Raw genomic sequence first — 72,089 nt, forward strand, 5'->3', positions numbered from 1 at the left:
CACCAGCACACAGAAGCCACTTGGATGTTGCTTAGCAGATGTTTACAGACAGCTTGATGTTAAGTTCTACACAAAAGACATATTTCTGGACTTGCCTTATTGTTTATGATTCACAACTAAATTTCAGGAATCTCAAGTCTGGCAATCATCCTCCCAGAGCTAACCATATTTGACACAAACAGTTTCCATTCATAGTGGCCACATGCCCTGTATACACCATCTATGGCCCAAGAGGTAATTCGGAGCTTGTGTTTTAACATAAACTTCAAGTCACATGTATACTAACACTACTTCACGAGCAAGAAATTACCACGTCTGGTTCATTGACATTTACTTCTGGGAACAATTTCAATCAGATTAATTCATTTATCTAAATAATCTTCCACTCACTTCACAGCATCAAAACTCACCATACATTTTCTGTTGATGCTTCCAACTTTCCTTTTTGTAGAATGAGATGCAAGATTAATTTTTACCTGGAGTTCACAGACTGGGCCCTTATTAGAGTGTGAGGGAATCCAAATAATAACAAAAGAGTTCAAGAAAAGGGAAAAAGAGTAGGTCAGCCAGAGATGCAAATGTCAATCTACTACTGAGAGGCTGCTGGATAAAGTGGCTTAGATGCGCAGCAGCAACTGCAGGCCTTGCGTTAGGCAGGAGAGGTGGCTTACGCAGCAGTAATAAACAATGCAGGAGTCTTCTTGGCTAATAACAAAGGTTTATTTCTCTTTCATATTATGGATCCACTGTAAGCCAGCTGAGGATCTGCTCCATGGCGCTTTAACTCGAGTTACAGCAGTTGGAACAGACTCTATCTGGAACACTGTCAATTATCATGGAGGAGAGGGAAACATACATATGACGAGCCCCACATTGCCTCTCAGAGCTTCCACCTAGAAGTGACCCCATCACTTCTGCTTAATTGTCTCTGGCCACATGTAAGCTCTCCTACTTGATGGAACCTGGAGGTGAATCAGTCTGAACCCTTGCTCTGCCTCCAGAGGCCAGACTCTAAACCTCTACCAGGGATGTCCAGTCTTTTGGCTTACCATCTTTTGTTCAATCATTGGAATAATAATTGCCTTGGGCCACACATAAAATACACTAACACGGGTGATAGCTCATAAGCCAAAAAAAAAAAAATCACACACCAAAAAATCTCATACTGTTTTAAGAAGGTTTATGAATTTGTATTGGGCCTCATTCAAAGCCAACTGGGGCCACGGGTTGGACAGGTTTTCTCCACACTAAAGAGCAGGTGAAGCAAGAATGGGAGCATGTGGGTCTTCTAAAACCAGTCAGCTGGGCCATGACTTCTGCAGCCACACAGACCTGGGCTCAAATTCTCGCTTTCCTGTCTTATTTTAGACAAGTCACTTCACCTTTCTATGCCTTAGTTCTTTCATCTATAAATGGGGTTAAGGAAGATTCATACTATATAATGTGTCTGGCACAGAACAGATTCTCAATAAATGTTAAGCATGGAATTGTTCACCCATTGCCTGGTCTTTTAAGGTAGGAATCATTAGATCATTGAGATTGCACACCATCTGTTCACTCTTTTCACTCAGTTCTGTGACTAGCAAACACAAGACAAAGCAAGAAAAGTGTCAGACAGAGGAGATTTTTAGGCTGCTCAAGCAGCGAATAGACAATCAGGCACCTCTGTTCAACCTCTGTACTCATCAGCCCTCGGGTCCCCTAGGAGACACCAGATTCCACTGGTTTTGGCTTGGAGGAAAGGCTTGTGGCTGAGAAGAAACCCAGTTCCTTGGCATTTATTGTTGCCCCTCCTTAAGTACATTCCTTCCCTTTCCTGTCTCTGGTAGTTAGATATCCCCCTTAAGCAGATATTTCAAATTTTTTAACAGGTCCCGAGTCCAACCACCGAGCTACAAACAGAAGAACAAACCTGTGTTTCTTCGTAAGTCCATTAAAAAAAAAAAATGACAGAGGCCTGGCCTAGCTGCACAGAGGGGTGAGCTGGTTAATTTAGCTTTCACTTCCAAAACGATTTAAGGCAATTTAATAGCTTCATGCAAATAGCCATGGCTGGATGTCAAATCATCCCATCCTTGGTATGAACCATGGTTTAGTCTGTTATGACTTTAGCAGGACAGCTGGGTGGTCAAGTGTGGGCTTGAGGGAGTCTGCCTGGGTTCCAACCCCATACTTGCTGCATGACCTTGGGCAGGTCATTTACCCTCTACAGTAAGCTAAATAATGGCCAGAGGTATCAGGTCTTAATCCCTGCAACTGGGATTCTTTTATATAGTTAAGTCTCTGCAGACATTATTAAATTAAAGAGTTTAGATGAAGGGGTTATTCTGGCTTATCTGGGTGGGCCCTGGATGCCATCACATGTCCCTAAAAAAAGGAGAGGCAGAGTATTGAGGGCATATGTTCTCTTTCCAGGTCCACGAGGGGCATAGTTTTAAGGGCAAGAATTTCCAAGCGCCATGCCCCTCCTCCCATCTCTCTCCATTCGGGAGATTTAACAGTTTATGTTTGAATTTCCCAGGCATGGGAAGAAACTAAGAGTCAATCGCTCCACTGGAAGTTTAAAGGAACTCCTTTCATTGGCCAGAGGAACTTGGGAAGGTGGGAATTTCTCCCAGGATAAATTCCCCTGCTTCTTCACCCACGCTGGGATTCCCTTCCACACTCTTCATGGAAGTCTTTCTCTTCTCCTTTTCTTCTCTTTTCTCTACATATATAAACCTTTCTGCAACACTTCTTGGGTCCGATATTTACTTTACGTGCCTACCGCGCACCTGCAGTGGTCCCTTCTCTTATTCTTAAGAGGGCAGAGACCAAGAACCTACAACATTCTCTCGGAGGAGCTGTGCTTCACCAGCACCCAAAAAACAAACCCGGTTACAGTATCGGGCTCACCGGATCAGAAGGTGTGCAGTGATAATGGAAGCAGAGAGAGATTTGAGGATGCTGCACTGTTAGCTTTGGAGACGGAGGAAGGGATCACAGGCCAAAGAATGTAGCTCCAGAAGCTGGAAGAAGCACAGATTTGCCCATCAACACTGCAGGGTACAACCGTGCCAACACCTTGATTTCAGTCCAGTGAAACTGATGTTGGGCTTTGGGCCTCCAGAACTGTGAGAGAACAAACTTGAATTGTTTTAAGCCACCAAATGCATGGGAGTTTGTTACAGGAGCCCTTAGAAACTAGTACACCCTCTCCAGGTCATGGTATCCATGACTCCAGATGGGTTGGGGGCAGGGAGCTGATAGGGGTCGCCAGTGACTGAGGTGGTGAAAAATGAGATGGGGAGACTCTAACCACGAAAACCACAACTGAGCAATTTCCTAGGGACACAGGGCCGGTGTCCACAGAAACACTCCTTGTGTGCAACAGCCTGGGATAACTCTCTACGCAAATCCCAGTCATATTTGTGACTTTGCAGTCAAAACCTCATCCTAGAGCAGGTTATTTAGCTCTTCAAAGGCTCAGTTGCCTGAGCTGCAAAATGTGTTAAATGAGACAACAGTTACATAGTAAACACAAGGCTGGTTTCCTTATGGTCCTCTCAAAGAGTGAAGAAGCAGGAGGGGCTTGCATTCCTCTTTCATGAGGAGATTCCTCTCTCATCTTGCATTCCACTCCCTTCCATTTGAACACTGAGGAAGTAAGAAAGTAAAGCAAAGTTGACCCCCATAGCTTCACTACACACTACCACCATGACCCCTAATGTCAACCTGCAGACCAGGATGGGTCCTTGATGGAATTCCCATCAGCCATTCAGCATCCATTAAGTTCATATTTATTGAGCACCTACTAAGTGCCAGGCACTGGTCAAAGCACAGCCTGCGTGAAATTTTTTAAAGTAGAACAATGTAGTGCAGGGCGGCTGCCAGCTCTGAAAGTGTTTTGCACAGATTAGAGAAGGTTGCCCTTTCTGGGCAAACACAGCCCTGTCGGTACACAGTTTGGCAAGCAGGGAGAGCTTTTGTGTAAAGAAAAGCAAGCCTCTTCGTCCGAGTGGACACAAACCGTGAGGTGGGGGCCATGGCTTGGCAAGCAGAGTGAGAACTGGATTCGAGCCTTGCGTGCCCCTCATCCAGGTGTGCCAGCTGTGCACAAGCGCCCAGCGAGACAGCATCCCTGAAGTCATGCATTTTTCTTAAAGATAAATGGGTTCTGTTTAAGGGCTTCTCTTTTATTCTATACTTTCAGACTGTGAAAGTGTCTTTTCTTTCATAAAATGAGGGTGAGAGTAGATGGTAGTTGTTTGTTTTACCTCTTTTGTTAAATGTCTTGACTTAGCAAAATAGTCAACAACTTTCCTCCAGTTCTCTATTTTGGACATTTTACTGGTCCATAAAATTCAAAATCTGGGGAATGAATTACTGACTGATGGGAGGTATGGCATGGTAAGAAGCCCTCTGTTCAAGCAAAGGAAAAGTCACCCAAACAACATACACCTAGGCAGGTACCATATTCCAGCAGTGTCGCTGAGCTGCTGTGATCTGCATGACATAATCTTGCAGAACCTGCTGGGTTGCTATGGTTATCTCACCATACCTATGCATTACCTTTGTGACCCATGAGGTTCATATCACATTGATATTCAGAAAGATTTCTGTGTGTCTCAGAAATGAGCATGCTACCAATAAATATCGTTGCTTGAATGCAGCTGCATACACACATGAAAATATTTACACACATAGAAGAATCATTATTTCTTGCATGCTTTCGTGACTTATCTGAAGTTCACATAGCTGTGGAATGGGCAGACCTTGGCTCCAGAAACAAATCTGGATTTTCTCTCTTAGGCAGGATCCTTTCAGTTGCCAGAGAACTGGTCTTGGTAACAAAAGGTGTGGATGGGATTGGGGAAATGCGTTGTCTCACGTGATTGAGACATGAGATGTTTATTTCAGGTACAGCTTGACCCAGGGGTTCAGGGACAGACAGTAACCAGGCTGAGGTTTCTCCTACCCCTATGCAGTCTGCCTTCCCTTGTACTTACTGACCACAGGCTCTTCCTTGGTGAGGGCCCCACCATGTGCTCAGTTGGCTGCCAAAGTTCAAACCTTGGATGGAGAGATTAACCTTCCCAACACTTCAAAAAGTTCTGTGTCTACCTATCATGTGAGGGGGACTGTTAGTTCTCCGTAATAAAGTCAGGGTGCATGGCCAGGTCAGGGAATGCTGCCAGCCAAGCTGAATTTCACTTCAAAAAGGAGTGGGTGTAAGAAATTAGTCCCCAAGGCCAGGCATGGTGTTGCACGCCTGTAATCGCAGCACTTTGGGAGGCTGAGGAGGGTGGATCACAAAGTCAAGATATCGAGACCATCCTGGCCAATATGGTGAAACCTTGTCTCTACTAAAACTTCAAAAATTAGCTGGGCATAGTGGCGCACACCTGTAATACTCAGGAGGCTGAGGCAGGAGAATTGCTTGAACCCGGGAGGCGGAGGTTGCAGTGAGCAGAGATTACACTATTGCACTCCAGCCTGGTGACATAGTGAGACTCTATCTCAAAAAAAAAAAAAAAAAAAAAAAAAAGAAAAGAAAAAGAAAAAAGAAAATAAATTAGTCCCCAAATAGACATCTCCATGTGGCTCTGCCTCCTTTTGCGTCCATCCCACCTCCTCCCTGATCCGTTCTCCACTTGGCTCCACCTGCTCTGTGCTCCAAGATGCTGACCCCCGAGGACTTTAACACCGGACCCCTTGCTGGCTGGCCTCTGACTAGGTCAGACAACAGGAGGCACAAGCAGGAGATGCAAAGGAAGGAGGAGGAGGAGCTTAGGGTATTTCTTCCCTGCATCATCTTTACCTTAGTGCCTCTCCAGAACTCACTCCCTCTGGGTGCTGGTCACACCATGTCTATCAGCCTTTGAGGGAGTAATAGCTTCCTGCTGCTGCTAGTCTCTAGACATCTCAGCATCCTGTGTTTGTTCCTTTGACCCTGACCAGCTATCTGTACGTTGTCCCTTATGTCTTTTCACTTAAACCAGGAGTTAGTAAACTTTAGCCCACAAGCCAAATACCATCCTCCCAGTTGCCTTTTGCAAAGAAAGTTTTACTGAAACACAGCCACGTACATTGTTTAGGTATGTCTAAACACACCTGCGACTGAAACTACATGTGACCTGCAAAGCCAAAAATATTTACCAACTGGCCCTTTATGGAAAAAATTTGCCAACCCCTGGGTAAACCTCCTGAAGGATTTGGTTTCCTGCTGGGACCCTGTCTATTACATCTTGTTATAAAATGTAAGGAGAAAACACAGCTTCTGCTGTAGGATTTGTATGTAAAGGTTGGGAGATATTAAAACCATGGGCCTAGCTATCCCGAGACTCAAGGGAAAAACCACACAGGGGAAAGACAAGTTTCCTTTTTTAAAATACTGTGAGTGCTGCTCTCTCCTATCCTTGGAGTTAAGGGGTCTCAGGGCAGAGAATGCACCCCAGTGCTCCTGTTCCTGTCCCATGCTCGTTTAGACAGCACCCCTGAGTGCTCTGACTTCATCAGGGCATGCCAGTGAACAGGAAAATCAATATATAAAGAAACAAACCAAAATGCTGGATGAACATGGCTGGGTTTAGAAAATAAAGATGTCCTAAATAGATAAACAGTAAGCAAAGTGCTTTGATTTGTACTGTTTTCCAGTCCATAAAACCCTGATATCCGCCAACGTTTCATTAAGAGCTTCCATGCCACTCGGCATGCTTACTGTGGCTTGAATAGATCACCGCAAAAATGTTATCCAAGCTGCAGACCCAATCTTTTGCAATGTTTTACATGGGTGCTAAATGGGGGAGAAGTCTGATTAATCACAAACAGAACGCCAGTTTAGGGGAGAAGTAAATGTTGGCGTTAAATGAACAATATCTATCATTCTGCAATGTGGTTCCTCCAGTCAATCAAAAAAAAAAAAAAAAAAAAAAAAGGTAGGCAAAGGGCATTTATTGGAGTGAAGAAAAAAAAATGAGTGAGGAACTCATGCAACCAGATCCTTCAGCTTTCAGAAACAGAGGGTTTGTGTTTTGAATAATACATAGTGAAGTCAATGTTCAAATTTTGTTGGAAAATGATTCATTGGGATTCCTAGCCCCTTCCAATCTCTAACCTGAATAATACTTCAGTTTATGAAATCCCTTCCTAATATATCAAAGGCTCTTCACCTATTGTTGCGTTCTTTCCCTCAGCGGCCCCTCCTGGAAGCTTGCTGAACGACCAGCCAGACTGGAATGCACTGTGCGGGACTCTTTTCTTCAATGTCCTCCGTTCCTGTGGCTGCAAAGAGGAAGAAAAAGCCCTGGTTGGAAAATCAGCACTTGGAAGCGGATTGAAGCTGAGAGGCCTTGAGCAGATGATTCAATCACTATCTGAACCTCAATTTCTTTATCCGTAAAATGAGCCCAACACCTCTCACCTGTCCCTACCCCAGGTTCTGGTAAAGTCATTCGTCCCAACCCAGGTTCTGGGAAAGTCATTCATTCCATTTGGCTAATATTTACTAAGCACAGTTTAGGTATCAGGAGGGTGCTGGGTGGACCAGGAAGAATTCTGGGAGGAAGGGGTCTCTAAATGCATTCTGAAGAATAAGTTGGTGGGGAGGAGTACAAAGGAGGATATTATCACCTCAGGGAAGAAGAAAGAGAATTTGACCCTTCAGAGGAGGTACTGAAAGCATTTTTGCACAGCTGAGTCACAAGATTCAAGGTAGGGCGAGATTCAGGGCAAGAGCCCTCAAAACAAACGAGAGCTAAGCAGGACCCAGGTATCAAGGGCCTCCTGGTTCTGTTAAATAATTTGGACCTCCCCCTGAGGACAATGGGAAGCCCACTGAAGGGTTCCTGTTGGGGACGATGGTCTGCCTCTTATGTGTTAGGCTACCCCCACCAGTCCACCCCAGTAACTTCCAGGTGGAGAAGGAGTTACAGAGGCTTGGCATCCAGTGAGAGATGTCAGTGGCTCAGCAGGAGAGAGGAGGCAAGGGTAAGAGGCGGCACTGACAGGACTCCATCCACTGGGGAGAAAAGGGAGAGGAAGGTATCACCAAGGAAACCAGCTCGGACGAAAGGACAGACGCTGATTCTACTCACGGAGAGGGTGCGTGCTTGAAGGTGGTGCCTGGCGCAAGGCAAGGTACACAGCAGGTGCTCAGTAAGTGTTTGTTGACTCAAAGCAGAATCTTTAATCTCCTAGCTTCATTCTCCTCCTACCTCTGTTAACATCTCACCCCCACAACCCCGCCCCAGCTCCACCCCCACCTTATCCTGCACATCACTGCCTGGTAAATCTTCTTAAAACACCAATTTGTCTGTCAGATTTAAATGGCTCATTTAAATGGCTCAGGATTTCCCCAGACACGAGTCAAAGCCCCTCTGCTCAGCAGCCCCCACACCCAGCCAGCCTTGCTTCGGCTCTGCTTCTGTCTTTGGCCACATGACCTGCGCCCCTCAGGGCCTCTGCTGGGACAGTGCTCACAGGAGCACCCACCTTTCCTTCATTCTGCCACTGCAAATTTGAATCAGAGAATCACAGTGGAGACCAGAAAAAAAAAAAAAATGCAATTCCCTCCTGACTCCTGTTGCTTCTACTAATTCAAGGCAGGCTTAATTCTTTGACATCAGGCAACTCATCAGGTCTGTGGCTCAGGAAGTTGCAAGAGAGAAGAAGTAAGAGGTAAAATGTATCTAGATTCAAGATAAATTGGCAATGTATTAAGACAAGCTATGTCTTAATACATTCTTCTAGCATATCCCAGACTCTTGGAGTCCTTTTGATTTTGAAACATTTTTAAAGCATGAGTGGATTATGATTGTCAGAAAAAAAGCAGTTTCTTCCAGGCCTTAAGCTATAAAAACTGCTATTCCTGTTCTCTTTGCAAATGAGCCCACTTTAGTATGCCCTGCTGGGAAATGAAGGCAATTGCTTTATTCCTGGGAATTACCAAAGATTTACTTAAAAGTGCTACCTCACGCGCAGTGGGTAATAAGTCTAAATGAAAAGGAAAACAATTAGCCCAAATATGCCAACCTCAACAGTGTTGATTGGTTGGTTGATTTTGAAAGCTCAATTTTATTTCTAGAATCAAAAATTGCAAAAACAAACAACAAAACCCCTAGTGGTTAAAGTCCCTGCATGAGAAGTCCCTAGGGAGAGCACAGACGGGGCTCCTTTCAGGGCCACCCACATTCATGCTCGAGCTCACCTAGGACCCTGGGAAAGGTGCCCACTTGGACAAATTGCACCCCCCAAATTGCAATCCATCAGGCCAAGAAAGCTGCAGAGCCACCAAAAATAACAGATCCATGTTCTCTTGTCTGTCCTGCATGCTTCGCATTGGAAATGACAGGCCTCCAGCCCCAAGAAGCCGGCTTCACTGTCCATCCAACCACCAGGCAGCATTTCTCAAGGTATGGTCTAAGACCCACGTGCACCTTCATTAGAATCACCTGGACTCCTTATTAAACACGCAGGTGCACGCTACCCAACCCACGCTTACCAAGTCCAAATCTCTGGAGGTAGTTCTTTTTTTTCTTTATTTTGAGACGGAGCTTCTCTCTTGTTGCCAGGCTGGAGTGCAATGGTGCGATCTCCGCTGACCGCAACCTCTGCCTCCCAGGTTGAAGCGATTCTCCTGCCTCAGACTTCCGAGTAGCTGGGATTACAGGCATGCGCCACCACGCCCGGCTAATTTTGTATTTTTAGTAGAGACGGGGTTTCTCCATGTTGGTCAGGCTGGTCTCGGACTCCCGACCTCAGGTGATCTGCCCGCCTCCGCCTCCCAAAGTGCTGGGATTGCAGGAGTGAACCACGCGCCTGCCCAGCTGGAGGTAGTTCTGTTCTTCAACATCATCAGGGTACCCACACTAGCAACGCCTCTTTTTCCTCTCAGTCCGTGGGCTTTTTCCTTCAATTGTTCTCAACGTATCCAGCTTAAGGTCCCCAGTCCATTGTTTCAATAACAACCCTTGTTAATATTCCAAACTTCTTTGCAATTCTACTGTGTTTCTGCAGTAAACACACTCCCCCCACCCCATCCTCCTCAATAACTTGGTCAAATCTTTTCAAACTACAATTTCCTAATTACCGATCCCTCAACCTTCTTCCACTTGGCCTCACTTCTACTGCTCTGAGATTTCGAGGCTACCAAATGAGATGCCTTTCCTCTTCCAGACACCAACACGTGTAGCCCTGTCTATATGGGCCCCTTCCTTCACCTTAACTCAGGATCCCACCCCAACTCCTTCTTGGAACCTTACACTATCAAACATGTCTCCTGTCTTCTGGGTGTTCAGTCGCCTCCTCTCCATCAATTCTTCCCTTTGGCTCTTTTTTTTTTTTTTTTTTTGCTTTGTAGAGTATCATTAGTGACAATTAGTGTAAGTATTCTCTCCAATATCCCAGGGAAAGAGTCATTACATCAGTGAAGACATACTATATACCTGGCTACCACAATTGAATGTTAACCTGATTGTTATCTATAAATCATTTTTCAATGTGTTTCAATATAGTTTTTAAAACTTTGTATTATAAAAATCATAAAAATGTTCAAATACATTCAAAAATAGAGAAACTAGTATAATGAACTCCTGCTTACCCATCAGAAAGCCTCAACAATTACCAGAATTTTATCAATGTATATATTTATTTTATTTTATAGACAGAGTCTTGCTCTGTTGCACAGGCTGGGGTGCAGGGGCACCATCTTGGCTCACTGCAACCTCCGCCTCCTGGGCTCAAAGGTTCTCCTGCCTCAGCCTCCCAAATATCTAGGATTACAGGCGTGCAGCACCATGCCTGGCTAATTTTCGTATTTTTACTAGAGACAGGATTTCACCACTTTGGCCAAGCTGGTCTTGAACTCCTGAACTCAGGTGATCCATCCGCCTCCACTTCCAAAACTGCTGGGATTACAGGTGTAAGCCTCCTTACCTAGTCATATTTTAAAGAAAATTCTGTATATTGGGCCATCATATCATGCATCTCTAATTGATAAGGGCCAATTTTAGAAAACATCACCTCCAGGCCATTATCACAGCTAAATAACTGTGATTCCTTAATACCACCTAATTCTCAGTCCATATCTTATTTTCCCAATTGTCTCCACAGGATGTCTATTTATAGTTAGGTTGTTCAAATCAAGAGCCAGACAAGGTTCTCATATTGTAGCTCATTGTTTTGTCTCTTAGGTTGTTTTTGTCCTGGAATAGTCTCCCTGCCTTTATATTTTTAAGATGCCATTGATTTCTTGGGCCATTTGTTACATAGAGTGTCCTGCACTCTTGATTTGGCTGATCATATCCTTAAAGGCCTGATAACTTGTGTCTCTATCCCCCGTATTTCTGTCTTTTTTTTTTTTTTAAATCAAGAATACTTTTAAACATACTTATGTGGTAGAGAGTACTTTCAGAAAAACTCTCCATCATCCTCACATCCTCTTCCAGCTACCAACTTTCCTCCTCCCCAGCCATGGCTAAACAGGTCTCCAGAAAGCTGCTACATTTGCTTTCTTCATTTCTTCAGCTTTCACCCTCTCTTCAATCCAGTCAAATCTGGCTTCTGCTCCTGTCACACCCAGGAACTGTGATGATCTCCATACCTTCGAATCAAACAGATATTTCTTTTATCAATTCCCATCTTATTCCAATTATAGAATTCAGTAGCTTAAGGCAGGAAGTTATTTTTATCTCTCGTAGTTCCATGGATTGACTGGAATCAGCTGAGCAGTTCTCACTTGGGGCCTCTCATGGGGCTGGTGTCATCTGAAGGCCTCACATCCCAGATGGCTTCTTTCCTCACATGGCTGCCCTCCAGGTTGGATCGCTAGAACAACTGGGGACTTGGATCTCTCCCTCTCTCTCTTTGCCCTTCTGTAGGGTACCTTCACATGGTTGGCTTGGGCTTCCTCACAGCATGGTGGTTTATGGGGAAATAGACTTCTTACATGGGGGCTGGCATGGCACTGAGTAAGTATTTCAGGAGACTAAGGTGGATGTCGCAAGGACTTCTGTGGCCTTGATAGTCATGTAGTGTGCCCTCTGCTTCAGTCTAGTGATTGAACAGGTCCAGCCCCCATTCAGTGTCACTACACAAAGGTGTGAATTTCAGGAGACAAAGTTCCCTAGGGCCATCTTTGGAGATTATCACACTTCTCCTTTGCCTTTCAACAATTATCAGCACATCTGTGAATTATCTAATTTTTGAAATACTCTGACCCCTTGCTCCCGTAACAAGCCACTTTTCTGTTCCCTTTCTACCTCTCTGACAAAAACCTCTCAGTGGCCTGCACAGGCCCTGTTTTCCTCTGCCCAGTCCTCCAGGCCTGGTCCTAGGTTTCTTCTCTTCCAAGTCTCTTCTCTCCCAAGTCTCTTCTCTCCCAAAACCCTTCCACATGGAGGTCCATGATTTCAATTAATTCCTAAAATGGGCATAACTAAAGTATTACTCGCTCCAACCCAAACCTGTCCTCTGAGCACCATATCCCACCTTCTGGAAACCTCTTCTTGAATATTCCAAAGGAATATTAACATGTTCAACTAAACTCAGAATCTACCCCTTCCCCAAAGTGGGCCCCTTCTGGATTTCTTCATTTCACCTAATGGCATCCTCACTGCCTCCAGTTGCACAGAAACTTGAGGGTCCTCTCTCTCTCTCTCTCTGATTGAGTCTATTTATTCTATCACCAAAATATTACTTCTAAAATGTTTCTTCCCACCCTTTCCCACCTCCACTGCTGCCACCCTCTATCCAGGCCACCCTCTGGGGCTATCCCTAGAAGAAGATGGGACCCACAGCAACTCAAGCCAGTGCAGAGTTTATCCAAAGTACTGGCCCTTAAAAGGGTGCCACTCTGTACCGGCACTGGCATCTTTTATTGGCTCCTGAAGATATTATTAAACACAGAAACTCAAAATTAAATTTTAATGATGGTTCATTAAAAAGATATTCATTTCACAGCCTCTCACCTCAAGTGTGGGGCCCAAGGCAGATCTTCCATATTCCCTTCCTGAAGGAAAGGCCTGCTAACAGGTCTCCCTTCCTTCACTCTTACCCTTAGAACCACTCTCTACACAGCAGCAAGACTAAAAATGTGAATTATGTCCTCTGCTTAAAACTCTCTCACGACTTTTTATTGATTTGGGGATAAAGGAAAAAAAAATCCCTAATGTAGCTTACAACATAAATAGGAAATTGTATTAGTCCATTTTCACATTGCTGATAAAGACATACCCAAGACTGGATAACATATAAGGAAAAAGAGATTTCAGGGACTCACAGTTCCACATGGCTGGGGAGACCTCACAATCATGGCGGAAGGCGAATGGTGTGTCTCACATGGCAGCAGGCAAGAGAGAGAAATGAGAGCCAAGTGAAAGGGGTTTCCTCTCATAAAACCATCAGATCTCGTGAAACTTATTCACAACCACGAGAACAGTATGGGAGAAACCACTCCCACGATTCAATTATTTGCCACCGGATCCCTCTCACAACACGTGGGAATTATGGGAGCTACAATTCAAGATGAGATTTGGGTGGGGACACAGCCAAACCATATCAGAAATACAGTCTGCCCTCTTCTTTATTGTTACAGCATTTTGATGCAAGTAACAGAAACTCAAACTCAATATTGCTTAAACAATAAGGAATTCTAGTATCTCATAAAACAGAAGTCCTGAGGTAGGGTGGCAGATTGATTCAGCAACCCAACCATTATCAAGGAGAAAGAGTCTTTTTCATATCGCTATTCTGTCATTTTCTGTGCTGGCTTCCTCCTGAGAGGGGAATATAGCTGCAGCAGGCCTGGGCTTCACATCCGGATTTTACAACACTCAGGGGAACACATAGGGGCCATCTTTTCTTGTGACTTGTTCTTAGGAGTGAGGAAACTTTTTTGGGAAGTCCCCCTTAATTTCTCTTTTGCCAGAATTGGGGCCTACCCTTATAAATAAACCAATCACTTTGTGATATGGTTTGGCTGTGTCCCCACCCAAATCTTACCTTGAATTTCCCATAATTCCCATGTCTGGTGGGAGGGATGTGATGGGAAGTAATTGAATCATGGGGGCAGGTATTTCCCATGCTGTTCTCATGATAGTGAATAAGTCTCATGGGATCTGATAGTTTTATAAAGGAAAGTTCCCTTGCACAAGCTCTTCGCTTGCCTGCCACCATGTAAGACATCCCTTGCTCTTCTACCATGATTGTGAGGCCTCCTCAGCCATGTGAAACTGTGAGTCCATCAAACCTTTTTTCCTTTATAAATTACCCAGTCTCGGATATGTCTTTAATCAGCAGGTGAAAATGGACTAATACACTGGGAGAGGGATTACTACCTGGAACTGGCAGTGAAGTTAGCATCTCCTGATGCAGAAAGATATTTTGGGGGACATATGGATTCCTGAACAAAACGAGGGTTCTGTTGGAAGGAAGAAGGGCGTAGGCACTGCTGGGGAGGCATGTCCAGTGTCCCTTACCTTGTATCTCTCCAACGTGATCTCACCCCAGCTTCCCCAGACTCTCTCTACTGCAGCGGCAGGAGCCTTCACATCCCTGTCTGCACCTGCTTCCTTCTATCACAGTCCTTGCACATGCTCATCCTGCCCCAGGAATGCCTTCCTCTAGGGAAATCCAACTCATCCGTCTGTCTGGGAGGAAATATAATCTCTCTTTAACCCTCATAAATTTGTAGTTGGGACAGACTCCTGTTAGCAACAGATTAACAAGGGAAAAACAAGCAAGTTTATTAACACGTGCAGTGCACATCACACACAGGAGAAACTTCAATAAAAGGTGTCGACCTAATGTAACTACAAGGCTCAAGATCCAGTTCAAGTGAGTTAAGTACAAAATGTGAGGGTGGCCATTCCAGGACACACGGACACTGAAGAATAGTGACCACTGTTCTTGGTGTAGGGAAAAGTGAAGATCATTTGTACAGACAAAACTGGAGGCACTGAACAGAATTATGACATTTTCCACCCAGAGGCTAACATACAGATATAAGATTGACTGGCTACACTCAATTACACTTTAAGGAGTTTGCTTAACATTCTGTAGAGAAGAGGTCACAGTCATAAGGGACTCTGTCTCCAAAGTCATTTAGTCTAGGTTTGAAAGAAGAACAAAGTCTGGCAAAATATAACTCTCAACACAAAAGTCAGAAAGTAACAGACATGCATCAGAGAAGAATAACAACCATGTTACATGACTCCATTTCCAAAGCTTAACTTTTCCCTTTGGCATAATCAATTTTGCAGGCCATGGAATTTTCTGTTCACAAAGGTCACTCCAAGCAGTGGCTTAGAACTCTGGCTTATACAACATCTTCAATAAAGAAGAGTAAATTTTAGAGAAATGACAAGACAAAGGAAAGCAGTTGTAGGTTTCCAGAGGTGGGAAACTATGGGAAGGCAAATACATGGAAGTAAAGTAATGGAGTAGGGTTTGTTTGCAGATGACGCCTGTGCCATATCTGGGGGGTAACAGCTGTTCCCAGTAAAGAAGAATTTACATCCTGTCTTCAGGTGGAAAAGCGGGGAGGCTAGAAAGAGCTTTTCCTCTGTTTGCTGCTTCTTAATTGCCTTTTGCTCAAAAATATTTGTGACAAAGCAGCATATTTTGGGACTAGATTTTCTAGTTTCTTTCACTTCCAATGTCAGCTGAATGCCTTCCCTTAGGGAAATTCAAATCCTCCTTCTGTCTGGGAGGAAAAGCTGCTAGAATAAAAGCAGGCAGAAGAACACGGAAGGACTAGACTTGCTGAGTCTCCTGGCCTTCATCTTTTTCCTGTGCTGTATGCTTCCTGCCCTTGAACACGGAACTCCAAGTCCTGCAGCTTCTGGACTCCTGGATGTACACCAGTGGTTTCCCAGGGGCTCTGGGGCCTTCGACCACTGACTGAAGCCTGCACTGTCAGCTTCCCTACTTTTGAGGCTGGGGGACTCAGATTGGCTTCCTTGCTCCTCAGTTTGCAGAAGGTCTACGGTGGACTTTATCTTGTGATCGTGTGAGTCAATCCCTTTCATATATGCAACTATTCTAATAGTTCTGTTTCTCTAGAGAACCCTAATGCATCATTCTTCACCCCTCCTGCGTTCACATTGTTTGCCCCATAAGTCCACTCTGTCACTGGCACATGGCTTGCTTCGGCCAACAGGATGTGAGCAAACGTGACACAGCAGATCTTTATAAAAGCACTTGCATGTTTCCGCTGAGGCCTTCCTCTCCTGAGTGATCATGAGCACATGCCTGCGCTAGCCTCCCGGAGTATAACTCACCTGGGACAGCCAAATTGTTCTTGTTATCCCAGCTGTGGCCATCCTAGCAGAGCCAATAGCCAACCAGTCCCAAGCTTGTGAGTGAGCACGTCAAAATGAGGAAGACTGCCCAGCCAACAGCAGCTGACTGCAGAGGCATGAAACAGCCTAGCCCAGCCGAGATCGGCCAAGCTGAGCCCAGGTCAGCTAAGACCCTGCACACTTGTAAACTACACAGTGTATTCTTGAACACCAATGAAATCATTGAGATTGCTCATAACAAGGGATTAGCGTGTCAATAGATATCTGATAACAAATACAGTTTAAACATCCAGCAGTTGAGGAATGGTGCAATACCTTGCAGCAATTAAGGTCGCTGATCTAAAGACTTTACTTCCAGGGGTCATTCCTATCGTCCATTACTAAAGAAATTTCTCTGAACATGTAGAGCACAGGACACCACAAGGAGGAGGCACAACATTCTCCCTGGAGCCTGAAGCCGGCTTTGAGAGGTTGAGGCAGGCAGATCACAAGGTCAGGAGATCAAGACCATCCTGGCCAACATGGTGAAACCCCATCTCTACTAAAATACAAAAAATTAGCCTGGCATGGTGGTGCACACCTGTAGTCCCACCTACTTGGGAGGCTGAGGCAAGGGAATCGCTTGAACCCAGGAGTTGGAGGTTGCAGTGAGCCAAGACCGGGCCACTGCACTCCAGCCTGGCTACAGAGTGAGACTCCATCTCAAAAAAAAAGAAAGAAACAAACAAAAAAAGAATTCTGATGCAGATGAATATTGACTGGACTTGAAATGTTCACAATAGACTGACAAATTGTAGGAGGAATGGGAAGCAGGTTGCAGAACAATGTATGTAATATGATACCATTTTCATAAAACACATATTTATACATTTGCATATGAACGAGTTGGGTCTGATACACAAGATGCTGAAAGAGGTTATTTCCAGATGGAAGGATCTGGGGTGATTTTCATTTGCTGTTTATCTGTGTTTTAGAGTTACTCCATAGGAACATGTATCACTTGTACAATTTTCAAAGGGGAGAAAAAAATCTTTTCTGTAGAGTACAGCATTTAAAAAATTTAAAATCCTTTGACTAATCCATAACAACCCTGAGCATATATGTAGCACTTTTCGTTGATGAAGTCATCATCAGCTCTTGCAGCACCCTGTGCAGGAGACTTGGTAACATCGGCTCATCCAAGAGTCACTAAGGATTGCAAGTAGCAGAACCCACCTGTCTGATCCCACTGGTAACCCTGAGCTCTGTGGATAGCAGTGACTTCATCTTTCCAGCCCACACAGAGCCAGGGAAGCATTAAAGCTCCTCTACTCCCGAGAAGTGTGACCCATGGAAGTTCAGAAAGCAGTGCAGAATCTTTATGTCAATTTTTAGGTGAGAGTCCCCGGCTTTCTTTTAATTTCCAAAGGGCTCTATTGATCTAGGACAGTGCTTCATCAGTTACCCTCTCTTTCTTGCATTTTTAGGCTCCCTGCCTTTCAACTGGTATCCCCTTCTCCATCTGCACATAACCTGGGTGTACCAGGGCCACGGACAACTATGAAATATAATTACCAGGTATATTCATCTGCTCTGGCTGGCATACCAAAATACCACAGGTGGGGGCTTGAATGGCAGAAATGTATTTTCTCACAGTTCTGGAGGCTGGAAGTTTGAAGTCAGGGTGCCAACGTGGTTGGCTTTTGGTGAGGGATCTCTTCCTGGCTTGCAGATAGCTGCCTTCTCACATTCTCACAATTTCCTCACATGCTCACATGACCTTTCCTTGTTGTGTGCATTCCAGGGACTTCTCTCTTCCTCTTATAAGGACACCAGTCCTATCAGACTATGGCTGGCCCCACATCTGACCTTTCTTTTTTCTTTTGAAAAAAAGGGTCTTGCTCTGTCACTCAGGCTACATTGCAGTGGCATGCTCATGGCTCACTGCAGCCTCAACCTCCCAGGCTCAAGCAATCCTCCCACCTCAGCCTGGCGACTAGCTGGGACCAGAGGTGTGCACCACTATGCCTGGCTAATTTTTTGTATTTTTTGTAGAAACAGGGTTGCTCCATGTTGCCCAGGCTGGTCTCCAACTCCTGGGCTCAAGTGATCCTCCTGCCTCAGCCTCTCAAAGTGCTGGGATTACAGGCATGAGCTGTCGTGCTCACCCGTTTAACCTTAATTACTTCCTAAAGACTGTCTCCAAGTGCAGTCACATGGGGCAGAGGGGAGGTAGTGTTAAGACTTCAACATATGAAACTTGGGACGACACAATTCAGTCCATGGCCCCAGAAACAAAGATAACTTGCTTTAAGTTAGCAAAGTTGCTATCTTTGTTACACTGACAATAGTCTCCTAACTTATCATTTTTCTCTGGCTGCTTTTAAGATCTTGTCTTTATCACTGGTTTTAAGCAATTTGATTATTAGATGCCTTAGTGGAGTTTTCTTCACATTTCTTGAGCTTGGAGTTTATTGAGCTTCTTGGATCTGCAGATTATAATTTTCATAAAGTCTGGAAATTTTTGGCATCATTTTTTCAAATATGCATATTTTTTGCTTCCCCTTCACAGACTCGAATTCTATATATAAAATTCCAGGTGGCACATTCCACTTCCTGGGTTCAGTGGGATAGTTCTACCTCCCTGGAGACCCTACCAACCAACACATCTTCAGCCCCTCCCTCCTGTGGTGGGCACAGCAGCTCAAAGAAGACAGAAATCTAAGTGTGTCGCAGAGATAACTAATGCTCTTTAATTTTTACAATTCATTCTCATCTGAGTCTTTTACTTAGGCCAGTTTCTATTGCTATCCCTCCAAGTTCATTAAGATTTTCTTCTGATTGTAAAGACTGGGGGACCTCTTTCTAAATGTCCAGTGACCTTTGTCTTAATATTTGGTGCAGTATATCTGCAGATCTAACAAAATGAATATCTAACAAAAGGAAGTTGAAAACTAAATGACTATTACCTTTCTCTTTGAAATACTGTAGGAATGACAGTTAGATACACTTTCTGACTTCTGCAAGACTGTGACCATTACACAGGCTGTGATTTTTCTCAGGGCAAGATGCAAGGTGAGCTGGCTCACTCAGAAAATGCACACCAGGGACTTCACAGTTTCTGCTCTCCATGATGATATGGACTAGAAGGAAAGAGATGTTTGCATGAGGGATTTCTGATCAGGGTCAAGCTGTGTTCTGGTCACTACTGATTTGTCGGCTCGTGTGATTGATGAGCAATGAGTAACTTTTGTTACAAACTATGCTGTACCTACTAATTGTGAAAACTATACTCACAGGAGTCAACAGTGACAGTTGATGGCAAGGTGGCACTCAGAAATGGCATCGATGTAATTTAGAACATGAAATCATAAGTGAGACAGCACACAATTAGATTAAAGACTGAGTTGAACTGGCATAGGGGCTGGGCTTGGGAGGAAAGGTGTGGATATAAACTGTTGCTGAAGAAGACAAGAAGGTTGTTCATGACACTGAGACTTCCTAGGATACTACAGTGGAGGAGATGCTCATGCATGTGGCTGACCTTATTTAATTCCTAAGTAAGATAGTTTCGGGTGCAGTGCTGGGTGTTGCTGAATGAGTGACCACGATGTGCATTGTGCTTCGCCCTTTGGCAATATTTGAATCTTGTCTTAATGCTCAAAATGGATGAGACACAGAATTTGATAGCAAAGTGACATTAGTCATGAGCTCTTGTGAAGAAAGTCGTTGGTTTTTTATCTTCTTTAGACTGTGAGAGTAGACATAAAAGATGGGTTCTGTAACATCTTTCCTTCTTAGAAATTTATTTCCTAGTCCTATGGAAATGGTTGCATTAGGTGTTCTCTATCATTTAATAATATACTTGTGGACTAAAAGATAAAACTGCTACATAAAATAAGCCAATTATCTTAAACAAGCATATCTGCCTTTACTGTGTTTGTTATTAGCCTGAATAGAAAGGCCTTTAAAATTGATTTTTTAGAAAGCATTTGAATGCATTATTGCTATTGTATTTATTCAATAAAGTATTTAATTAGTGAAAACATATTGTGCTCTGCAATATCTAACCTTCTGCTAATCTTACATGGTATATTTTTCATCCCAGATTTCACGGTTTTGATATCTAGGTTTTCAATTTGTGCCTTTTTTGTTATCTTCCCTGGCTCTTCTGAACTTTTAAAACATTTAATACAATTACAATGACTGTTTTAATGTTCTTCTCTGTTAATTCTAATATCTGTGTCAGTTCTGGGTCAGCTTTTACAGACTGATTATCCTCTTCATTGTGTCTTCCTGCCTTGTTGTGTCTTTGATTGGAGTATAAAAAATGTGAATTTCACCTTGTTGGGCACTGGATTTTTTAAAATTTATTTCTACAAGTTTTCTTGAGCTTTTCAGGTCTGCCTTTGTGCTTTGAGAGGCATTTTCTGGAGCAGTGCTCAGTCTAGGGTTACTTATTCCCCGCTACTGAGGCAAGGCCTTACTAAGTACCCAGGGCACCACGACTGATGAGTTTTTGCAGTCTGACCGGTGGGGACAGGTACCATGCCGGGCACCCACTGTCCCTTCTAATCCTTTCAGATGGCTCGTTCCTCAGCCTCACATGCATGCACCGTTCACCACTTGCTGTTGGCCAAGGGGATCCTCTGTGGAGCTTTGGGATTCTCTCTCCGTGCAGCCATCTTCTCTTCGGTACTCTCTTAAGAACCATGGCTGACAGTCTCCTGGACACTCACCGCTGTCTTTTCAACTTAAGGAGGCTGCCAGGATCCATCTGAGTTGTCCCTTTCTGCACGGTGGCCTGGTAACTCTACCAAGGTAATTCTGGGGTGATCCTAGGACTCAACTAGTTTCTTTCCAATGTCGTTCATTGCCTGGTGTCCAGTGTCTTGAAAACTGTTGTTTCATATATTTTGTTTGTTTGTTTGTTTCAAATGGGAGGATAAATCTAGTCCCTCCTTCATTCCATTCTATTCAGGCTAATGACAAAAGCAGTAAAGGCAGATATGCTTGACCAGAAGCAGAAGTTGGCAGCTATTATTATTTTATCATTCATTCAAGATATTTGGGGACACCTATTATGAGCCAGGTACTATACTAGGTTGAGTATACAGTGGTGAGCCAAAAGAATATGGTCCTGACCTCACAGCACATCTGTCTTATGGTGATCAACTTCTGCTAGAAGGCAGTAAATATGCTAGGCCCTGGATTTATTATCATTCCTCTGTAGGAATTCAGAATTAGGAGGAAAGAAAAATTAATACAAAGCTAACTGTGAAAAGTGTGTGAGATACAAAGGCTCTGGGCATATTGATGAAGAAGTAATTAATTCTGATTTAAGGTATAAGGGAAAACTTCGTGGAGAAGGTGACCTTTGAGTTAGGACGTGAAAAGTTCATGTAATTTTGAATGGTGGAGAAGCAGAAGGGAGGTAGAGATGTTCAAAGTGCTTTTAAACATGTGGCAGACACAGCTATCTGGCTTGTTCTCCCTCGCCCATAGAACCCTAATAATGTGCTTAAGAGGATGCTGTATACAGTACTTTCCAGCCCCTAGGAGTGAGTCTTGATTGGTTGAAATAAACCATGGAATTTCCATTCCCTTGCCTGTCATTGGATCCAGCATAGGCACATAGCACAATTCTGGCCAATGAGATATGAGGGAAAGTCTGCTGGGAAAGTTTATTTTCCAAATAAAGGGAGAAAACATTTCTTTCTGTTTCTGAAGAAGAAATAAAAAGAAAAAAAACGCTGATTCCTTGATGATGTCCTGAAACCACTGGAATTAACCAATCTGAAACTGATATAACTCGTGACTTCTTGTTACGAGATGCTAAAGTTTTCCTCTCGTTTCTTTAACTTCTTGTTGGATTCTTGTTGTCGTTGATGGTGTTACTTTCAGTCAGATGCAGGAGACCAGCATACCCGAAGCTGATCAGTTAACCCATTTGCAACTAGCTTTTCCTTTTCACTGATTCAATCCTCTGCTAAATGTTACTCCTCTTGTTCTGGTTCCCCGGCTTCATCAAGAAGGGAGGTTGTTAACCTAAGGCATAAGCCATGAGGATGCACTTCGTCACTCCCCGAGCCGGCACATGGGGGAGATGAAATGAAAGGAAGCAATTACACAGGGCAATACCTTGACTATTCTGTTCCATCACTCTTCCTGATCCTTTGGTTGGGAGGACTTGAACTCTCATGGTAGGGTGGAGGATGAAAACAAATACAAAGGAAAAGAGTGTAGGCAAGCCCAGGGGAAATTATGTAAATTATTGCGGATTCACAGCAGTGCTAGAATACTCTGGTAATTCCCACAGGAGCCAAGACTACCTCTGGAACAATCTAACTGTTGGAAACCACCAGTATCTGGCAGGAAGCCAGCTATAACAAGGGCAAAAGATATTCACTGATTATTTCACTGATATTCACTCCATTCCGGAGAGCCTGGACCGATGCCAGGGACCCAGGCCAGCCTGTGGCCAAAGTTGTGAATATGCAAAAACAGTCACCAGTCTCCACTCACTTTCCGGTTCCCTTCCTAGTCCCCTTCTTTTTCTAGCCCTGATCGTTTTCTCCCTGTTCCCCCTCCCACTCCTCCTTCTCCTCCCTTACTCAACAATTCATATCCTGCCGGCCTGATGAGCACAGAAGGTACTAAGCCGCCTACCTAAGAACACTTGCAGCTCAGCAGGGAGCTCTTACACGCCCAAGGTAATGCTTCTCTCTTGCTAGAAATTCAGGGCATCTAGACCGGCTGTGAGAAGCACGGCTGGTCTCAGGCACAGTACTTCTTGTCCCATGCAAAGTCAGCTGGTTGGGGAAGAGGGGAGACTCCAAGGTCTGGATTCCCAGGTCTCACTGCCAGCCAGTGGGGATGTACAGGGTCACAAAGACATTACCTCAAACGTGGAACTGTCCTCTGCTAGCTCATACAGGACCTTATCCTTCTCTCACATAACTATATCCTCCCTTCTAGCTTATCCTACTTACCTTCAGTCTCAATTTACATGTCTCTTCCCCCAGGAGGCCTTCCCTGATTGATTCTCAAGTCTGGATCGATTCAGTACCCCCAGAGCACTGAATGCCTTTCTCTCTGAGCACTTATGCTGATTTGTGATTCATGGATACTCAGCCAGAATCCAGCACAGACTGACATTTAGCAGATGCTCAGTTAATGGAACGAACGAACGAAGGAATGAACAAATGAACATCTGTTCGTATACACTCTAGCTCCGCAGACACCATGACTATCTTGTTTGCATTGTTCCTCAGCACCCAGTCCAGTGCTTAGGCTGTAGCGGGAAGACAGTAACGATGTATTAATTGATTGAAGGAGGGCTTCACAAGAAAAGGACTTGCATCCATGCTGCTACGACGTCTTTATTGCAAGGGCAAGAAGCACATCCCAGACCTTTTTGATAACATCAGGGATGGAGGTGGGAGGCAGAGCAAGATGAAGGAAATTTCTGGGAGTACAGCTATTCAGCTGTCGTGGTGGGTTTCTCTCTTCAACTATGATTTCAGTTTTCTTGGGATTTTATTTATTTATTTATTATTTTTTGAGATGGAGTTTTGCTCTTGTTTCCCAGGCTGAAGTGCATTGGCCTGATCTCAACTCACTGCAACCTTTGCCTCCCAGGTTCAAGCAATTCTCCTGCCTCAGCCTACGAGTAGCTGGGATTATAGGCACCTTTCACCTCACCTGGCTAATTTTTGTATCTTTAGTAGAGATGGGATTTCACCATGGTCTCGAACTCCTGACCTGAGTTGATCCAGCTGGCTTGATCTCCCAAAGTGCTGGGATTATAGCCTGAGGCACCACACCGGGCCTTCTAGGGATTCTTAACCTGGGGCTCATAGGCGGGGCTTCAAAAGATCCAAGAATCCTCCAACTCTTTAAACAAACACCCGTGTCAGCAGCTACATGTGCATTTTTCTGGAAGAAGATCATGGCTTGAAATCAGTTTCAACAAGGCTGAGACGCAAAAAGAATTACTGCTCGAGACCTGCAATGTCCAATACGGTAACCATTAGTCCAGTGTGGATATTTGTTTAGATTTAAATTAAAATTTCAATGCCTAACTTACACGAAGCTACACTTTAAGTGCTCAACAACCACTACCTACAGGGCAGACCAGATAGAGCACATCTCCGTCATTCCAGTAAGTTGAGATGGACAGATGTCTGTATTGATGGCATTACCAACTGAATACAGGTAAGACTGGATCCACCTAGTGCTTTTGCAAAATAAGTTACCAACATTTAGAAATAAACATAAAAATCAAAAATCCTGATTTCATTTGGGAAACCGGACTATCTACCAGCGTGGGGCCTGCGTTCCCCTGGCAGCTGGAACACACAGGACCTCTCCCCTTAGGGAACTCTCGGACATATGTTCCCCGCTTGACCTTCCTCGACGACTGAGCGTACGACCCGCGTTTCCAGGGGACTTTGCCCGTCTTGGTCTCCTTCCAGGCTCGCGTCTGTAACTAGACTCCAAATTTTGCTAACTGGGGTTGAACTGGGTTTGAGAGCACATCTTAGAGCAGGCTCTGGGGCTGAGATTCGGGGTCTCAGTTGGAAGTTGAGGAGGGGCAGCGCCTCCTTCTTTACAGTTTTCCGGAACTGTAGGAAGTCAGAGGGAATTTAATCCTGAACATCTGTTGCTTGACAAAGAACTTCTTCCCAGTCCTCCTCCGAGCCCTCCAGTCCCCAGCGCAGTTCGCCCGGGCCCGCCCCCGGCGACAAGATCGCTGGGAGGGGCCGAGGCGAAACCTGAGCCCCGCGCCCACCACCCTGGCTGACGACGTGGCTCCGCGGCCGGCCTCCCCCGGCAGCGCGGCGGCCAATGGGCGCGTGAGCCGGGCCGCCCGCAGCTTCCCAGCCCGAGGCCCCGGGCGCGCCCCTCGGCTCGGGCGCTGGGCGGGCAGTGGCGGAGGGACTGGCCTGTCCCCTCCTCCGCGCCGGCCCCAGCCCCGCCGCCGCCGCCGAGCTCCAAGCCCCCATTCCTGAGCTGCCGCTGCTATCGCTCGCTCGGCGCCTCCCTCCCGGCCGCCCTCTCCTTTGGACGATGGCGCGGGGTGGCCGTGGCCGCCGCCTGGGGCTCGCCCTGGGGCTGCTGCTGGCGCTGGCGCTGGCGCCGCAGGCGCTGCTGGCCAAGCCCACGGTGCGCAAGGAGCGCGTGGTGCGGCCCGACTCGGAGCTGGGCGAGCGGCCCCCCGAGGACAACCAGAGCTTCCAGTATGATCACGAGGCCTTCCTGGGCAAGGAGGACTCCAAGACTTTCGACCAGCTCACCCCGGAGGAGAGCAAGGAAAGGCTGGGGTGAGGCCGCGGCCGGGGCCATGCGGGGGGCGGTGCAGGTGATCAGGGGCCGCCCGGGCGGGAGCCACGCGGGATACCAGCGCCAAAGCGAAAGCGAAATCGCGCGCGCGGCCCCTATGGCGGGGGCCTGCCCGGCTCGGCGCCGGAGCTCAGGCTAAGTTGCTGGAGGGGGTTGGGACCCCAGCGTGGAGATCGCCGCCGCGCCCTGGCTGGGGTGGCTTCCCGCGGGGAGGCGAGAACGTGGCAGCGGCCGCGGGAGCCAGGATTGCGAGGGCCCGCCTCCTCCCCCGGGTTGCATCAGAAGGGAGGGGAGAGAGTGCACAAAAGAAGAGTTTGTCCACAGGGGCCTGTTAGTGACATGCCCACCCTCTCGCAGTTTCTCTTTTATCCCCCAACTCCCGAAGAGAAGGGCTTGAGACACTCGCCAAGAAGGTCTCGGGGATGAACATAAATGGATAAAAGATGAAGGGGCAGGCGAGCGACAGGCTTGCTTCCTGGTCTCGGCCGGGGTGGTCTTGCCTTTTGACTAATCACCCGGTAAATCTAGCTAAGTAGGCCGGGCGTGGTGGCTCACGCCTGTAATCCCAGCACTTTGAGAGGCCAAGGTTGGCGGATCACCTGAGCTCAGGAATTCGAGACCAGCCTGAACAACATGGCAAAACCCCGTCTCTACTAAAAATCCAAAATCACCCGGGTGTCGTGGCGCACGCCTGTAATCCCAGCTACTTGGGAGGCTGAGGCAGGAGAATTGCTTGAACCCGGGAAGCAGAGGTTGCAGTGAGCCGAGATTTCACACTCAACTCCAGCCTGGGCTACAGAATGAGACTCTGTCTCAAAAAAAAATGAAAATAAAATAAAATCTAGTGTAAAATCCGGTGGAGAAGGGACACTCAGTTGGAAATCAGAAACACAAGGGAGAGTGAATGGAAACGGGTTTCTGTTGGCAGCAGATTCTGCAGAAGCACTCAGTTCTTTGGCCACTGATTTGTTGGGGGCAAAAAGCTGTGCTCGCAGTGGTGGTGGATTTTGACTTGGGCTGTTAAAGTCAGTAGAAACAGGAACCAAATCCGGAAAACAAAACTTTGGTGCATTTCAGTACACCCTCCCCGGGTCCCCCCGAGGAGACACTTGGGCAGTGTGCAGAGTTATCCGGGGATCCTTGCACAGAGGACCCAGCAGGCAGCCTGGTCCCAGATGGAAGCAGGGCTGGGGAAGAGCCCAGCAGCCCTACCTACTGGGCACCAGGTCTCAGATCTCCCAGAACCTGATTCCTGGGGGTGGAGGATCTTCATGTTCTGCCACATGAAAGAGAACACAGCCATCCCTCTGTTCCTGGGGCCTCCAAAGGCCAAGGTGTTTCATTGGAATATGAGGATAAATTCTACCTATTGTGTAGGTGCACCATCTGCCTGCTCTGATAAAAAGACCTTTGAACTTCAAAGTCACCTCCAAACAATTACCTTTTATCTGGCAGAGTATTTTCTCTTCCCGTTTAGGACTTAACAATGGGGGCCATTGATGATTTCAGTCTATTGTATTGCTTTGAGGCATTTGGAGACTAATTTATCCTGGAGCCCTGAGTGGTAGCCACATTGCACTGAAGAGGAGACAGGGAGAGGTTTTGGGATTTGGAAAACTTTATAAGATGCAGTCCTACAGCTTCCAGGTAATGCCTTTATCATGACAGTTCAGTCTCGTAGTGAAAACAAGTGATGGTGGAGTTGGTCTGGGTTTGATCCTTGTATCAACACCTTGACTTCATTTCTTCATCCCACAAACATTTGAATGGCTACTGTGTACCAGGCCCCAGTTTAGATAACTGGCAGGTACAAAGATGAAACATTATGCTCTAGGCATCAAAGCGCTTGTAAGCAAATGTGGAGGAGAGAAGCACAGACAGACCAGACGTTATGCATGATTGCTGCAGTGATGGCCCATAAAACCCCTGGTGAGCACATCCAGGAGAAGGAGCCCCCAAGGCTGCAGGTTACAGAGAGGGGATTGGGGCTGTCCGCTGATAGAGAGTTTGTAGGATAACTTGGAGGTTACCAGGTGTACAGCAGGGGAAGGCATTCCTAAAGAGAGAACAGCCCATTTCTAAAGGTTTTGAAAAGTATTCTGGGGAATGAGGGGTGGTGAGTCTGCAAAGGGGAAGGGAAGAGAAGTGGGAGGTGGGAATGGAGGGGAAACCAAGGGCAGAGCAGGAAGGACCTTGGTGAGATGGAGATCAGTGGTTGTCCTGTACGTTGTCAAAACTTCATAACCCCCAAAACTCATTGGCAAAATCAGGATGGCAGGAGGACAGCACACAGAGAACATAATCGAGGCACAGACTAGACCAGTGGCAGGGGAGAGGAGGTGAATGCCAAAGGGGCTTGGCCTCTCTGGATTCCAGCGGGGGATGAATCTAGACACCAGGGGGAAGTCGAACTGGCAGCACTTGCTCTTGACTTAACGAGGGGGGCAAAGAGGGAGGCAGGAATCACGGGGACATCTGGGTCTCTGGACTGAGCCACTAGATGTGTGGTGGAGGCACTATTCACTTGTAAGTCAAATCTGGGGTTGAGGCAGAGTGGGAGGTGCTGGAAATTATGGGTCCAGTTTGGATGGGGCCGAGTGTGAGAAGCTGCCCCTCGTCCAAAGCTTCTGTTTCAGTGGTCCCCTCCAAGACTGGCTGCTGAGAATGTGGCTGGATCTAGGGAACTTTGTCACCATTACTTGTAAGTTCTGAAACTGTGACAACCCTAAGGCCCCTGAAGACACCTAGGCCAGAGGTTTGCATAGTGGGAACCCATAGGCTGCATACATTCACAAATATGCCACACAGTCTTAGAAAAAAATGTAAATTACTTGCCGACATTTAAAGTTTGGATGATTTCACATACAGACCCCCGTATCTGGTTTCTCTTGACACCTTTAGTCCCGTGTGGCACTCATCATTTGCGGCAGAGTCCGCCAGCCCTGTTTGGCGGCTAGCAGGGTACCTCCAAGTGGCCATAGGTCCCATCGAGAGGTTTTGCTCATTCTGTTACCTGCTGGTGTTGAGCACAAATGATGATGGAGTTGGTCTGGGTTTGTTCCTTGTTTCAACACCTTGACTTCATTTATTCATGCAACAAACATTTGAATGGCTACTTCGTAGCAGCTACCATCTGCCCAGATCTAGATTATTGTCTTTCGTGAGGAAAGGCATGCATTCTCGCCTTTATTCCTCACAACATTCCTTATGAAGTAGGTGTTCAGTTTACAGATGGAGAAACTCAGAGAGTCAAGACAGTTGCCCAGGATCACGCAGATAATGGGGACCAGAGGCAGGACGAGGATCCGGGTGTTCTGATGAAAGTGTTGGGCTTCATCTCCATTCTGGCTGCCTTTCCCAGGATCTCACTTGCAATTGTTAAAGAGAGAGGTTAAGATCTTCTTTATTCTTACAACAAATATTTATTCTTATAACAAATATTACAACACATAGTCCCTACTATGTGTTAGGCTGAGCTGTGTCCTAGATGTTTATTTGGCATAGATTAGATGCGGTCCTTTCTACAAAAGAGGATTATAGAGTCTGATATCGTTAGCCTGAGATTCTGTTTCCCAGTGGGCTTTGGGTAACCCACTGGCATGTCTGCACGGTGTCCCCAGGACTGGAGCAGTGCTTGGCATGTAACTGGGCTCACCACAGCACAATGTTAAAAGAATTCTGCTGTGTCTGGCTATGATTTCCTGGGGGAAGAAATCTTTTAGTCTTTTTCTTTTTTTTTTTTTTTTTTATTAAGACAGCGTTTGTTGCCCAGGCTGGTTTACAGTGGTGCAATCGTATTTCTCTGCAGCCTCGACCACCTGGGCTCAGGCAGCCCTCCCACCTCAGCCTCCTGAGTAGCTGGGGCTGCAGGCATGCACCACCATGTCTGGCTAATTTGTAAATTTTTTGTAGAGTCAGGATCTCACTATGTTGCCCAGGCTGCTCTCAGACTCTTGGTCCTCCACCTCAGTCCTCCCACCTCAGCCTTCTAAAGCACTGGGATCACAGGTCCAGCCTATCTTTTAGGATTGAGACCTGTTAAGCTGGCAAATAAAAGGTCACTTCCAAGCTGTTAGTGATGTTTACACCTTCCTGAGAAAGAGCTGCTTGGACTCTTGGGTTCAGGTAGGAGGTGTGGACATTAATTATTCACTCCTCCCCTTCTCTTCTATACCCTCCCCCCACCTAAAAAAAGTTGTAGGAGATTTTCTCTATGAAACTAGCAAACTGTACCAATGAATTTGTTTCCCACTTCTTATTAATTAAAGATTAATTGCCAATCAGAATGTCTGTTGACAAAGTTTGACCACTGAAGCTGATAGAATTCCAGCCCGAAACAAATCTAGAGTTAACCTGTATGACCTCCTCGCAGGTAAATGGACTACAAAGGTGAAACTTTTTTAAACAATGGAAATAGCTTGTGGGTGTTTTTGAAGTTCCCTATCGAGATGCTGTCCTGGTTTGGGACCATCTGGTCTAGAGGCTACAAAAGTGAGTTCCCAGCCTGAAGTTTGCTCTGAGCCAGCATTTAGGGTGCCTCAGTGGAGTCCAGCGGGAAGTTTCTGAAACCTAGGCCAGCTGTGGAGCTGGTATAGGAGTCTTTACCCTAAGAGCAAAGGATTTAGGCTCCTAGAGTGGTTCAGCTGGTCAAGTTTCATGAATAGATTCCATGATGTCAGGGCTCCTTCAGCGCTGACATCTGTGCTGTGTCCACCAGCCTGTCTCCTCCTGCTTTAGGTTTCAAGTCTTTGAGTCCATGGTTGTGGGATTGAAAAAAACAACAACTCATTTGTATCTTTTGATTTATCTAAAAGTTTCCACTTTTTGCATTGAGCTTAAGCCAGAAGACCTGAGTTCTCACCTCAATTTTACCAGATACTGGCTGTGTAATCTCAGAAAAGTGATTCCATTTTTTTGGGCCTCAGTTTCCATTACTCCAAAATGAGGGAGTTGGAGTAGCGCAGAGATTAATGGGTTTCATCTTACAGATCAGCTGTGATCCATTGGTAGTGGCCATCGCCAGAGCACCGTGCTGAGAATTCAGAGAGCTCTTCTAGGTTTATCAGGACAGAGGGGTGCGATCCATCAGCGGTGTTTGCCCTTGGCCCTGGTCGGGGGACAGCACATCAACCGTGGAAGGATAAGCTTGAAGATTTTCTTCCAGCCTCCTTGGATCATTGATTCTGCTGTAGTTGTTTGTGCATTTTAGATTGTGCAGGTGTTTGATCTTTTGCTGGACCAGGATCACACAAGAGTTGATAATAGCCTTGTGCATGTGTGTGGGTTTTTTTTTTTTTTTTTTGTACTGCAGGAAGATTGTTGATCGAATCGACAATGACGGAGATGGCTTTGTCACTACTGAGGAGCTGAAAACCTGGATCAAACGGGTGCAGAAAAGATACATCTTCGATAATGTCGCCAAAGTCTGGAAGGATTACGATAGGGACAAGGATGATAAAATCTCCTGGGAAGAATACAAACAAGCCACCTATGGTTACTACCTAGGTAGGAGGTGCTGCGGGAGCAATGACACAGCGGGTCCCGGTTCACAAGCCTTTTGTAGACTCTCTCTTCTCTCATCATATCCACTCCCTTCAGGGAGATATCACGGCCTCCTAAGTAGAACCAGCTTGTGTAACACCCTCCTCTGCAAACTCAAATGTACTGAGCCACTTACGCTGAGTGAAGATACAGGTGGGAGGGAAGGAGTGTGAGGGCTAATAAAAAAAAAAATACTGGCCAGGTGCGGTGGCCCACTCCTGTAATCCCAGCACTTTGGGAGGCCGAGGCGGGTCAATCACGAGGTCAGGAGATCGAGACCATCCTGGCTAACATGGTGAACCCCTGTCTCTACTACAAGTACAAAAAATTAGCTGGGGGTGGTGGCATGCGCCTGTAGTCGCAGCTACTCAGAAGGCTGAGGCAGGAGAATGGCTTGAAGGAGGCAGAGGTTGCAGTGAGCCGAGATTGCACCACTGCACTTCAGCCTGGGTGACAGAATGAGACTCCATCTCAAAAAAAAAAAAAAAAACACCTCCCTCAGATTGCAACCCCATCTCAACTTCACCTCCGATGCACACACAGAAAGCAGAAGGGAGATGTGTCTGTGGTACACTTTCAAAATGCTGCCTAATTCTGGATAGCAAGGATTGAGTAGGCCGGAACAGTCAGGGAAGGCTTCCTGGTGTGGGTGGTTTGGAAACGGGGGCCTTAGAGAATGGATTTATATTTGAAGAAGGTGGGTCAACTGGAGGGGGAAAGGTGCAGCAATGCATGCAGTCATAAGAAGGGTTTGGATCCAAGACGAACAAGATGGAGGGAATGAAGGAGAAGTGGGATACGGAGGCACTGCGCTCAGCCCTGCTGGGTGCAGGGTAAGGACAGCGAAGAAACGGGCCCGAGGGGAACCAAAGATGCACGCATGCGGCCAGAATCGGGGAGAGCTTGAAAGCCAGGCACGGTGTTGGGACAAGATGTGGGTACCAAGGAACCATGTTCTAGATCAAAGAATGAGATGATGAAAGCAGAGTTCTGCAAGGAGAAGTATGGTGGTAGTGTACTCTAAAGCCTGCGCTCTTAACCACATGCAGAATTCCCCTAATATGCCATGAGGCCTAGCATATTAGCGGAATTCTTGCACGTGGTTCACCCACAGGGTGACTTGAAGGGACTGATATTAGAGGCATTATGACATAAAATGTCTTCAAGAACTCAGTAGGTCGGGACCTTTTTTCCCTATGTGTACTATTTGAGCATGAAGGATGAGTGGTCTGGCAGGAGACGCCTCTCTTGGCAGCACAATTTAAAAACATTTCTGCATACATACATCCTGCAGGAAACCCCGCGGAGTTTCAGGATTCTTCAGATCATCACACCTTTAGAAAGATGCTGCCACGTGACGAGAGAAGATTCAAAGCTGCAGACCGCGATGGTGACCTGACCGCCACTCGGGAGGAGTTCACTGCCTTTCTGCATCCTGAGGAGTTTGAGCATATGAAGGAAATTGTGGTTTTGGTAAGATAAGTGAAGATCCTGGGCTGGGAAAAGACTGGGGGAGAGAACGTTTTTCAGCCTGAAGGGAATTGCAGAAGGACTCTGAAGCGGGGTGTGTTGGAATACCTATCTACCCAGTAAATTAGTCAAGGCAGGCCGGCTGCTGTAACAAATAGCCTCCATTTGTAGCCATTTAACACCATCAAAGCTTGTTCCAGCCAGATGGACCTCCTGGGCTGTTCTCTGAGCACTGTTGGGTGCCCAGTTCTCTAAGCACTCCTGCTTGTGCTCTGCCATCTTGTAGCTTCAAAGTCATCCTGCAACATCCAGCTGGCTGACAAAGGAAAAGAGAGGGAATGAGAAGATACTGTCTTTCTTTACTGTTCTGGCCGGGGAATGACATATCCCCTTCACTTATGTTCCACTGTTCCCTCCTAGATGTGAAGAGGCTGGGAAATCTAGTTTAGATATGTTCCTAGAAATGGCAAATGGGTTAAGTGAGCAGCTAGCTAGTCTCTGTCGCATTTTTCAGTTTTAAGGGAATTAGAAAAAGACTCAGAAATGGAATGCATGGGATTGTTAAAACTGTAAGGGAACATAAAGTAAAAATTATGGCTGGAAGGGCTGCTACCCTTTGGGCGTGGGTCTTTGGAGGGTGGGTGGATCAGACCCTGGGCTTTGAGGGATGACTATGCCTGTAAGGCCTCTGAATGTAGTTGCCTGCCGTGGTGTTTTGTTGGGTCCCAAATGTCTTCATTTTCCATGACAATTAAATAAACGCCATCACCTGTTTTCCTGGGCAGATGCACCAAGCCATCTCCAACTGTTTCAATCCTGGGAAACAGATGGCTAGAGCTTTTGTTTACATGAACTGTAGATGGTTTTAGTTTTCTAGGTGGTGGAAGGGTCCACTCGTGCTTCATCCTCATGATCGCCGTGGCTGTAAGAGCTGGGTGGTAGCTCCAAGAATCATTTCTCTTTACCACCCAGCATCCATGTAGTGACAGCTAATGCGGCAGAGGACAGTGCAGGTGAGGAATGAGCCGCAGTGACCTACAAGCCTTTGGGAGTGGCTCTCTGCTCTCAAGTTGGCTCTTTGTTTTGACCCAGGATGTCACTGAGTTGCTGTGCCAGTGGCCAGTAGACTCATTTAATTACTGACCCAATCAAAAAACCTAAATAAGAGGTCAAGTAGACAAAATATAGAGCATAATACATTAAAAAGTCAGATACACTTTTATTTTTTAGTTGTCCACTGTTTCACATTTCTCTGACACCAACATTCACAGTCCTGTTAGTGCTGGAGTCTATTCTTGTGTTCATCTAATCCAGTGGGTCTCACACTGGGTTTCTTGCATTTTTCCCATCGGGTGTTTTGGCTGAATGGTGGAGTTGGTTGGCCTGGCAGGGCCTCCTGATATCGGCAGAGCACCTCTGAGGTTACAGGTACATCTTGCTTTGAAGCAAGCCCTCTGCTCTTGAAATTGGGGTGGGGGATTAGGAACAGAAACTATTGCCTGTTTTTTTCAGAGAAGAAACTAGTTCCCAGGGAAGTAAGGAGATGAGCCAGAAGTCATCAAGCATTCAGCCGTAAAAGCTGGATAAAGGAGGGCAGTAGAATTCTCAGACTTCCTCAGAGCCCACGGCCATCTTGCATTCTGTTTTACCCTTTGCTTCCTAGGAAACCCTGGAGGACATCGACAAGAACGGGGATGGGTTTGTGGATCAGGATGAGTATATCGGTGAGTGCTGGCCTGGAGTCTTGCTCAGCTATCCCAGCGGGGCCACATACCTCCACCCACACGTCTGGCTTCTTTCCCCAGACATCTCTTTTAGCAACAGCTGCAAGTCTGTAAGTCACTCCTGTGAACTTCCAGCCTGCTTGTCACATCAGCCCTAGCGGTGTAGCGTCGGGGAAGTATTATTAGACCTCATTCAGTGGAGAAGAGATGAAAAAGCTGGCCCTACACTACACTGCCCAACAGTTATCTGAGAGCTGCCCTTTGTCACACTGCCTGGTTTTACCTTTGGAAAAGGGCATTGGAGGTCCCATAGACTTACAGTAAAGATAGAGGAATCCGTGTCAGGGCAAAGACTCTAAAACTGGACTGGGTTGATGGGGCCTAGAAGCTCTGAGTAGATACGGCTGTGACTAGCAGAACTGTTTATGTGTCTGAGCTCTGCAGAAAGGCCTTCTTCTTAAGAGAGATAAATGCTTTACAGAGTGTACAACTGCCCCATAATATGGTCATTTTGTGCCCCTCGTTTTCCATCCTTCACTCAGGAGTCCCATAGAGTTAAATTAATGTATTTGGGTCTGAACCCACCATTGCTGGTTAGAGCCCTTCCCGGTAGCCCCAAATCCCCCCCACCCCAAGCCTTGCCAGAAAGGGCTAGAGCAGGCAACAAGGACAGTTCTCTCTGATCCTCACCAGCCGCTGAGGCACGTGGTTCCAGCTGCAGGCCCCCTTCTCACGACAGCCCTTTTCCCAAATCTCAATAAAGTAAAAGCTGGGCAATCATTTGATTTAGGTGTTGACCTATGAAAAGAGGAATGAAATATATATACTTTTTGTACAGATTTTTAATCGAAGCCCCTATTACCTTTAAATGTAAAACCCAGAGCCCGAGTTGCCACCCATCTCTGGTTTTGTGGTTGCATTACTTTGCCACCCTAGACAGAGAACAAGGGCCTTCAGCAAAGAGGAGCAAAGTTTCCTCTAATCATTAGAAATTATATTTGATCCTGAAACGAACACTGTTCCTTGTGTGTCATTGGTAACAGGCAGGTAGCTCTCGCCACAGTAATTAAAATGATCTTGGTGGAACTCTCCCGATAGAATAATAGATGCTGACAGCTCCCTCATCAGAACAAGCAGCAGAGCCATCCTCTTGCTGGGTGCACATGCGAGGGTGAAGTTCAGAGGCGTGGACCTCTCACGGTGGCCGTGGGATGGAATGAGACTGACAGCAATGGCTGCATGATTAAGGCAAACAATGTAGTGCTTATGATTGAAAGTGTTTGCTCTGCCTAGCCCTCTAGAACTGTGCAGTGAAATGGTGCAAAGTCAGGGGCAGAACTCTGAGTGGCTTTGCCTAAAAGAAGCATCTCATTCTTTATACTGAATAACGAGAGGGAGCTGGAGGCGCTACGCTTGAAAATCAAATACCGAGTGATTCGCAGTCTGAGAAACCCAATATATTGACTTGTCATTTCACTTTTTGGGAAGGCTTCTCTTCAGGTGGCAACAGGTGGAAAGCAGGTGGTGGGAGGTATATCAGGAAGGGCACTGGAATTAGGAGCCCTACCTTCTCCACTGATGAGCTGTGTGACCCTGGGGTAATCATGTAATGGCTTTAAGCCTCAGCTTCCTCATCTGTAAAATGGGAAAAAAATTGAGCCCATCCTTGCAGGATTGGATGAAGCTCAAATTAGCTAATACGTATTACAGCTCTTTCCCAAAAACAATGTAGACATGTCGGTTAGGGGTCTACCTTGTAGTCAAGGCTCTCGTCTCTTTTTTCCCCTTCGCTCACTCCTTGCTCCCTTTACCATCTGATATTTCCAAGCTCTGCTTCCATTATAGAGAAACCCCCACAGGGTTTCTCTCTTTTCCAAGAAGAGCTAGTGACACACAAACAATACATAAACATTTCCTTTTTCTTTTCCTTACCATTTTGTACAAATGGGGGACAATGACCCACCTTGTAGAATTGTTCTAAGGATGAAATAAAATGACAGTGAAAGCCCCATGGAAATGACATAAACAATAGTAATACACACAGTGGTTAAGACTCTGTCTTGAAAGCAGAGTGCCCGTGTTCCCGTGTGGCCTCCGGCTCATATGAGCTGTGGGTCACTGGGTAAGCCTCATTGTTTTCGTGTGTAAAATGGGAATAATAACAGCACTCACTTGATAAGGTCGCTGTGTGAGAAACAAATGAAAAAATGTGCGTAGAGCACTTTATGCAGTATCTAGACCGTAGAGTTCCATGTTAGTCTTTATTATTAGTTTTCGCTTATGTAGTGCCAGTTTGGGTTGGAGAGGGCTTTAACATCGAAATGGCGCATTTGATCATAATAGCCCTGTGATTTATAAATTATCATCTCCATTTTACAGACAAGGAAATTTAAGGCTCAGTCATCAAACTAAGTCAACTAAGGGATTTATCTTTCGACTTCTAAACTCGGGTCTTTCTACTCTACCACGTGGCCTTCATCAAGGATAAATTATTGCATTATTATCCCTAGGAAACTGCCTACCAGCCGTTTGATAGGTCTCTTGATTGGTCATCGCCTTTCCTCAAAGCTCAGGAGGTCAAGTTTTTTTGGGGGGGTTTTACCTTCCCACTTTTCTTTGTAACCACCAGCAACCTTCCCTTCTAGCGGATATGTTTTCCCATGAGGAGAATGGCCCTGAACCAGACTGGGTTTTATCAGAACGGGAGCAGTTTAACGAATTCCGGGATCTGAACAAGGATGGGAAGCTGGACAAAGACGAGATTCGCCACTGGATCCTCCCTCAAGATTATGATCATGCACAGGCTGAGGCCAGGCATCTGGTGTATGAGTCAGACAAAAACAAGGTATTTCCCATTCTTCTGGGATCGCTGATGGAAGGGAGACAGTTTACCAAACATTGGTTTTGTTTGCTTTCTTGGCGATAGCATTGACCCATGTGGCCGTGTCTTTATTGACTTTTCCCTTCTTGTCCCACAGTGGAAACCTGTAAACTTGAGCTAATACCATGATAACACACAGTAAGCTTATTGGGCCTCAGCTTTCCTGGAAAGTCAGCTATGAGCCACAGACTTATATTAATCACATCTCCTAGGATTCCAGAACTTTGTGGGCAGGACACAGATTTAAGAAGTATGCCCCATGTTGCCCTAGGATGAGCTTATCCATTCATTGTCAGCAAATATTTATCAAACATCTGTGATGTGTGAGGAACAAGGAAGTCCCTCCAATTAAAGCCCAGACATCCTCAGGCAAGCTCAGGTTTCTGGCTTTTAATGCCTAGTATCTATTGATAAACATCCAAATAAACAAATCAGTAAATTTAGTAAATAAGTCCTGTCTATTCCCTACTTTGCTGATTGCCCCTACATTGTCAGACTATGCCAGTAGTCAGGTTAGGCAGTGAGGCCATAAGAAGGAAGTGGTATTCTTGAGGGCCAATTTTGGGAAGACCAACGCTGCTTGTGGTCACGAATGGAATCTAACTTCTGAATTACTTGGGAACTTCACTGACATATGTTAGCACAATTTTTCTAGCCAGAGGCTCTTCCGACTTGAAGTTTTGCAGTGCAGTCATGGTAGATGAAGGAGGTGCCCAGCAGCTTCTGAATTACTAAGTATCGTATTTTAAATGTTGCGTATCAATGAAATGACGTGAATATCATGCTGAACTAGTACAGTTATCAGAGCTTCCATGACAGAGCTCTTTCATCTCTTCTATAGGACGAGAAGCTAACTAAAGAGGAAATATTGGAGAACTGGAACATGTTTGTTGGAAGCCAAGCTACCAATTATGGGGAAGATCTCACAAAAAACCACGACGAGCTTTGATAGGCACTCAGCCCGAATATGGCAGACTGTCACAGGCATTCTGTTATTGTCTTGGATGGTTGCTACAACTGTCTAATTTCCAACAGTTGTGTTCCCACAAAAAGCAAGTTTATACCTCAGACTGGGGTATAAAAATTGTTTTTCACTCAGTATTTACTGGAAAATGGACATCACTATTCTTTCAGTAAGATTTCTCTCAAAAAACATGAAAACCTTGGAAAATTGCAGTTCTCTCTGGGGAGATATTGGTACAACATGACTTTTTTTTTTTTTTTTTTTTTTTTGAGACAGAGTTTCGCTCTTGTTACCCAGGCTGGAGTGCAATGGCGCGATCTCGGCTCACCGCAACCTCCGCCTTCTGGGTTCAGGCAATTCTCCTGCCTCGGCCTCCTGAGTAGCTGGGATTACAGGCACGCACCACCATGTCCAGCTAATTTTTTTTTGGTATTTTTAGTAGAGACGGGGTTTCACCATGTTGACCAGGATGGTCTCGCTCTCTTGACCTCGTGATCCACCCGCCTCGGCCTCCCAAAGTGCTGGGATTACAGACTTGAGCCACCGCGCCCGGCCAACATAACTTTTAAAAAGTTTTTTTTTTTTTTTCCCCACTAAAACTTAAAGGGGAACAAAACTTGAAAAAGCCCTGTTCTTCAGAAGTTGGGTGGGTTGGGGGAGACAGTAGTATGAAGAAACTTCTGTGTATTTTAACTACCAGATTTTTTTATATTTGCCACTGTTAAATAGTTGGAAAGGGGAAATTCTGATTAAGCAAAAGTGGTATCATCCTAGGTAAGTTTATTTCTGAATAGTCTTAGTATTTCACATTCTTCCTTCTTGACTTTATACTCTGAGCTGTTATTGGAAAGTGGGTATAAAACCTTCCTGCATTTCTGGTATGGATCTGCTGATATGCACAATAAATCCATGTCTTTGTTTTTCTATTAAAAAGCAATCAAGAAAGATAATGTGAAAAAGAAAGGAATTTAAAGGTAGGGAAAAGATGAATATCAGACATTTGAAGAACTGTAGCAAAATGATAAACACTAAATATACTTGAGAGAACATTCTTGATAAGCCAGTAAGGTAGGCCTGTTCTTTGAAATAGTGAATAGGAATACAGTGCATTTCCTCAGTGGTCACTGATTAGAATGAGGTGGTGGGAAGCCAAACATAGCGGAGTTCTGGATTGTGTCCCATCCAGTCCAGTGAACCCATGACCCTCAGACCCGGCCCCCTAGAACAGGTTATGCCAAGGAATGAGGACAAGGTGAAATTCTGAGCCACGCACTGAACTGGCAGACACGACCTGTACAGATTGAAATTTCACCTTGTAAGGAGGAAGTGAATGAAATAAAGGATCCACCTAAAAATTTTCTACTGTGTCCTGTGGTGTTTGACTTCACAGATGCTATGTGTCACATTATTATTTATATAGCATAAAACAGTGAGGTTGGATCCCATGAGTATGATGATAAAGGTTCTGGGTTTTTTTTCATCCAATTACTAGGATGTTCAGAATAGACTCATATTTACTAATTTAATATATGTATATACTTCATGCCCTTTCTTCTCTAGGTCATTTTAACTATAAAATCTAACTGAAAATGTTTCCACTGGAAAATCTGGACTTCTTCCCTGGGCCTACGAGGCCCAGTAGGAGGAGGCCTGTGGGATCTGGCCCTACTAGCGTCGTCGTCATCTCCTACCATTCTCCCTTTCCCAGCCCCTGTATTCTGGCCCCACAGACTTGCTAGTCCTCAGACACACCGAGGTCATTCCCAGGTTGGGCCCTTCGCACTTGCTGCCCCTCACATTCAGACACGCATCTCTCACACCCTCAGATAATGCGCGAGACTTCCTCAGGGAGGCCTTCCAGACCCGACTATTTAAAGTAATCCCAACTTGAATCCATGTCTTACATCCCCATTTTATTTTCTTCTTGGTATGCATTACCATTTATATTCATTTCCATGCCTTCTGTCCAAGTCACCACAAAGTGGGGGATTTACAGTGACAGAAACTTAACTCACGTGGTTCTGGAGGCCAGGGTCTGAAGTCAAGATGTCAGCAGGGCTGCTCTGCCTCTGAAGGCCTCCTTGTTTCTTCCAGCTTCTGCAGACTCCTTGGAGTTCCTTTCCTTGTGGCTACATAACTCCACTGTGTCTTCTCTGCCTCTGTCTTCACAAGGCCTTTCTCTCTCTGTGTCTCTCCTTGGTGTGTCTCTTATAAGGACTCTTGTCATTTGATTTAGAGCCTACTTGGATTATCCAAGACGGTCTCATCTTGAGATCCTTCATTATATCATCCTTCTTTCCAAGTAAGATCACATTCACAGGTTCAGGGGGTCAGCAGGCGGATATATCTTTTGGTGGGGGCGCCATTCTGGCTGTGACACCACTTGACATATTGTTTGGACATCGCTATCTTTCCCAAGCTAGAATATAAACCAGGAGAGCAGCTGTCTCATTTTCTGATTTACTGCTGTTTCCTGGGACCTAGAACAGGAGAGTCTAGCAGCAATCAATTCTCAGGAATTATTTGCTGAACGATTGACAGGCTGATGGCTCTAATCAAAGGGCATATACCTCAGGGAAAAAGAATTAACCACATTGAGATACCATCTCATGCCAGTTAGAATGGCCATCACTAAAAAATCGGGAGACAACAGATACTGGAGAGGATGTAGAGAAACAGGAGTGCTTTTACAGTGTTGGTGGGAGTGTAAATTAGTGCAACCATTGTGGAAGACAGTGTGACGATTCCTCAAGGATCTAGAAATAGAAATACCATTTGATCCAGCAATGCCATTACTGAGTATATACCCAAAGGATTATAAATCATTCTATTATGAAGAGACATGCACATGTATGTTTATTGCGGCACTGCTCGCAATAGCAAAGACTTGGAACCAACCCAAATGCCCATCAATGCTAGACTGGATAAAGAAAATGTGGCGCATATACACCATGGAATACCATGCAGCCATAAAAGGATGAGTTCATGTCCTTTGTAAGGACATGGATGAAGCTGGAAACCATCGTTCTCAGCAAACTGACACAAGAACAGAAAACCACACACCACATGTTCTCACTCATAAGTGGGTATTGGACAACAAGAACGCATGGACACAGGGAGGTGAACATCATACACTGGGGCCTGTTGGGGGATGGGGGCCTAGGAGTGAGATAGCAAGTGGTGGGGGGGATTGGGGAAGGATAGCATTAGAAGAAATTCCTAATGTAGATGGTGGAGTGATGGATGCAGCAAACCACCATGGCAAGTGTATACCTGTGTAACAGATTTGCACATGTACCTTAGAAGTTAAAGTATAATAAACAAATTAAAAAAAAATTAAAATAGTTATCAATTGCTGAATGGGAAGTTGAACAATTTGCCCAAGATTCCATAATGATTAAATGGCAAGGCAAGACGTCAGCTCTGAGTGTTCCTGACCCCAGAGTTTTCTGTTCAGCTTTGAGTTGTGCTGCTCCAAATCTCAGAATTTCATATGTTTTTTTCTTTATTTCTTTGCTCACCCACAGTATATGATTATGTGGTAAGGAAATGAGAATAAATCCTCTTTACTAGAAATAAGCAGATAGCTTAAAAAAAATTTTTTTAAGGAATGAGAAGCTGTTTGAAGCTGTTTTTTTAAAAATGAGAAAATAATATGTGTAACCTAATTATAAGCACAACAATTTAAAAGGAGATAACATTATTTTTCACCTCCAAAAAGGATAATAGTTGATTTATTAAGTTATATGTAGTAAGACATTAAATATATTTGGAGCATTACGTTTTTCTTTTCAAGTCAGTGCACATAAGAAGACTAACGCTGAAAGATACCAGCGCTTCTGGGGCTGAATTTAACACTATTTAAAGAAAGAAAACCTTAGCTAGGGGACATAACTGTTAACATGGTGATTTGTAAAACCTTAGATTTCTAATAAGGTCTGACTGTTTCAAGGAAAACATATTTTGTTTCTAGGTAACATTTCAAGTCTGATTATGAACAAATGCTACAAAATTGATCTGTAATGGGAAATACTGTAATGTCACAAAGCATTATTTAATGCTTAATGTGGCTGAAAGCATTAATTGCTAGGAGCCATAGTCTGTCCAAGCAAAACATGAACACACATTTTGCACCTCTTGTCTCCTACTGTAGGTTTTCAAAGGAATACAAGTGTCACAAAAATGTAGTTAGAAAATCTGCAATACCTGAAGGTTTTCTTCACCTGCTTGGATTATGGTAGTTGTTCCCTTGTTAACAAATGTATGAGTCGTATCTTCTCAGAAGTACCCAGCAAACATGTGCTATGTGGCTGCTTGTTAGCAGCTCAGCTAAAACGTCTCATGGAGTGAGGCGGTGAATGGCTGATGGGATTTTGTTTGTTTGTTTTTGTCCTTCTAGGTTTATTTCGTCACTTTCATAAAATCTTAGGTTTCTCCAAGAGCATGCAATTGAGATTTGGCTGTCTCTGTAGTATTAAAAGGAGTTTATAGCACTAGAATTTCCCACTGAAAAGGATGAGTGCTGTAATGTTCACCATTTTGGCTCACACGGAAGTATTAAAAGTCTGAGCACTGGCTGGAAAGCTTGTGTCATTAGTAAACTCATGAGATTTACACGAACTTGGGGCTATTTCCAAAGACGCCATCCCCATCCTCAATTCTGGTCAGTCTCAGGGTCTGCGGCTGGGGACACATACCCTAGATGTAATGTGTCCCACCATCCCATGTGCTTTTAGTACCTCTATCATTTTTCTTATATAAAATAGAAAATGGAGTCTGATTCTCCCACAGAAGCCCATCAGAGAAAATAGCTGTAAGGATTGGCTACCTTCTGCCTTGAAGCTGTTCGTGTAGTGAGTGCGCTTACTCATTTCATTGCTCCCACGATAAACACTAATAGCTCTGTACCAGGAACTATGCCAAGCACATTCATTCATACATTTCTTTCTCATGTAACCCTCACAGCAGCCCTCAAGATTGATACTTGTAGGAAGAGGAGAAGCCAGGCTATGTTGTGGTAACAGACAACCCTAACACCTCAGTGGTTTAAAACAACAGAGGGATAATCTTTGCTTTTTGCAAAGCCAGCTGTGGTCTGGCCAGCTGTCTGTGGTGGCTGTGGTGCGGGGGCTCAGCAGGGCATCTCCACAGGCACCCATATCCACTGGAGACCCCACACAGACAATCCAATGCTGCCACCTGAAAGTGGCCCCTGTCACACATGCTCACTGGCATCGGTCAGTCGAAACAAGCCATGTGGCCACATGTAACTTCAAGGGAGCAGGAGAGTATAATCCTACTGCTGAAAGCACTAGTGAGCAGCATCTGTGGTTACCACAGTGGATTTCCCATCTTACAAATCAGGGAACTAGAAAGGGAAGTAATGCCCAAAGCCACACAACTCACAAATGGGCTGACTGTGTAACTGATTATCCAGACAGGGACACTTTTGCCAATGAAAGGGAGGGGTTTTAATCAGTATCTTCCTGAATCCTGGACAGCCTGCTCTGCCCACTTTGGAATTTGTAAAGACCCATTCCACCCCTCCTCTCGCTATGTTCCTCCCCACAGGTTGAGAAGTCCATGGGCCAGAGGATTTTGCCCACTCAGAGCCAGTGCCACCCGCTTCTCGAGCATGCTCCAAGTTTCCATATAATTCCAGAACTATGCCCAAATGACCCCAAGCCTCTTCCAAAGCCTGGGTCAGCCTCTTCCCCAAGTGTATCTTCCAAAAGGCAGGCAATGTAGCAGGTATACTCACTTCTAGTCCCAAAGGATGGCCCATAGGAAGCTGCTGTGGGGGTGGACTCGATGTGAACCTGCAGGCTGGGGTGTTCACACACACTGCTATGGTTTGAATCTATGAATCACCCCAAAATTCATATGCTGAAACCTAAGACCCAAGGTGATGATATTGTAAACCAAAAAATATGTTTCAGGTCTCAATCAATTTAGAAGTTTATTTTGCCAAGTTTAAGGACATGCCTGGAAGGAAAAAACAAAACAAAGAATCACAGAAACAGTCTGTGGTCTGTGCCTTTTTCCAAGGATGATTTCAAGGGCTTCAGTATTTAAAGGGTTGCAGGGGAAAGAGAGAGGCTGTGGAAATCCACACGTTGTAAGGAAAAAGGAGCAGGAAGGGGAATAGTCAATTATTCAGTGTATTCCTCTCCTGCTCAGTAAATCGGTACTTTACACACAATAAGGGGAATATAGAGTAGTTACCTGTGGAAATATTTAACCTTCATCTGTAGGTATCTGCTTAGGAGCAAAGGGAAAAGCAGCGTCTTGCCTGAGTCAGCTTTCAGCTTAACTTTTCCTTTTGGCAGAGAGAACTGGGATCCCAAGTTTTTATTTTCTTCTCACAGTATGAAGATCGTGGGGCTTTTAGGAGTGATTAGTTCATGAGGGCAGGGCCCTCATGAATAGGATTAGTGCCCTTATAAAAGGCCTAAAGAAAACTAGCTAGGCCTCCTTTTTTCCCTTCTGCCACGTGGGGACACAGCAACAAGGTACCATCTTGGAAGCAGAGAGCAGCCTTCACTAGATACCAAACCTACCAGGGTCCTGCTCTACCAGGGTCTCGAAGCTCTTCCTAGCCTACAGAGCTTCGAGAAATAAATTTATATTCTTTATAAATGACCCAGTCTAAGGTATTTTGTTACAGCAACAAAAACACACACCTACATGGCGCCCATTGGTAGGGAGAACAATAATAGAGCGGCCTCCATTTTTTATTCCCATAATGGGGCCCACAAGTATTAGGGAATGGCCTGCCATGATGCTAGGACAACCAGGACTGACTTGGGTGAACAGAGATGTGTGGTTCCCCTACTTAGAAATGGCAGATAAAGGATACAAGTACAGGTTTCTCTAATATAGACTCTACTCTAATATCACTCCACTCTATTGCCTCACATTCAGCAGCCTCTTAGTGGAACCAACAGGGCTATCACCACCACTTTTTAAACTAGTGGGAGAGCATGGTGTCATTTGAAAATTCAGGACTGTGATGTGTGATGAGATACAGTTGGCAGCATGGAAAGACAGGTCCAAAGACCTGTTTGAATTCAAGTTCTAACTCTGCCACTCAGGAGTGCTGTGATCTCGGCAGGTCACCCTCTTCCAGAAGAGCCTGTTCTGTTGCAGAGTGGGGATCATCATCATAATACCCAGCTCCCAGAGTAGCTGTGCAAATGAGGTGACATAATGCATGTGCAAGGAGCTCAAGGACTGGGAAGTGACGCACAAATAAAAGGACTGCTCCCTGTTGCCCCTCCTGAGCAGGTGAAGTGCCAGAGGTCAGGTAATCAATGCCTGCAAACACCAGCTTGCTGGTTGATCATCTTTCTATGCTTTAGAATTATTACGTGAAGCGTTTTTAAAACCTCAAAATCAATCTATTACTAGGTTGAACTGAATGGCGTCAATGACAAAGGAAGAGCAATTGGCAATTGCTTTTATCGTGGTGTGAGTACTTCAAAGATATGTATATGTGGCAGGGATTTGGAACTCAATTCCATAGCAGATGAAGAGTCTCCACTCAGGCAAAAAGCATTCAGGAATCCAGACGGAAAAGGCCACTGGGGATCATGTTTTCCAAATCAGGAAACTGAGGCCCAGAGAGATGAAATCCATGGTTGTGGCACTGAGGTGGAGACAGACCTTGGACTAGAACCTGACTCAGCTGTCCTCTTTAAAACCTCAACGTTCTCATCCGGAAAATGGTGATAACAACGCCTGCGGTATAGAACAGCCATGATGATGGATGGAAGCAATGGCCATCAAGCATTTTGTGCCCTTAGCATTCAGCAAATGGCAGTCATTTTTATTATGACCCCCAAGTATGGTGCTTATGTATTTCAGCATCAAAGATTTATTATTCATAGTTACTTCCAGACTTCAACTGATGGCATGAGTGACTGACTGAGGTTATGGGTTTAATAGAAAAGTGTTAAATGTTTACTGGTTTGTTGTTTTCAACATAGAAAGAAAGCTGGCTTTACCGCGCCAAAGTTCACACCTTCCGTAAAAGGGAGGTCTGAACGGTACATGCCTCATAAGGTGGCTGCAAGGGCTCAGGGAGGAAAGCCCTCAGCCCCCAGCCCTGATACAAGCAGACACTTGATCGATGGAGCTAGATGACTCTGTTATTAAAAAGTTTTAATGACTTGACAGTCATTTTAAGGGCAAAAATATATGCAAAGGAATCCAAAGAAATTGTCTAGAGAATAAACTATTTTATGACATGCACGATTCCATGTACAGTATGTATGATTCACACAGAAGCTGGCCTCATCAGCTGCAGAAGGCCCCTCCAGAAGTCTGGAAGGCTTGCTGGCTTGCCGGTGGCTGGAGTCACAAAGACATGAACTGAAGAACCAGTGGTACAGGCCAAAGCATCAAACCGTGCCAAAATGGGATGGCCAAAGAAAAAGCCATCACTGAGGTCACGGTGATCCCCTAAGGGCAGTTCCTCAGTGAGCTTAGGTTGAAATAGAGCAAGGAGGTAATGCACACTGGAGTGGCTCACTTTCTCCACAGCCAAGGCAGCCACTGGGATCTGAGGAAAGCCGGCAGGTGTGGGTAGGTACACCCACTGGCCACCATGAACCCCAGCATGGAGAATGACTGCAAGCTGGTTTTCAGGCCACAGCTCCTAGAAGATTAAATCACAGTGCTTATTCTGGGTCACCATGATGCTGTCTTCCAGCTTAAAGGGACCTGTTTCAGTGGCAGAGGTCTCTGGCCTCAAAGGGCCTTGGTTCAAGTCCCGGCTCTGCCACTTAACCGAATTACCTTTGGCAAATAACTTAACACCCCTGTACCTCTGTTTCTTTTTTTTTTGATTTGATTTTTTTTATTTTACTTGCTCTGCACTTCCAGAGAAACTTCTAGTAACGAACTATAGAATGATCCCTTAAAATATAGTCTACCTCAATCTAACAGCATAACCTACCTCATAGGCTGACTGTGAGAATTAAATGACAAATTAAATGACAATTAAATGACAAATACCATTTAATATATTAGTTCCTAGACATGGTAAGTTCTCATTAAACATTGGCTATTCCTAATATATTAGGTTGGTGCAAAAGTCATTGTGATTTTTGCCATTCCTTTTAACGGCAAAAAATACTTATGTCCATCTTTTTCTTTTGCTTCTCATGATGAAAAGTCAGGCACTTTTATGCTAAATGAGAAAGAAAACTCATTTATTATTGACAATAAGTTATTGTGTCTCTTATTTCTGCTGCTAGAGATTAATCTCAAAGAACGGGGGTTGTGTCTTGTTCACTTTTTAAGTTCGTCTAACAGGAACAAGGTGACACTTGAGATAAAACTTGGAGGCTGAACAGAATCAGAAATAAAAAGCATCGAGCTGAATTACAGCCTCCACTCCTCTGCACCAAAGAGGCCCACAGATGATTTAAACGTTTTAATCATGTTGTCTTACTGTCTTCTTCTCTTGATAAAAATTATCATTAACTATGAGAATTCATTGTGAAGGAATAATTATGGGTTGTATAAAGTTTGACTACAGGCCGGATGCGGTGGTTCATGCCTGTAATCCCAGCATTTTGGTTGACCGAGGTGGGCAGATCATGAGGTCAGGAGATCGAGACCATCCTGGCTAACAACAACAACAACAACAAAAAGCCAGGCATGGTGATATATGCCTGTAGTTCCAGCTACTTAGGAGGCTGAAGCAGGAGAATCGCTTGAACCTGGAAGGCAGAGGTGGCAGTGAGCAGAGATCAACCCACTGAACTCGAGCCTGACAGAGCGAGACTCTGTCTCAAAAAAAAAAAAAAAAAAAAAAAAGTTTGACTACACAAAGTTATTCAATGATGCACTGTTCATGGAGGGGAAGCAGAAACGAGCTGCAAGTCTCCACTCAGGGAGGGCACCTACCATGAGTGTCACGTGGCCAGCCTCCCTCAGGGTATATCACTGTCACCCACGGTGCCAGGAGATACATCCACTGGCTGATGTGGAAAGATGTTCAATGGAAAAGATCAGGTTACGGAACAGCATGTACTGCCCCACAAGATCTCACTCGTTATACAAGAACGTGTTAGTCTATGTACATATTGCCTAGAAAAAAAAGTTGACAAGCTAGACTGCAAAATGTTTTCAGTAGTTATCTAGTAGTGGAATTGTGGATAATTTTTTTCTTCTTTTTGCTTACTTGAATCTTCCCAATTGAACATAATTTGCCTTTGAAATAAGAGAACATGTTATTTTTTCAATGACTGAATGTGAATTTTATTTTTAAAAAAGCATTAGAGAGATAAGCAGTGGGATAAATGTGGCTCCTTCTTCCTTCCCCCAAGATCCTGCCCCTACTTCCTTGGCTAGGTTCATTAACCCCCAGACTCAGCTCCAGCCCAAACTTGAGGACCAATGAGTCTCCGAGGCAACCATGTTTCAGAATAAGACCAGCAGTGCCTTTGATCCCAGCCTGACTTTGTATCCAGCTCCAACAACGGGGCTTGGTCTTATCTTCTCCCCTTTTCCCAAGTTCCCGCCTCCTTCCTCGCGTCTAGAACTAGGTTCTGCCTGGATCCCTGTGTTGAAGCCCTCCTTTGGTGCCTTCTGAAGCCCTGGGTCCCTCTGGAGTAGGAGGCATGCACATGATGGACCCAGTGCTCCTGGGTCTGTGTGAGGACACAGTCCTGCCTCCTCCTGAGGTCAGGAGAGAAAGTGCCTGTCAGCTGTAGGAGGCCAGTGGGCAGATGGCACAGGTATGCCTTTTGAAGGGGTGAGGCTATTTTTGTCATTCTATAAATAGCATAGAATGGGCCATGGTTTGTGGTCAGTTACCTGGAATATCAGGGCAGGATTCTGGCAGGAAGTCCATCCCCACACTCCCCTTAAACCAGAATAAACCCGGGCTTGGCAGCATGAACCTTTGACTGTGCAGAGTCCTCAAGGAGCATCGCACGGGCAGCTGAAGGGTAATTCAGGCCTTGGGACCCTGCACAAGGAGGCCTCTGACTGTGTGGTGGTAGCAGATTATGTGATTTTAAGGAGAAATATTCATGTTAAGAAACAGAGGCTGGGTGTGGTGGCTCATGCCTGTAATCCCAGCACTTTGAGAGTTGAGGTGGGAGGATCACTTGAGCCCAGGAGTTCAAGGCTGCAGTGAGTCATGATTGTGTCACTGCACTCAAGCCTGGATGACACAGTGAGACACTGTCTCTAAAAAACGTTGTTTAAAGAAAAAAATAAAAGAAACAGAAAATACCTTAAATGGGAACATGTATAAAGTTAAAAAAGATTAAGATGAAACTAGCACTTAAGAATGTACTCTGTGTATCTTTATGAAAATAATTTATCTTCAATCAAGCCTATTTTAATATTGTCACCACAGAATGATTCAGGTAGATAGGTCTCAGGAAGACTAATGGAAATAAATGATATGTCAACCATTTCTATTACTGGCATCATGCAGTACAGAATACTGGTTAAAAGCTTAGGGTCATTAGATCTGAATGATTCATGACCCTGCTGCTGTGTGATCTCAGTAAGTCACTCAATGTCCCTGAGCCTCAGTTTTTCTCATGTTTTTTTTTTCCTTGAGATGGAGTTTCACTCTTTTGCTCAGGCTGGAGTAAAGTGGTGCAATCTCGGCTCAATCTAACCTCCATCTCTTCGGTTCAAGCAATTCTCCTGTCTCAGCCTCCTGAGTAGCTGGGATCACAGGTGCCTGACACCATGCCCAGCTAATTTTTGTATTTTTAGTAGAGACAGGTTTTCACCATGTTGGCCAGGCTGGTCTTGAACTCCTGACCTCAGGTGATCCACCTGCCTTAGCCTCCCAAAGTTTTGGGATTACAGGCATGAGCCACTGTGCTCAGCTAGTTTTTCTCATCTTCAGAATGGAAATAGTAACATACACTTGAGTGGATTTTTGTGACAATTAAGGCAATGCATATTTTTTATGTCCTGGCTAATTTCTGGACCCTAAAGATCTTTAGGGTTATTGTTGTTTGCTTGCTTTTCAAAATTTGCAAACGGTTTTGGTCTCTATGGGTGGAGACTTACATTTGCCTTTGGGCCAGATTTTTCCCTTATTTAGGAAGACTGCTTGTATCGGGAACCTGGCAACCAGCTAGGGTGTGGATAGTGGTGATTATCAATAAAGGCCACTGTGTTGTTCCTTCAGGTGGTGTCCAGTGTCACAGACATCAAAACTAGGGAGCAGGGCAAGAGGGAACGAGCCAGAGGGATGAAGGGTGGCAACCGTTATACTTTGGAAACCTCCAGGAAAAGCTGAGGGATGCTTCAAAGGGGAGAGGGGACCCGTTCAGCCACTGAGCCAGAGGAAGATTAAGCCAATGAAATTTGCAAGGTAAATATTATAAGATGTAACTAATTTTTACTGCATTATCATAACAGGAATTTACTCAAGAGGTACCACCAGAAGTCTCGCTTGGTCTCTTGGTGGCAATGATTCAAGCATAATTGGTTTGTGGAGCTAAGATCTCCTCAACTCCTCAACAGAAACTGGTAAATCAATCTAGACTTTGACTTAAGTTTTACTAATTTTAACTGATATAGTTTGGATATTTGTCCCCTCCAGATCTCATGCTGAAATGTGACCCCCAGAGTTGGAGATTGGGCTTAGTGAGAGGTGTCAGGGTCGTAAGGCAGATCCCTCATGAATTTCCCATGGTAATGAGTGAGTTCTCAGTCTATTAGTTCACACAAAAGCCGGTTGTTTAAAGAGACTGGCACCTCTTGCTCTCTCGCTCTCTCGCTCTCTCTCTCTTGCTCCCTCTCTTGCCATGTGATGCTTCCTTCCCCTTCACCTTCCACCATGAATGAAAGTTTCCTGAGATCCTCACCAGAAGCAGATTCTGGCACCATGCTTCTCGTACAGCCTACGAAACCATGAGCCAAATAAACCTATTATTTAAAAAATTACCCAGTCTTGGGTATTCCTTTAGAGCAATACAAATGGACTAATACATTAACTTTATCCTTGGATTTGGTGCTGGTGATACCATCATGTTAAAAGGTTCTCCTCTCTTGGACCCTACACTAATCAAAGAGAGACAATACTGAACATTCCATCACAAATTAAATGTGAGTGTTCTACAGAAAGACTACATACAGTTGGCTGTCCGTATCTGCTAGTTCTGCATCTTCAGATTTCAACCAACTTCAAATAGAAAATATCCAGGAAAAGGCTGGGCATAGTGGTTCATGCCTATAATCCCAGCACTTTGGGAGGCCAAGGTAGGTGGATCACAAGGTCAGGAGTTCAAGACCAGCCTGGCCAACATAATGAAACCCCATCTCTACTAAAAATACAAAAAAATTAGCTGGGCATGGCAGTGTGCACCTGTAACCACAACTACTTGGGAGGCTGAGGCAGCAGAATCACTTGAACCCAGGAGGCAGAGGTTGCAGTGAGCCAAGATCACACCATTGCACTCCACCCTGGGTGACAGAGCAAGACTCTGTCTCAAGAAAAAAAGAAAAAAGAAAGGAAGTATCCAGAAACAAAGAAACAAAAAAATTAAAATAATACAAATTTTTAAAACAGTATAATTCTTTACCTAGCATTTACATTATATTAGGTACAATAATAATCTAGAGATGATTTAAAATATACAGGAGGATATGCATAGGTGATATGCAAACACTTTGCCATTTAATATCAGGCACTGGAGCACGCTTGGATTTTGGTATCTGCAGGGTGTCCTGGAACCAACTCCCTGCTGAAACTGAGGGACAACTGTATATGGTTGTATGAGACACAATAACAAAAGATCCTGACCTAGACAGAGGCCGGTGGGAGTAAAGAGCTGAGGAACCTAAACCAGTTAGGCCCTGTGGCTGGACCATAAGGTTGGAAGGGAACAAGGTAGCAGATAAGGCAGGAGAGGGAGGCTGGGCTAAATCACATAGGAACTGGATTTTATCCTGAGAGAATGGGGAGCTTTTCTGTTGGGGGGAGGGAGAGGCATGACCACTTTTTACGTCAAGATCAGCACTCTAGGAAATGGACCAGTGAAGTCAAGTGTGGGGGCAGAGACACCAGTGAGAAAATACTGAGACACTGAGAACTCAGTTAACTGAGTGGCAATACTGGAAATGAAAATTGTGGCTTCCAGAGATATCCAAGGATCGGCTCAAAGGACAGATACCTGGACCTCTCCTGGCTCACTGGCTTCCAGCTCTCACCAAGGTCAGTATTTGGTAGCAGTGGCACCTACAGCAAAGGCATGTGCCTCCACCAACTCCTTCCAGGCTTTGAGGCTACTGATGAAACTTAGGGTTTTTCACTATAAAAAAAACCACCACCCTCCCTAGGTAGATTTCTACCTCAGCTAGCTATTATTCTGCATGGCTATGACTGTGAATTTGTCCCATTTTCCACTGGAGTATAATTTTAGGTCTAGGTTTTTCAAGTACTTCCAAACCTAGAGGAGATGACCACATAGGTAAATAAATATATTTAAAACATACAAGCTGTTTTGCCTCCCAAAATATTTGGAGGCTATTAAGACAAAAATGGGAAGAGATATTTTCTGACCGTCTCCTATTTTGAAGAATCATGACCTGGAGAATGCTGAGTCTTTCCTTTGATTAGCTTTATGTTGCTTTTTAGCTCATTTGACTTTATTTTAAAGGACAAATGATGTAGGTAATAAAAACAATTTCTAAGAACTCAATTCTAGCAACATGTGAAGTTGAGCAAATATCAAAATAAGACTTTACTCCATGCTATATTTATTTTGCCACTTGGCAGTATACCAATATTAAAAATGATATTTCCAAACTAAGTTGCCTATCTGTAAATCTAAGAAGCTAATATAACGAGCTAGCAAGAGTTCACATTAGGAACAAGCCCAGACCCACTTGGCTGCAGATCGCTGCTCCTTCACATTTCAATGTGCATGCACTGGGCTCCCAAAGTGAGGAAAATAAAAATAATGAAAATCATCTACTGTCAGAGTGGAATAATTTCCTTGCTACAGTGCTCTCACAGGAAGTTCATTCTGGTAAATCAGTGTCAAAATGACAAGAAAATCCAACATGTCTCAAGAGGCACAATGTATAACAAGCAAAAGATTCTAAATCAGTATTCAGAAATTGAATGTTAAAAGAGCTAATGAAAAATTCAAGACAAAAAAATGATGGATGTGAAACAAATTCATTAAAACATTTTGAGTAAAAATAAGAAGACCGTGACATTATGCTCAATTAAGAGGAAAATACAATCTTAAAGGGTAAATGTGGTAGATAATGATCTGCTTTTTCAGACATCAAGAAGTGGAATCAGCCATTAAAGACGGCTCTGAAAGAGAGACTAGATTAGATAAAAATTGCATCTACACACTAATGATATCACAACTGTTGTGCTTTTTGCCTTGGCAAGAGTTGCCCTCTCTGCAACAGATTTCCAAGAAAGCATCTCTGAAAAATGATTACTGAATAGTTCAAGCCTCAAAATTAAGCAGGTCAGGGATACAGTAATCATTCCCGGGCACCTGTTGAGAAACAGTGAGAACAGAAGCTGAGAAGAGTGTGGTGATACTTCCCACACTCACAGCGCTCAACGAAGTCCCCAGTGTCCAGCATCTTGCAATTAGTTATGGACAAGTCCAGGAGAATGTGCACAGCAGCAGTGAAAAACTCTATTTCAAATCACCAGTGTCAGAAAATACTTAAAATCCCTGGAGAACAATTTAGAATACTAAATGTGCTAGAAATAACTGAAGAAGGCAAAATTGGAGGAGACAGAGGATGGAGCATAAAGAGTTTTTCTTTCTTGTAATCACCACAGAGTGATTTGTGAAGTTGAAACAACTTGAATCTCTGCCCCAGAAAGAGGTTGCTAAATAAGGCAGGTACCCTAGCTAAGAGGGTTCCAACATCAGTCCAAGCATTTGGGTGGCTTTAAAGCTTGTTTATCATTTGTTTCTTCATGTTTTTTAAACTAACTTTTACTACATAATTAATGCATGCACACACTGTAGAAAAGTAGGAAGTATAGGTAAAAAGAAGATTTATGTCACTCTTTATTCCATAAGTCAGAAATAATCAGAATTAACAGTTTGATGTACATCTTTTCAGACTTTTTTAGGCCAGGAGATTTTTATTTTGTCCTAAGGAAGCCGAGATTATATTGCAACTTGCTTTCTTCAATCAATTACATATCATGAACTCAGTTCCATGCCAGTAAATATATTTCTTATCATGAATGCCAAATATGCCCTTGTATGGACAGAGCGTCATTTATTGAATCAATCCAAAGGTAATCTTTAAATGATTTTATTTTTATTTACGTGTTTTTTTATTTGTTTGTTTTGTTTTGTTTTTGAGACAAGGTGTCTCTCTGTCACCCAGGCCGGAATGCAGTGGTACGATCATGTCTCACTGCAGCCTCAATCTTCTGGGCTCAGGTCGTCTTCCCATCTCAGCCTCCCAAGTAGCTGGGACCACAGGCACACACGATCATGCCTGGCTAGTTCTTATATTTTTTGTAGAGACGGGCTTCTTCCATGTTGCCCATGATGGTCTCAAACTCCTGGCTCAAGCAATCCACCTACCTTAGCCTCCCAAAGTTCTGGGATTACAGGTGTGAGCCACCATGCCTGGCCTGATTTTATTTTTAAATACTTTCAAACTGACAGAAAGGCTTGCAAGAACAGTATGGTGGACTCCTGGGTATTTTTTTTTTTTTTACAGAGTCATCCATTTTTAACATTTTGTCACATGTGCTTTATAATTAACTTTTATTATTTCTGAACTTTTTGAGAGTAGGTTGTGCATGTCATGCCACTTTTTCCTAAATATTTCAGTGTGTATTTCAAAGAACAAAGACAGTTCCATAACCACACTACCTAACGACTTCTAAGAGCCATTTCTGCACCAAACTGCTATAATTCTTCACAATAATAGTTATCCCTTTCCTAGTATCATGTTTAGATCTTCAAACAAACAACTTTTGGTTCTACTCTGGGCAGGACTCTATATTGGATGTCAAGAATTAAAAATGAATAAAACAATAGTCCTCCCCTTAAGTCACTTATATTCTAACAGACACAAGGAGGTACTTATAATGCAATGTGGTAAAGGTGATGTGATGCTCTGGGCATAGAGGAAGGCCCATAGAACACTGGGAACACAGAGAACTAGCAAATCTCATAGCTGGAGTCAAGACTGATAGAGGTGAACAATGGTGCAGGTGTGTGCTTCTGCATGTGTGTGCATGCACGCGTGTGTGCGCGTGCTCAGGGAGCATGGAGGGAGTATGTTTGGACAGGCAAAGTGCCCGGCTGAGAGCAGTGAGAGATGAGGCTGGAAGTGAGGCAGAGCCAGAGCCTGAAGGGCCTGGACACAAGATCTAGCACTTGGACTTGACCCTGCAGGTGATACAGGGTAAGCTGAAGAGAACATGACCAACAAGGTTTGATGGGTTACCCTGGGGGCAGCAGAGAGGTCAAGTCTGAGGACAGCAAGACCCTGGAAGCAGCAAATAAGTTAGTGGGGTATTGCAACAGTCTAGGTGAGAGAAGAAAGAGTCTGCTCTGAACCAGGACAGTGGGGTAGAAGCAGTGAGAAGACAAAAGATTCAAGAAATTTCTAAGAGGTACCTGAGTGTGGGGATGATGGGAAGGGAGGAGCTGACTCCCAAGTTTTCAACTTTTCAGAGAAAAAAAATCATAAATGATATTACTTATCCGAAGTTGATCTTTATAACAACCCTGTCAGATAAATGGAGCCAATAGCTATTATTCTTATTTTACAGACCTTTAAATTGAAATTCAGAAAGTCAAAGTGACTTATCAAAGGTCACACAACTAGTCAATGGCAGAGCAGAGATATCAAGTTCATCCTAGTATAAATACTAATGGATGATACAAAACTATTCAAAATGCCACAACTGGAGAACCACATACGGATCCGTACCTCACATCGCATGTAAAATTAACTCAAAATGGATCATACATCAACATTGAAGAGCTAAAACTTTAAAAATATACAGAAGAAAATATAGGAGAAAATCTTAGTTGCTATGGGTTTAGCAAACATTCTTAAATAGGACACAAAAAAGTACAAGCTATAAAGGGAAAAATCAACACATTACATTTCACCAAAATTAACACCCTTTTCTCTTTGCTATAGTCTGAATATCTATGTCTCCCTGAATTTATATGTTGAATCCTAATTACCAAGTTGATAGCATGAGAAGGTGGGCCTTATTAGGTCATAAGCGTAGAACTCTCACGAGTGGGTATTAGTGCCCTTATGAAAAAGGCCCTCCTCACATCATCCTTTGGATGAAAAGAGAAAGGGGCCTAGAGAGCTGCCTTACCCCTTTTGCCTTCTGAGGATGCAGCAAGAAGGTGCCATCTATGAAGCACAGAGAGAGCCCTCATCAGACACCAAATCTCCTGGCACCTTGATTTTGGACTTCCCAGTCTCCAGAACTATGAAAAATAAATGTCTGTTGTTTATAAATGATCGAATCTAAGGCATTTTGTTATGCTATGCCAAACAGACAAAGACACTCTTCAAAACCCATTATTGCAAAAATGAAAAGACAAGCAATACACTGGGAGAAAATACTAGCCAAACATATCTGACAAAACACTAGAATCTAGAATATATAAATTGCACTCATAGCTCAATAATAAGATATGCAATACAATTTTTAAATGTGCAAAAGACTTGAATAGGTATTTCACCAAATAATACATATGGATGGCAATAAGAACATGAAAGAGTGTCCAATGTTATTAGTCATTAAGTATATGAAAATTAAAACCACAATGAGGTATACATTATCCACCCACTAGAACACCTAAAATTAAGAAGGTGGACAAGAAGATGCAGCCGAAAAAGAGCTTCTCCTGCTGAGAGAGACCAGAATATCAAGTAGACAAGCATACTCTGAACAGATCTTCTGAGAGGAAGCACTGAGAGCAGATGAAGAGATGATAGAGACAATGGGTCCGAATGAGGAGGAAGCTGAGAACCCTGTGCAGGGTTGCTGAGTGCTGGGGCTTGTTCCTGGCACTAAGTAACTCCTAAGGAAACAGTAAGTGAAATAATTGCAGGGCAGCCCACTCTCACCACAGATCTGCAGGGTCCTAGCTGCAGTCAATCCCACATCACCATGGACATTTAAGTTGGCATGGGAGTTGCCTGCAGAGTTGGCAGAAACAGATTCTGAGTCTCTTTGGATCTCAGGGAGTTTGGCATGGGGACAGAGGCAAAGGGACATAGCTAGAGGTGCCCATCCCCCAAGGCTCTTTTTATTCCTCTAAGTGCCTCTGACCTTCGTTATCTGTTGGACCTGAAGACAGCAAGGCCATCTTTCCCACAGGACTGGGGTGAGTCTGATCTGTGCATCCCCCATCCACCAGCCCTTCCCAGGGTCCCTGCCTGGCCACTCCCATGGGAGCAGGCACATAGCACAGCCTCCAGTGCTCTGCCAGAGCGTTTGTGCCAGGAACCACCACCATAATACTTTTACTGGTGGCCCCTGCCACTCTGCCAGAGCACTTTCACTGGCTCCCACTACTGCCCTGCTAGAATACTTTCACCAGCAGCCTCCACCACCCGAGTGGAGCACTTTTCCTACCACCCCCAATGGAGCACTTTTGCTAGCAGCTTGGGAGCATCTTGTCTCCTACCCCCCACCCCCAAACCCAGCCAGTGTGAGAGGACAAAGCTGTGGGCCCGGTCCAAGTCCTGCTGGGTTACAGCACATACCCCAGGAATGTCAAGCTGAGTCTCGGTCCTCTGAAATCATCCTGAAATGAAGCCAATCAACTATACCCAACTTATACCCAGTCAAACCTTCCAGGGAAATAAATAACATAAAAACAAAAGGCTCCAGCCAAAGGACAGCAACTTCAAAATATAAAGGAACATGAGCTCTCATAGGTAAGAAAGAACCAGCACAAGAACTCTGGCAACTTTAAAAGCCAGAGTGTCTTCTTACCTCCAAATGGCCACACTAACTTTCCAGCGATGGTTTTTAACCGGATTGAAATGGCTGAAATGACAAACATGGAATTTGGAATCTGGACGGCAACGAAGCTCAGTGAAACACAGGAGAAGGCTGAGACTCATTCCAAGAAAACAGCAAAATTATCCAACCACTGAAAGACAGCATAACCATCTTAATAAAGAACCAAACTGAATTTGTAGAATTGAAAAATTCACCACAGGAATTTCATAATACAAACGGAAGTATTAATAACAGAATAGACCAAGCTGAGGGAAGAATCTCAGGGCATAAAAACTCCTACTTTGAATCAATGTAGGCACACAAAAATAAAGGGGAAAAAAAGGATTTTTTAAAAGGAAAAAAAACCTCTAAGAAATATAGGACTATGAAGCGACCAAACCTATTGACATTTCTCAAAGAGTAGGAGAAAGAGTAAGCAACTTAGAAAGCATATTTGAGGATACAGTCCATAAAAATTTCCCCAATCTTGCTAAAGAGGTTAACATGTAAATTTAAGGAATTTACAGAACCCCTGCAAGATACTGTGCAATACAACCCATGGTCATCAGATTCTCCAAGATAATGCAAAAGGAAAAAATTAAAGGCAGCTAGAGAGAAAGGGCAGATCACTTGCAAAGGGAACCTGAAAGGTCTACTGGCTATTGCAAAGAATTGATGACTAAGTGGGACTTCATTAAATTAAAAAGCTTCTGCACAGCAAAGAAACTATTAACAGAATAATCAGACAACCTAGAACCTACTTTAAAATGACCAAACGACATGAATAGACACTTCTCAAAAGAATACATACATGCAGCAAACAAATATATGAAAAAATGCTCAACATCACTAATCATCAGAGAAATGCCAACTGAAACCACAATAAGATACCACCTCGCACTGGTCAGAATGGCTATTAGTAAAAGTCAGAAAATAACAGATGCCGGAGAGGTGGCAGAGAAAAGGGAAGGTTTATGCCCTGATGGTGGGAATATAAATGAGTTCAGTCACTGTGGAAAGCAGTTTGGGGATTTCTCAAAGAACTTAAAGCAGAACTACCACTAGACCCAGCCAGCTCACTACTGGGTATATATTCAAAAGCAATTAAATCATCCTGCCATGTACTCGTATGTTCATCACATCACTATTCACAATAGCAAAGACATGGAGTTATCCTAGGTGTCCATCAATGGTAGATTCAATAAAGAAAATATTATTTATATATATATATATATATATATATATATATATATATATATATACACACACACACACACACATACATCGTGGAATAGTATGCAACCATGAAAAGGATGAAATCATGTCCTTTAAAGCTATATGGATGCAAGTAGAGGCCATCATCCTAAGCAAGTTAATACAGGAACAGAAAACCAAATACCACATGTTCTTACTTATACATGGGAACTCAACATTGAACACCCAAGGACACAAAGATGAAAACAATAGATACTGAGGACTACTAGGGGGGATCTTAGGGTGGGGGGCAGTGAAGATTGTAAGACCATCGAGTACTGTGCTTGCTACCCGGGTGATGGGATCATTTGTACACCAAACCCCAGTGACACGCAATTTGCCCATGTAACAAACCTGTGTATGTACCCGCTGAACCTAAAATAAAAGTTGAAAAAAAAAAGTGGAACTGGAAATGAAGCTAAAAAAAGAATTTAATAAGGTGGAGTATACCCAGTATTGACAAGGATGTTTATAGGGCTTGGCTGTCTCCCCACCCAAATCTCATCTTGAATTGTAGCTCCCATAATTACCATGTGTCATGGGAGGGAACTGGTGGGAGACAACTGAATCATGAGAGCAGGTCTTTCCCAGGCTGTTCCCATGATAGTGAATAAGTCTCATGAGATCTGATGGTTTTATATAAGGGAGTCCCCTTGCACATGTTCTCTTGCCTGCTGCCATGTAAGATGTCACTTTGCTCTTCCTTCATCTTCCACCACGATTGTGAAGCCTCCCCAGCCATGTGGAACTGTTAAGTCCATTAAACCTCTTCCTTTATAAATTACCCAGTCTCGGGTATGTCTTTATTAGCAGCATGAAAACAGTCTGATACAGATGTGGAGGATTAGACCCCTCATACACTGCTGATGAGAATGTAAAATTATACAACTGCTTGAGAAACTACTTTGGCAGTTTCCTAAAAAAGTAAAAAATACATTTACCATACGACCCAGTCATTCTACTCTTTGTATTTATCCAAGGGAAAGCACATGTATGCACAAAGGCCTGTAGAGGAGTATTCACAGTAGCTTTTTCCCATTACTTACTTATTTTTATTTCAATGGTTTTGAGGGTACAAGTGGTTTCTGGTTACATGGATAAGTTCTTTAGGGGTAATATCTGAGGTTTTAGCACACCCATCACTTGAGCAGTGTACACTGCACCCGATATGTAGTCTTTTATCCATCACCCCCTCCCAAACTTCCCCAAATTCTATTATATCATTCTTATGCCTTTGTGTCCTCATAGTTTAGTTCCCACTTGTAAGTGAGAACATAAGGTATTTGGTTTTCCATTCCTGAGTCACTTCACTTAGAATAATGTCCACCAGCTCCATCCAAGTTGCTGCAAAAGACATGATTTCATTCCTTTTTATGAGTGAGTAGTATTCCATGCTATATATACACTACATTTTCTTTATCCACTCAGTTGATGGGCACTTAGGTTGGTTCCATATCTTTGCAATTGTGAATTCTGTTGTTATAAACATGTATGTGCATGTGTCTTTTTCATATAATGACTTCTTTTTTTCGGGGTAGATAACCAGTAATGAAATTGCTGGATCGGATGGTAGAGTTTTACTTTTAATTCACCAAGGAATCTCCATACTGTTTTCCATATTGGATGTACTAACTACATTCCCACAAGCAGTGGAAAATGCTCCTTTTTGACATCCACACCAACATCTATTGTTTTTTGACTTTTTAATTATGGCCATTTTTGTAGGAGTAAGGTGGTACCTCACTGTAGTTTTAATTTACAGTAGGGTGTTCTTTTTGGGATATCCAGAAACAACCCAAATGTCGGTCTCCAGGCTCAGAAACAAACCGTGGACTATCCATACAATAGAATACTACTCATCAATAAACAGGAATGAACACACAACAGCATGTAAACTTTCAAAATAATTATGCTGAGTAAAAGAAGCCAGACTCCCCCACCCATAAAAAAAGAATGCATAATGTATGGTTCCAATTACAAAAATTTCTAGAAAAGTCAAACTAATCTCTAGTGAAAGAAAGCAGATGTGTGGTTACCTGGGGGTAGAGCAGAAGGGAGGGATTACAAAGGGGGCACCAGGAAACTTTGGGGTGATGGTAGTAATGTTCATGATCTTGATTGTAGTGATGATTTCACCAATCTGCAGATATGCTAAAACTCATCAAATTGTACACTTTAAATGTGTGAATCTTATTTTATGTCAGTTACACCTCAATATAATTATTTTAAAGAAAGAACAGAATGGAAAGGACTATAGCAATATCTTAGCAAGTAACAAATATACCAATATTTTAACAAAATTAGTCTCTGTGAGATTATTAATGATAATTCTTTTCTTCTTTATCCTTTTCCAAGTTTCCAAATGAACATGTAATAATATCAAAATCATACAAACTACTTTTTTGGAGAAAAAAAGAATTACGTGAACAGAAAAATTTGAAGAAAATAGTCTGTGCTTATGAACCTTAATACCAGTGGATGGAAAACATCAAAGACACAAAACTTTTCAAATGACAAAAGATCCTCTCTTCTTTCAAAAGCCATGGTGAGCCAGAAGGCACTATAAGAATGTCTGATAAGTTGCACCAGAACATATATAAATCTAAAGAAATCTATGGAGAAGCTACCATATTAGCAAAGTGCATCATTTGGTTAAGCTGTCCAGCTCAAATATCTTTCACATGCATCAGTGAGAGGCAGTTGCAACAAAAAAAAAAAAGAAAGAAAGAAAGAAAGAAAAAAGAAAAATAAAGAGACAGTGTTAGGCAGCAAAGGAAGGTGAATTTTTTCATGATGTCAGGACCCATCAGTTCTGGAATCCACTCAGGAACCTAAGGATTAAAGAACAATACAATACAACTAACAAGTGACTGGCATCATATGTCCTTAAAAAGAATAAATACTGCAAAGAATAAGCCAGGCCACAGAAAATGCTGTTCACCATCTGACTAAATATGGTCAAGTCTCATGAATCTGGGTTTCCACTCTTGGAAATATTTGTTAAATCTGTGTGCACTGGGCTGAGGTTTCACTCTGAAGTTTTTATTAGTGGTGGAAGTAGTAAGTTTTAAAAAGCTTTCAGAGGCATATTTAACCCATTTAGATGACAAAACATTTTAAAGCTTTCAGGGCATTATTTATATATCAAATATTGACGTTTGTCAAGTAATTTTTATATTCATTTATTCAAGAAAAAGTCACTAAGTGCCAGCAATTGTCCAGGTCCTGGGACACACAGAAGCAAACACAACCCATAACCTCATGGAGCTCTCAGTCTAATGACTGATAAACCTACAAACAGTTGCAATACAAGGTGTCCTTGGCTTGGAAGAGTGAAAAGGAAGTCAGAGAAGCCTACAAAGACAAGGTAACAGCTGAGCAGGATCTTGAAAGCTATGAAGGAGTTTTCTGCTTAGGAAGAGAGAGACCTTCTAGGCAGAGAGGACAGCATGGGGCAGAAAGGGAGAGGGGAAAGGGAGATTATTTGGAGATTATTATTATCCTCAAGAGCTTCTGTGAGGATGAGGAATATAATTCACCTGGAGGAGACAGGCGCTAAAGCAGATGGAAGCTCTTTGTCCATGCTGGAGAAGATCAGGCTTTATCCTAGATAAAATGAGGAGGTGTGTTGGTTACAACTGCTTTTAACCAAATGAACTGGCCTAAAAGTGAGAAAGATGATCTTCAGTGTTCAGAGAACTCAAGGGCTTTATGTAGTCAAACCTAAAAAGAGGCTGAAATTGGGAACTGGAAAGCTAAAGAAACTCACTATCTCTCTCTCTCTCTCTCTCTCTCTCTCTCTCTCTCTCTCTCTCTTTCTCTCTCTCATTTTTGAGACAAGGTCTCGCTGGGTAACCCAAACCGAAGTGCAGTGGCACAATCTCGACTCACTACAACCTCTGCCTCAAGTGATTCTCCTGTCTCAGCCTCCTCAGTAGCTGGGACTACAGGATCCCAACATCACGCCTGGCTAATTTTTGTATCTTTAATGGAAATGGGGTTTTGCTATGTTGCTCAGGCTGGTCTTAAACTCCTGACATCAAGCAATCCACCCACCTCGGCCTCCCAAAGTGCTGGGATTACAGGAATGAACTCCTCTATCTTTAATCTTGCCCCCCCCACCGCCATCTATTTTCTATTAACCCGTTATTTTGGTCATAAGTGACAGAAAAATAACTCAAAATAGTTTCAGCCAGAAAGGGAATTTATTTGCTCTCAAAAGTGGGAAGTTTAGGCACATGCTATAACAGGGGTTAACCCTGAGGACATTTCACTATGTGAAATAAGCTAGTCACAAAATGACAAATACTGTATAACTCTACTTCTGTGAGGTACCTATAGTACATTTACAGAGACAAGAAGTAAAAGGGTGGTTGCCAGGGGCTGGGGCCAAGGAGGAATTGGGAAGTGTGGGAAGATGAAAATGTTCTGCAGATGGATAGTGGTGACAACAGCACAATAATGTGAAGATACCTGATGCCACAGAACTCTACACTTAAAAAATGGTTAAAATGGTAATTTTTTTTTTGTATAGGTTACCACAATTTTTTTAAGTGAGGCATCCAGAATTATAACAGATACAACTCCAGGCACTGCTAGATGCAGGAGTCCAAGTGCCATCATGGGACTCTTGTCACTATTTTCTTCTTTCCTCCTTATTTGCTTCCTTTTCAAGAAGAATCTCTTTACCTAGTGGCAAAGATGGCCACCCTGATCTTAAATCATCTATAGAGCTCATGATTGCTGCCAAAAGAGAGTCTCTTGCCTGTTGGTTCCAGTGAAAGCTCTGGGAATGGCTGATTGGCCTAGTGTTGGGTCATAAACCCACTCCTGAACCAATCACTGTAGCTGGAAAGCAGAGTACACTGATTGGTCAAGCCTGGGTCATGTGTTCAACCTCAAGCCAATCACTGTAGTCAGGGGAGCAGAGTTCTCTGGCCATTATGGGCCTACACAGTGGAGCCAGACTCACCTGAATGGTGGACTGAGAATGAGGAGGGTGATTTTTCACAGCGATATTGGACAGTCAAAACATGTCCATCACAGCTTCTTCCTTTTTTCTCTGTGGACCAGTTTTCTGTGTTTTCAGTCAGTATGGAAGGAGAAATATTGCTATGCCCAGCTCAAGTTCTTCTTTCTCTCTATTCAAGAGCCTTTAGTGCCAATTAGAAGTCTCAGGGAGACTCTGACTAGTGAAGTTCATGCAATTAACTGTGATGGTAGAGATGAGGATGGTCTTAGAGGTAATACAGTTGCAACAGACCCATCTCTGTGAATATAAAGGTGAATCACAGGGGTCATTAGGAGTAAGACAGGTATCTCAAAAGGTGTCTTTTACAACAGATGATAGACATGCTTTCAAGAGATTGATATGAGCACATTGTATGAAAATAGTTCTGGCTGCTAAATATTAGATAAGTTGGAGCAGGAAATGATAGCAGGAAGGCTAGTCATAGGGATGTTGCAAAAAGATGACTGAAATTTCTAGCTTAGGAGGATGAGAAGATGGTGATGTCATCTACTAAGAATAAGACTATAAAAGGAATGTGGGGGGTCCAGGGTGGGGTAGGAAGAAAAGGGTGATAAGTTTAGCTTCTGACACGTTTCCTCCAAGATGCCTGTTGGACATTCAAGTGGAGAATTTCATTAAGCAATGGAAAATAGAAGCTTAAAAATCTGAGAAAGAGAGTATGGCTGGGGACAGAGATTTGGCAAAAATTCGTATGTAGATGGATATTGAAGCCACGAAGGGTATGAGATTGCACATGGAGCGCACAGAGCACAGGTAGAAAAGAGAACAGAGGGCAAAACCTGCATTTACAAGATTGTGACAGAAGCCCTCAGTGCGCTGCCCAATCTGCTCAGCACTCATTGTTTCCAAGCATGCCAATGGCATCCTACCACAACTCCATCCAAGGGCTTTCTTTTAAGTTGAGCTTGGTGCAGGCCAGAAGTACCAGGGTAAACGGTCCTCAGCCAGTGATGATGGGACTCTAGTGGGACAACTCAAATGTGTTCCTCACCATCTCACAGAGCTCCCAGTGGGATCGAGCCCCAGTTGCTCACAGCAGCTACCTCCTCATGACTGTACCCTGTACCTGCGTCTTTCATTTCCCTGTCTCACTTTTCTGTGCCTCTGCTGGTGTGCCCTATGATCACCTTCCAGGTAGATGACTCACACTCAAATCTTTGTTTTCACATCTGCTTTTGGGAGAACTCAAGAGCACACAAAGAAGGATGCTCCAGGGAGAATGAGACCAAGAGGTCTGGTCATGGGAATAAAACCAGGAGAAATGATTTCCTTGGAGCAAGGAAAGAGAATTAGAGCGGAGCTGGGACTCTGCTCAAAATACTTGAGAAGTAAGTAATATACCCTTAAAAGTAATAAAATTCTAAATCTATACATAACCAGTTCCCACAGTTTTTTATTATTATCGCAAGGACTTTCCTTGGATATTTCATGTTCAGAAAGACCATTTGTAAGAAAAGAAGCCAAAATTATCATCTTAAAAGGAAACCCCAAGAGCACAGAACAGTGACCTTTGATACCTGGAGAAGCAGGGGGACTGAGAGCAAAGCAGAGCCTTAAGCAGCCCTGTTTGGGATCCCCATGTGTACGCCACATGGGAAAGTGTCATGCAGATGGAACCAAACACTTAGGCTTTGTAGAGGATTGATTCATTGCTACCCATGATTAGTGGCCTCCTATATTCATGACCCTTGCCTGTAACTTCATTGTCCTCACCCACTGCGACTCTGGCCAGGCCTTTGACTTGCTTTGGCCAATCAAATACAGTGTAAGTGATGTGCAAATTCTAAGTCTAGACTTCAAGAGGGCTTGCAATGTTTATGCTTGCTCTCTTAGATCCTTCTTCTGCCATGAGCACAAGCCCAGGCTAGCCTGTTGGAGCATGCAACCACATGGAACAATGCCAAGTCACCCTAGTTGTCCCAGCCAAGACCTAGACAGGTGAAGGAGTACAACCAAGATAATAAAGACAACAAACTGACCTCAGGTGTAGGGCAAGTCCAGCTCTGACTAAAAGAACTCGCCAGCAAAGATAAAAGACTCATGAGCAAACATTAATCAGGATTTTTTGTGTGTGAATTTTAGTAAATTTTGAGGTGAGCTGTTACACAGCAGGAGCTAACCGAAATACACTTCATGCCAACCAATGCTCAGTGAGTTACTTGGGCTGGACGCCTTTTGTGCATCTGGAAGGCAAGGCAGGTTACTTAGGGACTGTATTGGTCCATTCTCACACTGCCGTAAAGACTCTACCTGACACTGGATAATATAAAGGGAAGAGGTTTAATTTACTCACTGTTCAGCATGGCCGGGGAGGCCTCAGGAAACATACAATCACTGCAGAAGGCAAAGGGATAGCAAGACACCTTCTTCACAAGGTGGTAGGAAGGAGAAGTGCCGAACGAAGCGGGAAGAGCCTCTTATAAAACCATTAGATACCGTGAGAACTCACTACCGCAAGAACAGCATGGGGGAAACCACCCCCATGATTCAATTACCTCCACATTTTCTCATTTTCTCTCCCTTCACACATGGAGATGATGGGAATTACAATTCTAATTATACCAGGGACCAACATAATAAAGTTGAGGTAGCTGCCTTGGAATAGCAGAGAGGAAAAACAAGCAGCAGACTGGACAGATGCTTCTTAAATACCTATGCTATGCTAGATGCCTGGCATGTTATTATTTCACTTTCTACTCAGAAACACCCTGTGAGGAGGTATTGTTGTCTCTGTAACCAGAATGGCTCTGGCCACCAAGCAATGCTCCACTCCAGTGTCTGGGTGGCCACCATCACCATTCTACCCCAGATGACGGTGCTCCTTTGCTGGCTGCACCGGGAGTACGGAAGCACTCTGCATTTATCTGAGTCCCTTTGACCTGGGGGGGTCCCCCAGCAAAGCTGATTCATCCTGAGATCTTTCAGCTCTTTTAGGTTTACTTACAGCCCCCTTCCTAGTCAGGCATGCAGATTCTGCCAGGACCACTGGATCAGGTGGATTAGAGCAACAGCTGCCTGGGGACCCATAGGCTTATCTCCACTGCCTGGGGACACATAGGCTTCTCTCGATTCTCAGACACACATGTGCTCTTCAGAAAGAATTCTTTTAAGAGGAGTCTACTCTGCTCCTTTGCTATTTGCCTGCTGTTGGCCTATACCCTTCCCCTTGCCCACCCCATCTTTAACTAAATCACCCTTTGTATTTCAAACCTCAGCATAGAAACAGTTCCCATTTTTCCCCAGGGGCAGGGGTATGCTGTAGCTGGTGTGTACTAGCTCATGACAGCCAATTGTTATATTCTCAGAACTTTTTATAAGTTGGTTAAAGTTTAAAAATTGGTTAAAAATTAAATAATATAGTTTTGCAATTAAAGAAATTATATTAAAACAAATACTCAAAACATCATTCCTAATTATTTTATGACATTTTACTATTATCTATGCTCTTTAGCTTATTTACACCTATTGTATCTGTACAGTGAGAATATTATATTCTGTCAATCTCTTTCCCACTCTGCATTCAGTGACATAGAGTTAGAACTTGAAATTTGCCATGGTGGAACTATTAATACCAAGGAAATCAGCAAACACTGCAAATTTATTGTTTTGATTTATTGATTACATGTGTTATTTTATTGGTTGTAGGGAGAGGGAAGAAGGGTAAGCAAACTTCTCCTATTAAAGGCTTTGTGGGCCATCTGGTCTCTGTCACACCCACCCAACTCTGCTCTTGTAGCATGAAAGCAGGCACAGACAATACCTAAAGGAATGGATGTGGCCGTGTTCCAATAAACTTTACTTACAAAAATAGGCAGTGGGCCAGATTTGACACAAGGGCCATACATAATTTGTTAATCCTTGAGCTAAAGACTTGAGAGCATATTAAAAATTGCAGATGAAATTTAAAAGTGTGTCATATCTACAGTGTAAACAGCACAACAAATTGAGAAATTTTTTTTTTTATTTATTTTTTTTTTTTTGAGAAGGTCTCACTCCATCACCCAGTAGTGTGCATGGCTTACTGCAGCCTTGACCTCCCTGCCTCAGGTGGTCCTCCCATCTCAGCCTCCCAAATAGCTAGGACTACAAGTGTGCTCCACCACACATGATTAATTTTCTAAAAATTTTATAGAGGTTTTACCATGTTGCCCAGGCTGGTCTTGACCTCCTGGGCTCAGGCGATCTGCCTGTCTCAGCCTCCCAAAGTGCCGGTGTGAGTCACTGTGCCGAGTCAAAGGAAATATTTTTTAAGTATTCAAAAACTATTATCTTTAGCTCACAACATACTTCTTACTCATTAACATGCACACAATAGTATCAATGAACATTCATGTCAGAAGTACAATTGTTTGTTAGCTGCAGCTAAAAGTTGGCTAAGGATAGAAAAATCCAGCCAAAAATCAATAAAGACATTCTGTGAGAACCAACTGGCCATAAAGGGTTTATAATAAAGAAGATTGTATATTTCATTACAATCTATAAATTATGTGCCAAGCATCTTTTTTATCAGTAAAATGCATAATGAACTTATGTATGTACATATAAATATGTTGGCTGTTAAAAGCTTTTACCCGCCTACCTCCAAACAGAAGGCACCTGTTTCTGATGCAACATAACAGATGCAAATGGATCCGAGGGGAGGGAACTATTGCCAAATATCTCCTCTCAATGCCTGGGAAGCCTAGGACATTTCCATTTTATAGATGAGAAAACTGAGGCTTACCCAGAGTTGTATAACTAGTTATTAATAGTAATGAAATCCAAACATAAGTCTATTTGACTCCAAAGTCCATCTCTCAAGATTGTCTCATTAGAAACCATGTATTTGGTTTAGAAGAACACAGGGAAGCTGTTAATGAGGCTCAGCTTGGAAATCAGCAAAAGGAGGCTTGGAGAAATTCCAGAGGAGTCAATACCCAGCTGAAGGCCCTGCAGGCCTAACGGAAGGAGAAGCTACATTGGAGGTGCACCCACAGGTACAGATTACAGATGTGGATGAGAGCAGACATGTGGCCATGGGGGTGGAGATGGGGGACTGCCTGCGTCAGGGCTGCATGGTAAGCACATTTCACCTCATCAATGATGGTTTGTACTCATGAAGAAATTGTGAGTGCAAGCATCTATAATCCAATTAAATGGTTTTGTGATAGGAAATGAGGCATGCTTTTCAAGCAGTATGCAGTCAGAGATTAATAGCAGGTGCTAGGCCATGGCTGCAAATGGTGCTAGTTGATCATAAGGTGCACTGCATTTTTGCTAATATTACAGCTTGGGAGGTGAGGGTGGAAGAGAGTGGAAGAGGGCCTCAGGGCTCATGCCTACTTTCTGGAAGATGACTAGTAAGGGACATCACTGTGGCAGTACCACTTCCAGGGAGCCTTTTGTGATCTCCAATGGCTGAATGGCTCTGGCTGGAAGGAGTCATTGCTGGGACCTGAACTATGCCTCATCTAGGCACCTGACTAGGGAAAGCTGAGTCTCTGTTTTCCAGCCATGCACAACTGTGAGCCAATTAAATCTCTTTTCTTCATAAATTACCCAGTCTCGGGTATTTTACCAACCCCAGGTAATTTACCAGTCTCATGTAAATTACCTGGTCCCATCATTGCAAGGGATAGAAAGCCAGCTCAAAAATCTTAAGCAAAAAAAGGGAATCTACGGCTTGAGTAACTGGGGAGTCAAAGAGGGGCCTCAGGAACTGTAAGGTTTGAAGCAAGGTTCTCAGACGAACACTGTCTGGCTTCCTCTTGATCTGTTTCTCTTTACCCCTGCAGACTCTTCCTTCAGCAGCAAGTAGAAGACATGACTGAGACAACGCAAGTCTACGTGATCCCAGCTTCACAATCTCCCAAGAGAACAAGAGCCTCCGTTGGCCAACATCTGAACATAAATTCTCATCCGTCCGCCTTTATAAAAGCAGACAAGGAGCGTCTCCAGGAATGACAGGAATTTAACCAACTTCAGCAATCAGCCTGGTTTACAGCCTCCTGCCCTGCAGCCTGTTCTTCCACAAACCCTGTGTGGAATGCAGTCACCTTGTTGGTTTAAACCAGCTCCTGACAGACCCCCGGCAACATACAAATGAACTCAATGAACTTTCTCATGACCACGCTAAAGTCTCCACCCTGGGCAACGCTATAGCTTCATTACCATAGCAATGCAACCTATGTGCTGACATAATGACCCACTACATCTGTGCAACGAGACCTCTCCTCCACATGCAGTGATGCTCCCTCTTTCCTCTCCATTACCCCGTAAAACCCTCCTCAGAAAGACACTGCTTTGGAGAATACCTGCAGTGTCGTCCTTACTTGAGTTAAGTAATAAAACCCCTATTGAGCAAAACCTGTGTTCTTGTGAAGAGTCATTTGTTACTCACGAGGTGATGGACCCTGGTATTCTTTGGATAACAAAGCTGGTACCCCAGGTGGGACTGTGGACTGGGCTCTGACTCAGCCTTCCTTACAGGATCCCAGCAGGTGAAGCAGCGACCTGTGGACGCTTGGGCTAACTCGCTTAAGTTGCCGAGAGGGAAACTGGAGAAGGGCCTCAGGACCCTCCTGCCTGGTGTCTGGTTGACCCACAGGTGCCACAGGACCTCCCGGGGAGGCAGAAGTGGCCACTTGGACTTTTTCATTCAGCACTCTTTTGCAGTGGTAAGTGGTGGCAGTTCTGTGAACTGACTAAAAGAGGAATTTCAGTTTCGATCATTAGGACTCTGGGTTGTCAGGGTTAGGACCTAGGTCAAGGGATTCAGGTTTGTTGGGAAAAGGAAGGACTTCTCTTCGGGTCTGGGAGACTGAGAGACATCTCTATCCATTTAACAAGGGGAACTCTCAATATAAAGACTGTCATTTTCAGGATTTGATCCCGTCTTGTATATCTGTAGGGCTGTTTGTACATCTTTGTCAATGTTTGTTTGGCTTTGTCTGTGACCTGAATGACTGTGAAGCCTGGGTTCCCCCGCCACACTTAGTCTGTAGCAACCCCTAAAATATTGAGTTTCCAATTTGCAGCAGTCACAAAGAACTGTTATTGGTTTGATGAGGTGACCCATTTTTTAAGGAGGCAGTTTTGTGGGGTCCTGATCCCTGGAACTAGAATGCAGTGACACAAAAGATAGGTGAAGAAAGAGAGAGACAGTGTGTGTGCCTTCTCCTGAGGGTACATCTCACTTACCTGATTGATTTACCTACCTCCACACCACCCACGCCCAACCCAGAACTACTCCAGTGGCTTTGTGAGACCTCCTGGGAGGCTTTCCAGACCACACACAATCCAGGAAGAGGCAATCCCTATTATCTTCACATAGTTTCTCAGGACCTCTACTCTAGGATGGCCTGGGTATGGTATCAAGCAAGGAAAGCAGAAATATTCTGAGGGCCAAAAGTTGCAGGATTTGTGTCACCACTAATCTTCAGTAGCAGTACCTTGGAGGGTGGAATTAGACTCTGTGCAAAGACCCTAGAATATGGGGAACCAGATGTCAATACCAAAAGAGAGCCCACTACGGTGCTTCCTCTGACATTGGAAACAGTTTTTATATCTATCTATGACCAAAATGCAAATGATATGTCACTATAACGCAGCCTGGCCCCAGTACTGCCTAAGGGATTAGGAGAGACGGGCTGAACA

At 44.1% G+C, this 72,089-nt stretch overlaps 1 protein-coding gene, 1 non-coding gene and 1 pseudogene across 2 annotated transcripts; all 3 read left to right on the forward strand.

The window, feature by feature from the left end:
- The first annotated feature begins 16,622 nt into the window (after nt 1–16,622).
- LOC120364885 (small nucleolar RNA U3) lies at nt 16,623–16,752 on the forward strand (annotated as a pseudogene).
- A 2,273-nt stretch (nt 16,753–19,025) lies between these two features.
- LOC120364856 (small nucleolar RNA SNORA81) lies at nt 19,026–19,168 on the forward strand. Its single transcript, XR_005579989.1, has one exon. It is a non-coding gene; the product is annotated as a small nucleolar RNA SNORA81 (small nucleolar RNA).
- A 5,961-nt stretch (nt 19,169–25,129) lies between these two features.
- Nucleotides 25,130–39,543, forward strand: RCN1 (reticulocalbin 1). Its single transcript, XM_003919961.4, has 6 exons — nt 25,130–25,585; nt 30,916–31,109; nt 32,440–32,618; nt 34,279–34,339; nt 36,985–37,184; nt 38,062–39,543. Exons 1-6 carry the CDS (start codon nt 25,332–25,334, stop codon nt 38,167–38,169), a joined length of 996 nt encoding a protein of 331 aa, XP_003920010.1. The 5' UTR covers nt 25,130–25,331; the 3' UTR covers nt 38,170–39,543.
- The last annotated feature ends 32,546 nt before the right edge of the window (nt 39,544–72,089 follow it).

This window comes from Saimiri boliviensis, chromosome 6 (assembly GCF_048565385.1).
Source record: "Saimiri boliviensis isolate mSaiBol1 chromosome 6, mSaiBol1.pri, whole genome shotgun sequence".
In the NCBI taxonomy this organism is placed as follows: domain Eukaryota; kingdom Metazoa; phylum Chordata; class Mammalia; order Primates; family Cebidae; genus Saimiri; species Saimiri boliviensis.

Bases quoted from the DNA above. Each gene is read 5' to 3' on its own strand.
- RCN1 (XM_003919961.4), top strand. From the start codon at position 25,332: ATGGCGCGGGGTGGCCGTGGCCGCCGCCTGGGGCTCGCCCTGGGGCTG. The intron at 31,110-32,439 runs GTAGGAGGTGCT...TACATCCTGCAG, and splicing joins CACCTATGGTTACTACCTAG to GAAACCCCGCGGAGTTTCAG. The intron at 34,340-36,984 runs GTGAGTGCTGGC...CTTCCCTTCTAG, and splicing joins GGATCAGGATGAGTATATCG to CGGATATGTTTTCCCATGAG.